The following is a 72,089-nucleotide window of genomic DNA, read 5'->3' as shown; positions in this document are numbered from 1 at the left end:
ATTAGATTCGTTTTATTTCACAGTGGAATTGTCGAATGGGATTTCATTAGATTTGTTTTATTTAACACATTGAGATTGTCGAATGGGTGATGTGAATGATCCGAGCTAAAATCGTCCCTATTACCTGCATTTTTAGAAAACAGAGAATTTGATTTGCATTGTTCTTAGACAAAAAAGACAAATGTATTCTTTATGTGCAGAAGTCTAGTGCATTTTGCATTTGCAAATAGATATGGTGTAATATGTCCAGAAGTAAGGTAGGAGAGAGGATTCTTTTATGTTAGTTATTCCAGGGCTATATTGGAAAATTTATCGCATGGTTGCCGTGGAGCTGAATGTGAGGTCAATTTTGTTTTGTCTTGAAAGTGCTTAATTGAAAGGAAGCATAACAATTGGCCCAAAGAGGTTGAACACCACAAGTGGTCTGCTTGTGTGGCTTTTGCTCGGCGTTCTTGGCTGCCCGCTGCCTCCAGTGGGAGTCACCAGCGATTCCCTGCACAAAGATTTCTTCTTGTTCTCACACTATTTCTATTGCACATTTGTAGCTTGGCAACAACCAAGTAGAAAGAATAGTTGGCAAATTAATACATAGGCCTAAGTGGAATATACCTCAAAGTGGGGTGGAAAACAAATTATAGTGCTTAAACTAGAAGTTAGAATGAGATCCTATTATATTTTGCTATAATTAGGTGTCCTTTGCGCATTCCAAAGAAAATAGGAAAAACCAGAATGCTTTTCTTATAAAGCAAATGGCATGATTTTCTTTTTATTTATGTAATCTCTCAGGAAATTTGAAACAAATATTCGATAATATAAAGGAATGTTGTATAAATTTTTATTTGTATGTAATGTCTTCCTTTTCACAAACTTCAGCAGTTGTTGCTATCTGCTCTTCTGGATCCACATTATTACTTAATATGTTTGATATTCTTAATCTTTAATAAGGATTTAAGTTGTGCGAACCATCTCCTATGAATCATGATGATCTTTTTAGCATTATAATAAAGGAATGTTGTATAAATTTTTATTTGTATGTAATGTCTTCCTTTTCACAAACTTCAGCAGTTGTTGCTATCTGCTCTTCTCGATCCACATTATTACTTAATATGTTTGATATTCTTAATTTTTAATAAGGATTTAAGTTGTGCGAACCATCTCCTATGAATCATGATGATCTTTTTAGCATTATAATAAATTGCAATCAGTTGCGGGGAAGGTAGTTACAAACATGTTTTACTATTCCTTTTTACCCAAAGAAGAAACATCTAGAAGAGGAAATATTTGCATGAATGGAGTTAAGGCTCCAATGGTAATTTTTGAGAGACTAATGAATTACAATAATGCTTTTGAGTATTTGGGCCATAATTGTATGCCCCTTATTATATCCCATAAGAACACATCCATTTTGAAAATGGTGATATTTAATGTGAAAGGTGTCGAGGGAATAATGAGTTGATCAAACTATGCCCTTGCATGTCACTCGACTTAGTTAATTTTTTTGTAAACAGTAACTAGTGGTGAAGATGGATATTTTTCCTGTAGATGAACTGGTATTAACAAGCAAAAGCCAACAGTGGGAAATGGTGCGCATTTACTCGCTCCTTTAAGGTGATGTGCTTTTAAACTGCAATACTTACTGAACATGTTAAAAATTAAAGGATTGATTCTCTAAATATAGAACACAATAATTTCGTCTTGTTCTCATACTATTTCTATTGCACATTTGTTGGTGCCCATTTACTCGCTCCTTGAAGGTGATGTGCTTTTAAACTGCAAAACTTACTAAACATGTTAAAAATTAAAGGACTGATTCTCTAAATATAAAACACAATAACAAAGATTTTGTCTTGTTCTCATACTATTTCTATTGCACATTTGCAGCTTGGCAATAACCAAGTAGAAAGAATAGTTGGCAAATTAATACATAAGCCTAAGTGGAATATACCTCAAAGGGGGTGGAAAACAAATTATAGTGCTTAAACTAGAAGTTAGAATGAGATCCTATTATATTCTGCTATAATTAGGTGTCCTTTGTGCATTCCAAAGAAAATAGGAAAAACCAGAATGCTTTTCTTATAAAGCAAATGGCATGATTTTCTTTCTATTTATGTAATCTCTGTTAGGGAAATATTCGATAATATAAAGGAATGTCGTATAATTTTTATTTTTATTTGTATGTAATGTCTTCCTTTTCACAAACTTCAGCAGTTGTTCCCTTTCTAAAGCCAATCAAAGAGAGGCGAGTGAGCATGAAAGGTCTTAAACTAGTCTTATAGGAGCAATGGGACTTTAGAATCTTAGTACAGGAACAAGTAGAAAGAATAGTTGGCAAATTAATACATAAGCCTAAGTGGAATATACCTCAAAGGGGGGTGGAAAACAAATTATAGTGCTTAAACTAGAAGTTAGAATGAGATCCTATTATATTTTGCTATAATTAGGTGTCCTTTGTGCATTCCAAAGAAAATAGGAAAAACCAGAATGCTTTTCTTATAAAGCAAATGGCATGATTTTCTTTCTATTTATGTAATCTCTGTCAAGGAATTTGAAACAAATATTCGATAATATAAAGGAATGTCGTATAATTTTTATTTTTATTTGTATGTAATGTCTTCCTTTTCACAAACTTCAGCAGTTCTTCCCTTTTTAAAGCCAATCAAATAGAGGCGAGTGAGCATGAAAGGTCTTAAACTAGTCTTATAGGAGCAATGGGACTTTAGAATCTTAGTACAGGAGCAAGGCCTTAAACTAGTCTTACATCGCCGCCATGGGTTGCGAAACCACTGAATGTGATAAAGACTTTGTATGTTATTGGGACAGTGAAAATGGTTGCCACTGAATGAGACCACGAACAAAGTGACGAAGATGAATTCTTCTTTTAAGGCCGGGGTGTTTTGTGTTGTGGTAGATGATGCCACACATGTGGTACATCTAGATGAAATTTATCTTTGGGATTCTCAGCCTTATTAATCTTGGATTTCCATTTTCAACACTTTCATGATATTTTCTTTATTTTATCAATTTTTTGTGGTCTTGGATCCGAGGTCAATTTCCAGCATATTTGCCAGTGCCCAGTGTGTGGGCAGGAAGAGAATCGGAGACGAAGATTGCTCCTCCACTCTGAGCCATGTAATTTTCTAGGGCATCGACCGCCATCACTGTGACTCCTCTCTCTTCTTTATCTTTAGGTTTCAAAGATCTAGTGAGTACCTTTGTCCAGTCATCAAAACGATGCATTGGAATGCAGATGCAAATTCGGTCCTACATGGATCTCCAAAGAATATGATTCAGAGTTTCACAAACTACAGCAACATGGAATTCCACATGTATCATGTCCTCAGGCAATCTCTCCTCTGGCTCCTCCACAAGCAACAGGTCCACTTCCTGGTTGTAGTCATAGTAGCATTTTGCCATGCCGTTCAAACATGGCAGTAGGCACTCAGAATTAGGCAGTCATTTTAGGGTTTTGGGCATCCTAAGAGCAAGAACGTTTGTGACCTCTATCGTTGTGAAGAATACAATGCACCTGCAGAGGTCCAGGCATCCACATTTCTTTGCAAGGACTAATCTGAAAGGGATGCATTTTAGCAGGACAGATTCCACATGATAGGCATTGAACATTTACTTCATAAATTGCTTAATAGAAGAATTGGGTGTATGGGTTGATAGCATCACAACATAAGTTTTTTTAATTTCTCCTTCCCTACATGTGGTGAGCCCAAACCCCTCTATATCGTTGAGCTTGGGACCTGTCATAGTGGCCAGAACATCTCTGGCACCTAACTCCAGATCAAGCCTTCCTCTTAAGAAGTTTGTGATAAAAATTGATGCATTGCCTATGTAGGTTATTCCTAAATCAGGAAAACTAGCAGAACCCGTTACCAATTCACTTATTTCACCCTATGAATAAACAATATTACGTAGCCATCCAAACCAGAAAACCAAATTCATAAAGAGCCACCGCATGATATAAATGAAAACACCCATTCCAAATACTTGATGCAAATTGGGGATTTTAAAGTACAATCAAACGGGAAGAAATTTAGAGAATATCTTTCCCCTTGTGATTTGGTATACCAAACTAGATTTATGAGGAATAGAGGCATGTAATTGATGGCTAGTCTTGGAACTCTTGAGTTGTTCAGAATGTTTGTTGACATAAAAAGGTATATATATTTCTTACCATATGCAAATAATTTTCCTGTAGCTAGCATATATAGGGTAGTCCATTACTTTATTTTAATTAAAATTTTAAAAACTATGTTGTTGGGATTTATTTAAACTTCCATTCATGACATACAAATTACCAATTTTTGTAATGCAGATTGTCGTAACCTCGCCCATAAGGTGTAGACTAGTTGATTTGTGGGGCTTAGTTTCCATAAGGTCTTAGGTTCAAATCTCACGAGAGGGGTTGAATGCCAGGGCCAATTGCATGGGTTACCCTGTTGCAAGGGGTCCACAGACTCCACCAAGTCTCTCACACAAAAATTTTATTTGGAACTATTACCATATGAGGCTGAAGGGTTCAGTGTACAGACTCCACCAAGTCTCGCACAAAAAAAATATTTGGAACCATTACCATATGAGGGTGGACTCCACCAAGTCTCTCACACAATTTTTAATTGGAATCATTACCATATGAGGCTGAAGGGTTCAGTGTACAGACTCCACCAAGTCTCGCACAAAAGAAATATTTGGAAACATTACCATATGAGGGTGAAGAGTTCAGTCTAGCTGAGGCAACAAAAGACAACGGTCCAATCTGGGATGCAATTTTTAATGAAAATAAGCTCTTGGATTGAGAAATTGGGAAGAAAGTTGCACATGCCTCTATTATCAGTAGATTGTTTGATTATATTGCATTTAACATTAAGATTTATTTCTTTCAAATTTGGCTATAGTTAGATCACATAACATATCACATTTTTTTTCATTGATGCTCATCTTCCATATGTACTACCGACTTACGGCATTTCCTTTGCAGCATCTGGTGCAAATGCTAGTTACTTCAACAGAGATATATCTAAGTCAAATACTAGGTCAAACTTGGTCTATCCTCCTAGTCAAGTCATAGATGAGCTTAATAAAATTTGGTATGGTCTGCTCTCTTAGGGCGGAACTTCGGTCTCTCTTCTCATCATAATATTTCAGTTTTGTAGCTTTGTTGCTGTTTGGAAACTTGACCCTTCAACAAAATGATAATCATGAGGATAGATCTTCAGGAGTTCGATTCTTCAACATAATGTCAACCTCATAGATTTGACCTTCAATATATAGATAGATCCATCCTTCAATATAAAGATACTCATCCTTCTTTCTTGTCTCCATCGCAAAAGATATCAAGTCTTGATGTTGTGATGTGAATTTCCATTGGAGGAGGTCAATCACTCATATATATCTTTGTTGGACAACCTCTTTACCTCCGCACGTGTGACTGTTTTCTCTATGGTGTAGACCTCTTCCTTCTTCGCTTGTGAGAGCTCCTTAAATGCTTGAGTGAGGGGCCTTATAGGCCTGCTTAGATTTCCCAACCAATGATATTATGTCACTGTAATGATAATGTTGCTGTGATTGTAGGAAGAGGTTTGTTCCTCGTTTTCTGTGCTAATTTTAGAGCTATGAATGCGTTATATTGGAGTGGAGTACGACCCTTATATATAGGTGTTTTCTCCTTCTTTTAGGCTGACTAGATAACTTGTTTGTAGGCTGACTTGAGGATTGTTCTTATGCTTTGGATTTCTTCTTCTTGGGATGTTGTAGCTTGGAGGATGCTTGTGACTTTGCTTGGAGATATTCTCTTGACCATAATACATATGCATTCAAGGTATACCATGCCCTTAAGGTCTTCAACTTATTCTTTTGACTATTTGACTCACCTATAACACTTTAAATAGTGCTAGACCTATTTCAATGAGCAAGAAACTCATTGACTTATATTATAAAAGTAATATTTATTTTCTTGAATAAATACAAATATCAAAAGTACATTTATGAAGACCGAACTTAGTTACATTTCCTTCAACACTCCCTCTTAACTAGGGAGGTATTCATATAATCTTCCAAGGTGTTTGGTTATTATCAATCTTGAAGAATTCACATAAGAGAAACCGGATTAGCAATCCATCTATTTTAGCATCATATCCATCAGCATTGTCATAGTGCAAGTCCTTGACTTAAAAACTCCATCTCTTTATGAGACCATGAGATACAATGCTGGCGAGACAATGATTTATAGACACCTTCATCATTGTCTCTCAAGGTACATATTGACCCGGGTGTTCTCTGAGTATGACCTTTTAGGACTATTCTTATCTTGGGTTCCTAATCCTCAAAAAATATCGGTCCTCTTGCCTACTCTTGTCTTGGATGCCCTACACATCCTCAAAGAGTATCATATGCCAGATGATTACCTAATGCTCCCATTCTCTCTTCCCAAGTGAAGACAAGGATTTTGTGTCTATCTTGTGTCTACATTTCCATTCATGGCCTTCATCCAGACTTACGGCTGTTAGTCCTGGTCTAGTGCATGACCCATGAAATGGAAAACACAATTTTCACTCCTTTGTAATCAGGGGTGATCCAAATCTCCCTCTTGATCAGGGACCTGTTAGAGCTCCCTCTTAACTAGGGGCTCTTTCATTCATCAATAACTTCTTCTTCGGGTGTCCTTTAGCTGCTTGATCTTCTTCCTTTCTTTGATGTCATGAAGTCTTTGTTTAGACTTCTTCTAGGTAGGGCACCATTCATCGATCACTTTCATCCCTGGTTTGTCATGTCATGCTTCCTTCGTGGAAAGTGGCTTTCTTGTCATTCATCAGGGTTTCTTGTCATCTTGGCTACTCCTTTGTCATCTTGCCCATGCTTCAGAATATTCTTCTCATGGGTGCTTCATTGTACTTGATTGTTTACATGCTTTGACCTAGTAGCCCATCATGACTTCATCCTGATATTGCTTCAACAGCTTTTTCTTTTGGTGGATGGCTTCTTCATCAGGACATCTCTGTAGAGTAGAATCAGTTATCTGCACCCTTTATATCTCCAAGGCCTTCATAGGTGTCAAGGGTCATTTCTTCCTTTATCAGAGTTGTCTTGCGTTCTTTTGGGAGATATCTTCAAAGTATTTTGTCAGATAGTGGTTCTCGGTGATCATGGTGTTCTTCCACATGCTTGATCTCCTTCTTCATTTGCTTCTTATCAGATAGATAGGTCAACTATCTAATGCTTCTTGCGAGAGCATTCCTTCATTGTTTGCTTCTTGGACTTGTCAACATTTCTTCTTGCTTCTTAATCAGCAATCTTATACTCCTTATGTGAGCATATTCTTTTTTTGACCTTCATTGCATTGTGGTACATGCCCTCGAGCATGTTCTTGGTGAAAGAGATTCTTTCATGCTTGATCATGTTATAGAACTATCCCATGACTCAATAATATACAAATGATAACATGACTAAGCTTTGATGCATACATACCTCATCTTGATTCTCCTTTGATCATCTTAGCTTCATTTGATTGTCCTTGGTGTGGCCCTTCTTGCTTCATCCTAGCTTGCCTGCATATCATCCTTTTCTTGAATCCCATGAATGAGATTCCCAATGAGACATCTGCTTGGGTTTATGAACCTTCTTTTGAAGATTCCATCACAGGATCTTAAAGATCCTTGCCTTGCAAATGTTTCTTTTCCTTTTGATGATGGAGGTCTTCTAAGATTCATGATCAATTTTCCTTTCATTGTGGATGAGGTCCTATACTAGGTATGCCTCTTCTATATGAATATCTTGAGCTATATCTGCCATTCTCCTATATTCTAGAAGATATTTCTACCTATTCATTTTTATTCTTATTATAAATGCTACATCTTCATGAGTATCTAGAACTCTATATACATCATGCTTCTTGATTCTAGAGGATGTTTCTAGCCATGCAATTTTATTCTATTCCTTCATGCTCCTATACTACTCAAAAATTTGAAAGTAGTCTAGAAGTAAAGAGTTTGACCTAGTCATAGTAGAGATCAGGAGGATCTTCCTTCTTTTGCTTCTCTCCTTCTTTTTCCACTTCTTGAGTTATGTGAGCTTCTTCCTGCTTTCTTTTGTTCTTGCTGTCCTTTATAAGCTTAGGAAAATTCCTTCTGTAGTGTCCATATTCTTGGCATCCAAAACATTGGATTTTGGACATATCTTTGTTGCTTGTTCTTCATGGACCAAACTTGCCAAAAACCCTTTCTTTTGGCCATGGTAGAAAATGCTTGCTCCTTTGATCCCACATATTCTTTTGCCTTAAGTTTGGTTTCTTCTATCCTGCATAGAGACCACATTTCACTAAGAGTGGTTGCTTCCTTTTTGGCATATATGCTTGATGTGAAGTTTCCCCACTCCTCAAGTAGAGCATTGAGTACTACAATTGTTATCTCCTTGTCAGACATGACTTCCCCAAGCTCTTGAAGTTGATCTCTCATTTTAGAGATTTTCATGAAGTAGGGAGTTATTCCTTCCTTTGTTAACTTCATCTTTTATAATTCATTCCTCAGAGATATTACTTCTCCGGTTGTGGATACCGAAAATAACTCTACTAGCTTATCATAAATTTCTTTTGATGTCTCAAACTTGGAGACATAAGGAAGGAGAGAGTCTTTGATTGATTCTATCAGAATCCTTTGAGCTCTTGTCTCATCCTTATTTTAGTTGGCTAAGGCTTGAGTTTGCTCCTTAGAAGGGGCAATGATATTCCCTTTGACATGTTCAAGGAGTTCATTCTCCTTGAGAAGTAGATCAATCCTCTTCTTCCATGCAAGAAAGTTATTGGTACCTACTAATTTATTGCTTTCCTTTCAAACCTACCAATTTATTCAAAAGGGGACATGTACTTGATAGATTTTGAGATGTGATGGAGTTGCTTCCTCCTTGAAGACTTGATGGCTTCATGTACTTCAAGTTGCCTTTTTCAAGTGGACTTGCTTGATGATGAGATTTGCTTGATGACTTAGAGCTTTATGTAGGTCCTGCGTCAATTTTCTCTTCTTGTAGGTGCCTTTATGTAAGGCTCTTCTTCTTGCTATGTAGACCTCCTTGATGAATGACGGATTGTAGACCCTTCTTGTCCTTGAAGCGATTGAGACTTCTAGGCTTGATGCTTCAACTTTGTAGGTGCTTCTCCTTGATGAGTGTTCTTGAGTTGCCCTTTCCTTGATGTGTTAACCTTCGCTCCGATACCATGTGTTAACCTTTCCCTTTACTTTTTTTGTTAGCTTATTCTTCTTCTTATTAGTGCATATGTGTGTACTTCATGAAACTGCTACCAAAACATAAAAACAAGAAAACAAGATGTTGGCTCTCTGCCAGGGCCAAAAACTCTCTTCTCTTGAGAGGAAAATCCTTTAGTGAATTTCTCTTATTGAAGCTTCTATTGATCAATGCCAAACCCGAGACCCCTGACAAAGAGATCCTCCAAGCACAAGTTAAGTCTTCACTCCTTTCTGCACCATATACCTCGTCACTTCTTTCGGCACTTTGTTTCCCGGCACTTCGTCCTCCTTCGCCCAACTATGTGATTCACCTTACCCTCATGCAATCACAACTGCAGACCAGCGACCACTTTTAAGAAAAATCACTACTACATAACATTGGAAATAATAGTGTTTATGAACCACCTCTCCGGACTCTATAATCTCAAAACAAAGTGAAGTGCGCATTCGCCCCTGCTATTTTTGTTAAACATCTTGAAAAATATTAACACTTGAACATCATATCAAAGAACACGACTTTTCACTACAGTCACTAAGATTAATATTTCTGACAATAACAAGTTAAGTTTGTAATCAATAAAGTGAGAAAAACAATATAGTATACCAATAAGGTTTTAATTATAAAAGCATTATATTATTAGAATCATAAAGTTTCATATTATATTAAAAGGGTGATATATATATTTTATAAAAAGGAGATTTTAATTAAAAAAAAAAGTATCTTATTATCCAAAGTTCAACAAAATAAAGTTCAACAAAATAAAAAGAAAGAAATGAAGAAGAGGAACAATAAAAGTGTATATTTAAAAGGTCATACAAAGTTAAAAAAAAGAAGGGAGGTGAAGAAAAGAGAGGATATATATATATATATATATATATATATGAAAAATTTAATAAAGGGTATTTAAAAAAAGAAGAAAAAGACGAATATTATATAAAGGGGATATATATTATATAAAGTTTCATAGAAGTCTATATACACGTACAATGTTTTGAAGGTCATAAAAGAAGAAAATAACAATATTTTATTATAGAGATTAAGAAGGGTTATCTTCAAAAACCCTAATTTCATCTCAAAAAAGGCAAAAGGAGTCTAATTCAAAGGGAAAGGATTTTTTTTTTTCCTATAAAAGTATTCCAATTGCAGATTGTAAATTAATTACATTAAAAGGGAATACCCAAGGGAAGGAGATTAATATCACTATCAACACACGTAACGAGGAAAATTACATCAATGTTAATCTGGCTAATCAATTATTAATTCCAGAGTTAAACATAGGAGAAAGAGCATATATTTTTGGCAAAAACCATGTTAAAAGAATTGACATCATTTTGGGTCAACCTTGGTTAAAAGAATTGGGTACGTTCATGTTAACTTAGAAAAAAAGATTTTGATGTTTCCTTACAAGAGGAAGATGACCACCTTCTAGGATGTGACAATGAAGTCAAAGTTGATAAAGCCTTCATCAGAATACTTTAAGGATATTTCAGAATTAATGTTTGAAGATAATAAAAAAACTATACCAAAGAAGTAGAAAGAGCTTGAAGAAGTCATTTCCGGTAAAGATAAAAATTTTGCGTCTTAGAGACCACAATGAAACACTACTCGAACAAGTCAAGAAAGCTAAGGCCATAAAGAAGGAACTCAAGATGCACTTGTTGGAACAAGAAGAAGAAAATTTTCGTTTAAAGAACCTTAATCAAACATCATTAGAAAAAATCAAAAGTTTAAAAGATGATGAGGCTACTAAGAATAAAATTGACAATACAAGCGAATAGGTTTTACGCCTAAGGAATCATAACCAAAACCTCTTTACACAAACAAAGAAGCTTAAACGTGACAAGAAGTCACTAAATGACAAGTTAGAACAACTTTAAGAAGTAACATCAAAGTCTCCAATTGTTTCTATCCAAGTTGAAGAAAATGGAATGAATATCAATCCAGTGAATATCACAACTCAAGAAGAAGACACATCAGTTAAACAAAAAACACACTTAGATGTTGAGATGAAGGAAATTCCAAGTGAAGATTTTGTAACCAACTCGAGGACATTGTTGGAGAGGTAAATCCCCTCTGCGGATAGAGGCGATCCCACTAGCCCAAAATGGGTCTAGCAACAATCAATTCACGCTACCATGCAAGTTCCTAGTTGCAAACTGAAAGTGGATTATGAGAACCAACCTGGAGTCCAACGCTAGTGTCGTAGAAGAGTTGATACTCCCATTCCCTTGCTCTGGCAGGTCACGATCCTCACGATCTCCGCGAATGGATACCTGCACATGCAAAGAACAAAGCGAATACAAGCATAAAATCCACTAAATACAACTATATATCAGTCAGACAAGATATAGATCAAACATTATCATAGTGAGCAATAAGATCGGAACCATAATGATAGTCGTTTATTAATGAATAATCAACAGAGAAAGATACAACCAAAGTTCTGACGTTGAACCTCTCCTCTGGCTGGGCGAGCAGCTATACATGTCTTGCAATAGACCTTCTCTCTCTCAGACTTCCGACAGCATAACCTCCCTATGCTCCAAGACTCTTACTATCACTCGAGACAAGCGTTATCACTACTACTCAAGAACTAGCTTGTCAAATGCATGAGGATAGACTTTTATAGATGGAGAAGGGGAGGAAGATACAATGCATCAAGACACCCATTATGGATTGGCATTATCTCCAAAAAGCCGCTGTGGATAGATGTAAGGGATAGATGATGACTCTCGACATCTAGAAGATGAGCTTTATCCTCAAAAGACTTCATGACTTGAAGGGAAAAAACATTTGGGCGCGTGTTTGTTAAAAATCTTTTCCAAACTCGGTTGGCGCGGGTGTTACTCTAAGACAGAGTGCCAATGGGCGCGCCTTCTTTTGAGGATCTCCCTCATTGGCGCGGGTAGTACACTGTGGACCCGCGCTAATGGAAAAAGGGCACTTTTCAGGGATATTTTGCAGGAGGTGTCTTCAGGGCACATGAAGTCCATACTTAGGGGAACATAATGCAAGTGCTTTTAAGTTATGTCACTGCTCACAGGTCTCGGAATGAGTCCTCCAAAGTACGGGAAAGGGGTAACAGGGACGGTGACCAATGGTGACAAATTACTATGTAACAGATGCCCCCTAAAGCATGAGGCCCGAGAGAGAGAGGGGGGTGAAATGCTTTACAAGAACACATGTAGCTGCCGCCAAGAATCTGCATTGAGAGATACAACTGATAGCTCAAGTACATGATATATGTGGTATGGTCGCAGCCATCCATAAGAGAGTACATAATAATCTAGATCCATAGTATGGGCGCAGCCATCTGGTTAGGATCAATGAATCGACTCAGGTATGGTTGCAGCCATCCAGTGAATGAGTCATGTAACAAGAATCACGCCTGGATTACAACAGACAAAATCCAGGGTCTTGCGCTCCATCTCGACCCGAACAAAAGTACAAGTTCAAGCATGCGAATATATGAGCTGAAGTCGAACATGCATGAACATCGTCTGATTACCAGTCAATATTGAAAACTGTTAACAGACGCGAGAGGTACCACCAATAATGACAATGGCCCTCAAGGTACTATAGGTACAATCTACGGCGTGCGAATTAGTGATCTGGCGTCGAACACCCGTAGAATCATTCGATCGGAGGCCAATGATGAAAACCTCACGTCGAACACGAAGAACCTGCCATTGAGGCATGCAGGCTCCAAGGCACCAAAAGGGAGTCTCTAGATCAACTTCCTGGATAATGAGTTGAAGTCGACAGGAAGTGACCTTGATCGAAGGTGGGCCATAATGTTTCCCACATCATCGCTACGAGACAGAGAGATAATGTTGTGAATCAGGATTATGTGAGCTATCAGAGGGAGGTTGTTTCTTTGCAGAGGTCAACTTCTCTTGAACATATCGGCGGCACGATAGTGGAATTGGCAGTATTTGACATCAATGGATCAGAGGTCATGGTGACGAGGTAATGAGCATATGAGAGATCAAACAGGATTACCCAAATCCACGGAGGCAAGTGAAAAATGAGATGAGATATCCCCACCCAGACACGAAAGCAGACAAGTGCCATGTTCAAGAGCGACATACTGCCGACACGACAATAATTATGGTTCCTTTTTTCCCCCGCCATTTCTGGCGAGTACCCCAATTATTTTTAACAAGCTTGATGGGGATAACATATGCTTGTGGTGCGTCATTTCGACAAAATCTGATGTCATCAGGTTTTAACGAGTCTGACAAAGGAAGAACTCGACGTCTTTTCATGTTTAGAGAGTTTGAAAAGACAGCAGAAAAGGAAACTCCAGGGGTGTCCTTTTTCGTAAAGTTGTGTCTCGCGAGCCCGAAAAAGTATAAAACAATGCTCGAAAGAACCGCCCGACCATTACGATTGAGGAGTTCTTTTCATAAGTAGTGATTTCGACCTGAAAAAGTAAAAAAGCAATCGGAATCACGTCGATTCGAAACCGTTAACGAACCTGAAACGACAAAGGTTCACCGATCTTTTCGTTTTTACACAGTCGGAAAAGAGTTTAAAGACGACCGCCTCTTATTTACGTTTAACGAGTCAAGAGGGATAACTCGGCGATCTTTTCATGTTTAGCGGTTGGAAAAGAGCTGAAAGTAGACCTCCATTTTTATTCTTTTTAACGAGTCAAAAAGGCAAAAATACTCGGCAATATTTTCATTTTTTACGAGTCAGAAAAGAGCTTAAAAGGAGATTCGTCCTGGAGGAACGAGTGGTATAAAGGGTAGCAACTGGTTCCGGTAATGGTGGAACTGCTCAAAACATGTAATGGTCAAGAGGCTGGCTAATAAAACCACTCATCACTGCGGTTCCTCAGGAAAGGATAAACAACCAAGTGAAAGCATATGATCGGCCAAAGAGATGGTGGCGATGGAATGAAACAACCAAGGCTCATCTAACAAAATTTAGCGAATAGGCGGCAATCACGAGATGTAAATCGGGTATGGGTTCATTTTTACACAAGCTTGAACCATGGAGAACTCTGCTTGGATTCGGTTTCATGTTTACACAAGCTTGAAACGAAAAACTATGCTTGTTATAAGTTCGCATGCCCCCAGCATAATAACGCAAATCGAGGTACATGCCCCCCAAGCTTCATTGCATTCAACAAAGTGGATGGAATGAAGGTTCACTCTCGAGATCTAGGAAAGACTCGACTTGTATTTTACGAGATCTTAATCAAAAGACTCGATTTGGAAAGGGAGTTGTTTAATCCTTGTTTCATTTTTTAACGAGGTGGCCACAAGATCAAAACTATCCTCACACAGACCTAGTTTCATTTTTTAAGGAGCTTGACACAAGAAAACGAACTATGCTCCAACCAAGTCTATTTTCATTTTTTAAGGAGCTTGACATAGGAAAACGAACTGTGCTCCGACCGAACTTCATCATAATGAACAGGAAGTCGGGGCTTCCAAGAGTGCCACTCCCGATGGAAGGACAACATCTCGGAAGTCAGGACCCAATGCCCCCAGGACACTATGCACGACGGCGGCATCGCTGGATACATGCACGAGATAGGTGGCCACGTAGTTGATCTGTGGTGGGGCAGATGCAACTGGTGGATGAAAACTAGAAGGGGATGACGACTGCGCAGGAGGGACCCGTGGACGAACGAATGATAATTGATCGATAGTCACAATTCTTCCATTGTGTGGAAAGCAAACCACACGGAAAAGTGAAGAGACAAGGGCCCCCATGGCATAAACATAGTCACGACCAAGGAGAAGACTGAAATCTAAAGCACCTTGGGTAACCGATACGTCTATATAGACGGTTTTGCCTCCCAAAGTAATAGGGAACTTTGGAAGGATCCCTAATGGTTGACTAGTTCCTTCGTCAAAAGCCGTCAGATTCGGCACGACTGGCACAAGCTGTGGGGAACCCAAAGCTTGCCAAGTAGTGGCAGGCATAAGACTGACAGATGCACCCTCATCCAAAACAGTTCCAGGTATCGCCTTATTATAGGCGTGTACCGTGATCCAGAAAGGCACATGGGATGGAAGGTGGGAGGTGGTCAAACGACTCCAGTCGAAGGAAACGACTGAACTACTTGTTGGGGGAATCATATGATTGCCCCCCTGCTCTAAAGGGACCGAAGCAGGACTCTCGGGAGCAGCTGGGATAGGAGAGTCATTTCTGAACTCAAGAGAATCTGAGGAGACGAGAAGAACATGGGAATTATGCTCTTTCGAAACAGAGTGGTCGAGTGGTGAACTCGAGTCGACACTCTTTCCGACCAATGGTTGGTCTGGAACAGGCTTGGCAGAGCCAGGTTCAGGAAGAGGAGGTTGAACAAGAGAGGAATCTTGGTCGATCTCTTTGTCAGCAGGGCAACGATCTGCGGCTGCAGAGAGACTTTGATAACCAACGGGCAGTTGGGGTGAGGGAGCTGTAAGACTTTCCAAGACAACAGAGGCTTTATCCATGAGCGGACAAAGGTGAAGGGGATGATTGCCTTCACAAAGTCTACAGGGGATTCGAATCTTCCCTTTTCCCTTACCATTTCTAGCTGATAGGGTAGCATCGCCGTGAGCTTCAGAGGACGATGAGGGGCGGGCCGGATCACGAGACCATACTTCTAAGACCCTGGGAATGCCAGGATAATCGCGAAGAAGATGGTCCTCCTTGCATAATCTACAAGGAAATTTGACCTTCCGCGGAGGAGCAGAAGGTGGCCCGACTTGAGTTGTACTTTTAACCTCTCACTTAGGAGTCTTCTTCTTCTTCGTTTTCTTCTTCTTCTTCTTAGCCACTTGGTTACTTGAATCCAGACTTTCGCTAGGCGAAGTAGAAGATGAGGACGCAAAAATAGGCGAAGAAGGGGAGAGGTCCACCTTGGAATCAACATGATGTTGTTCGGGTGGAGGAGACAGTGGAACAGGAGTCATCACACTCGGGACCACCGAGGTTGAAAACAACCATACGGGCAAACCGATGGTTAACCTAGGCAAAGACAAAGTTGCCATATACGGAGCACCGACATTTCCAAAAGAAGGAAATGAACTAGGGTTTCCATCCGAGGGAACACCTTGGCCGGTAGACTCGGGGGAGGTTGCCATTGAAAACGAGAAAGAACCCTACTCAAGCTAACGCAAACAAGATCTAACCGGGTAAATGTGAATCGTGGCCGAATAAATTTTAAGACAAAGGAACTGAACTTGACCTTTTCATGTTTTAAGAGTCGAGAAAAGGACGAAAAGATGACTCTAGTCTCCTTCGAATGTTTAATGAGCACGAAGTGACAAGACGCTCACTGGCACCTTTTCTTTTAAGGAGTCCGAAAAGGATCAAAAGTGACTACTCTGGAGACTCTAGGCAAAGGGTTTACCAAACAATCCGTAAAACTGCTTATACACCTTGGCAATCAGATGAAAACCAAGGACTTCCCGTACGACAGTCAATCTTCCCGAATGCTGTGTTCAGTGCATTACGGCTTGTAAGTAGGCAGACACAGCTTCCTGTGGATAAAGGATGATAACCTAGTGGGGTCTCCACGTATACTCGACGGTACGCGGGAGCACAAATCCGTGCTAGACCACTATCGAGTCACAAAAGGAGGAATCACCCAACCATAATGTGAAACAACAATGACTAGGTTTAACGACGCCGGAACACGTCTCTAGCCTAGACCTCTAGAATGTATGCGTTAAGTTCCAATGCATTGTTAGATTCATTCGGTTTATTTTACAGTTGATCTTTGATTAGGTTTCAGTTTCCAGGTCCTACCGTATGTGATCTCTCAGAATTCCTAAATGCAAGCTATATGCCAAAATATATCATTTCATTCAATGAATGCTAACTACAGAAGAGTTGAGATCTTTTAAACAAACAAAATGATCATCAAACAAACAATGATAACTCTAATGCAGCTAATGGCAATAAAAGAAACTTTTCTTTAAAGTCATTAATCACTAACAACAACGAAAAACTTTAATTTCCATTAACTAATATAACGCAAAAGAGATTGTTCGTTTTTCTTTTATTGGCAAAATGCACTAAGTAAATTTTGAGAGATACGATAACAGAGAGCAGAAAAGCAAATTTCACTCAATGGACACAATCAAGTCTTTGAAAAGAAAGGCAATCCTTCAAACCAAGAAAAACTCCAAAATCTCAATGAGCCATGTGATCTAGGCTCAAAACGAAGCCATATGGAAATCAAGCAAAAAGAACTAAATTGCTCGAATAACCGAAAAACAAGCTTCAACAACCACCAAACAGATGCAAAAGAGTATCCAAAAAGTTGACTGGATCAAGAGAAGATAGAAACTGGCAAACACCCAAAGTATGCAAATGTAATCTATGCACACTTTTCATTCATATCCTGAAAATGAGAATTCTAATTATGCAAGTGTGATCTATGCAAGAGAATTTTCAAACACACGATGATTCTAATGTAATCTAAGAACCAATCAAGTGCAAACCAAGAAAAATGGGTGAGAGTTCCAAAGATCATAAACTAAAAACACTCAAAGGCGATTAACACTCATACACAATTTAGCCCCCCCCGGCGAATGAGGGGGAATTTTTTTTGCAAAAACAAAAGCAAAAAGATGCAAAATTGAGACAAACCTCCAAGTAATGATCAAAGGAAACCAAATTAATAATTTTCCAGAAAAAGACTCAAAACCAGTCAAAAAAGACTCTGATACATTCAGATGATTGAACAAAATAGGAAACCCAAGCTTGGGAGGTTGTAAACAAGCAAAATGAACAAGTTCACAGGGTTGGCGCGACTGTCAGGAAAAAACTACGCTAATTAAGGATTGGCGCGGTCTGTCAATGTGCAACCTGCGCCAACTGGCGCGACTGTCAGGCCTAAAAACGCGCTAATCAAATCACGGCTTGACCAACAGTCCACGGCTTGACTAACAGAAACCAGACAGATCAAATATACAGACAGGCAGACCAAGCATAAAAATCCAGCTCAGAAAACTCATCTAAGCAAGCAAACAAGAGAGATCAAGGTGCATGAAAAACTCCAAGTTGTTTGGTTCGTAAACCAACCCGGAGATTGACTGAAGCGGCATTGATCTACTTCGCTAATGCAAAGCAATAACGTTTCGAAGGCTGCCTGGCCGTACTTCAGGCTCCGTCCAAGGTTTATGAATCAAACAACAAATAGCTCCTCCCCAGTGGAGTCGCCAAATTGTTGGAGAGGTAAATCCCCTCTGCGGATAGAGGCGATCCCACTAGCCCAAAATGGGTCTAGCAACAATCAATTCACGCTACCATGCAAGTTCCTAGTTGCAAACTGAAAGTGGATTATGAGAACCAACCTAGAGTCCAACGCTAGTGTCGTAGAAGAGTTGATACTCCCATTCCCTTGCTCCGGCAGGTCACGATCCTCACGATCTCCGCGAATGGATACCTGCACATGCAAAGAACGAAGCGAATACAAGCATAAAATCCACTAAATACAACTATATATCAGTCAGACAAGATATAGATCAAACATTATCATAGTGAGCAATAAGATCAGAACCATAATGATAGTCGTTTATTAATGAATAATCAACAGAGAAAGATACAACCAAAGTTCTGACGTTGAACCTCTCCTCTGGCTGGGCGAGCAGCTATACATGTCTTGCAATAGACCTTCTCTCTCTCAGACTTCCGGCAGCATAACCTCCCTATGCTCCAAGACTCTTACTATCACTCGAGACAAGCGTTATCACTACTACTCAAGAACTAGCTTGTCAAATGCATGAGGACAGACTTTTATAGATGGAGAAGGGGAGGAAGATACAATGCATCAAGACACCTAATATGGATTGGCATTATCTCCAAAAAGCCGCTGTGGATAGATGTAAGGGATAGATGATGACTCTCGACATCTAGAAGATGAGCTTTATCCTCAAAAGACTTCATGACTTGAAGGGAAAAAACATCTGGGCACACGTTTGTTAAAAATCTTTTCCAAACTCGGTTGGCGCGGGTGTTACTCTAAGACAGAGTGCCAATGGGCGCGCCTTCTTTTGAGGATCTCCCTCATTGGCGCAGGTAGTACACTGTGGACCCGCGCTAATGGAAAAAGGGCACTTTTCAGGGATATTTTGCAGGAGGTGTCTTCAGGGCACATGAAGTCCATACTTAGGGGAACATAATGCAAGTGTTTTTAAGTTATGTCACTGCTCACAGGTCCCGGAATGAGTCCTCCAAAGTATGGGAAAGGGGTAACAGGGACGGTGACCAATGGTGACAAATTACTGTGTAACAGACATTGGAACCTAAAGTAAATTAGAATCTTGCCACACAGATAATAAGGGAAACCAAAAAAGCTATTTATCTACATCCGAATCACAAGAACATACATTCAATCAATCTATGAATTTGTATCACTCAGAACATAAACAACAAACTTATGTCCTGAAGAATATTGAAGTGTGCACAACTCAATCCTGTGATAACATGTTAAATTATGGTATGTTCTATGCTTAGAGAAATTTACTTATTTTTCTTCTTATTACCCACAGATTAGCAATCACATATACATTAAGTAAAGTGCAGATTGAACATTAAATGATCAACAAAAAACAAGCCAAGACAAGAGACACAAGATGTGGCAGCTAGCCAAGGACAAACCCCAATGCGGGTAAACCCTTTGATAAAATCTTCTTTTATCTTCAATAGTTCAGCAGAGAGAAATAGTACAAAATCTGAATTTTGTAATTTTATATTAGCAGTAGCAAACCCTAGATCAACAAAATAAAACTTGGTCAAACTAGTTGAAATTGACTTCTAAAATGCTTGGTCAATTTCTGGTCAACTTGTCCTCGAACAGCCTGAAGAAACAACCCTTGCACAGCCCCAAAAGTACATTCAATTTGCAGATTTCTGAAGTCAACTTGCAGCCTTAAACTAGGGCAGTCAACACTGGTCAAACTAGAGGTCAGATCACCTTGGTTTTCGTGCCAAATATTGTGGCCTGCCTAGGAGAGGCAACCACTCCCATTCCGCACTTGTGGATGGTCAACACTTTGTCAACGCTGGTAAAAGAGATAACCTTCTGCCCTAGCATCCTTCTTTTTGCGTCTTCCTTGCCCTAGGACGTCTTCCTTTCAGCCACACACGTGAGAGAGAGAGAGGCTCCTTTTATGCATAGGAGAGAGAGAGAGAAGATGAGTGAATGAATTCTCCAAATAAGGAGAAGGCTCCTTGTATTTATATGCAAACGTTGAGGGTGAATAGACATGACTGTTGGGCTTCTGAGCCTACATAAGTTTGCTGGCTGACCTTGACAATTTGTCCATAATCAAAATAAATTCATATCTTCATAAATACTTAACAAAATCGGATGATCTTTAGATCAATCCTACACCTTTCGATGAGAGGAATCTAGGAAAAATATCAGAAGCCATAAATAAGGTGATCCACATGGAGTTTGGCCCTAGTTTCCAATTTTACACTCCCTCTCAACTAGGAGAACTTCATCTGCATTCTATAGGACCGTCGCTGCTATCCATCCATTAAATGCACTGTCCTGTACGGCTTGACCCCACTCTGCTCTGCTTTGCTTCTGCTTTGCTCTGCTCTACTCGAACTATGAAGAAGAAGAAATGATCGACGATGTATCATACCATCCTCCATTGACCCGAAGTCAGTCTCAGAGTGTGAAACACTCTCACTGATCCCAGATCAGTATCATTGATCCCAGATCAATGGAGGTCATCCTAGCATAGGGAGTACGGTAGATACAGCGATGGGTCCATCGATAGTACTACTATGGTCCCTATCCTCATTTCCTTACTCATTGATAAGATGAGAGGTACCTCCCATGAATCCCAGACTGCATGGGTAGGATGCCTCGATAGGAGAACTAATCATCCTGTCCACAGAAGAATGAATCATCATGTCCAGTGGATTCCAGAGAGAACTAATCATCCTGGCCTACGGGAGAGCTAATCATCCTGCTCCATAGTCGCAATGGAGAATGAATCATCTTGGCCCACAGGAGAACTAATCATCTTGTTCCACAGTCGCCACGGGGTGTCACATGGGAAGGTTGAACCTTTACCAGGGGATGGTGAGTCGCCTTGTGGTCACATGTCGCTCCGAGAAGTACCTCGCACCCCCCTGGAGCTCCCAGAGCTCAATACATCATACTCGACCCTCATAAGAGGGTCTTTGATTGACACCAAGTCATTCTCGGAAAGTCAGGATTTTGAACTTTCCTAGGGGCTTTGTCAAAATGTCAGCGACATGTTCATCTGTACCAATATGTTGGAGCCTTATTGCTCGTCGTTGCACCATATCTCGAATATAGTGGTACCTGATATCGATATGCTTGGAGCGATCATGAAATATGGGATTCTCTGATAAATGGATCCCGCTCTGGTTGTCACATAGGATCATGGTGGTATCCAATGTAAATCCAAACAGCTCACTGAAGAGCTTTCGTAACCAGACAGCCTCACAGGAGTCACAGGAGGCCATGCTAGCAACAATGTATTCTGCCTCGACTGTGCTCAAAGCCACCGACTTCTGCTTCGTGCTCATCCAGGATATTGAGGTAGATCCCAAAGAGAAACAACACCCGAAAGTGCTCTTTCGGTCTGATGAGCCCCAAAAATGGATAATTATTTGGGCTCATTCAACCTCCTAATTCGACTTAATCCACCATTCTCATTAGTTTATTGCATGTTTTTGATTATATTTATGCTAATAGAGTGCATTGGGTTAGTCATTATGCCAACAAGTCTAATGTGTGCTTTGTGTAGCCTTTTTGGTCAATTTGGAGACAAAATCAATGGTTGAAATGAGCACTTGGCAGCCAAATTCGTGGAGAGTATTTTTAGGAAGGTGTTCCCCTCATTTATGGGCCCTTACCTCGAATTCTCCACCATCAGCTCGGAGTTCAAGGGCCACCAAATCAATCAGCTCAAGGGCAGCCAAGCAAGTCAAGTAGGACTGCTGTTAACTACAAGTCTTGGGCAGCCGAGTCCCTAAAGTTTAGGAGGACTGTTGGGGTCCTCAATTTGTATAAATAAGAAGGCTTAGGGCCTCATTTTGGTTAGCTAGTGGTTAGTCATTTTGTAGCTAGTGGTTAGTCATTTTGTAGCCAATGGTTAGTCATTTTGTAGGCAGAAGTTAGCTAGTTTGTAGTTCGATTTTTATGCAGTAGATTAGCTTTGCTTTCAACACATTTTCAAGTTTCCACTGTGGACAGTTTTGATGTAAATCTTCTTTTCTTGCTCAATAAAGATGAATCCAGCTTTGCACTAGCTCTAAATCTCTCTTAGGAGGCTGTAGCTCTTGGGGTTGGGCCCATCTCAAGCGCCCAGTACCTCCTTTGTTTACTTTCATGTGTCTTTGCTGCATTCTTAGAATAAAATCTGCTATTTAGATTTAAAACTTGTTGTGTTATTTAGGTTGCTTTTGATGATTAAAGTAGATTTTCATGTTCAGATTGATTTGGATAGATTAATAACATAAAGGATCCTTGGAAAAAGGGGCTCAAGCACCTCTGATCTTACCTCTCCCTCAGTGGGATCGTGAGTTGGGACAAAGGTGACCTTGCTGCCCACAAAAATGTTGTTTTGCTTCACCATGCAAGTATTAGTGTTGGATTCTTAGTTGTCAAACTTGATATCAGTTTTGACTGCATGCTTAGGGTTATGATTGCTTAGTTGCATAGTTAGTTCATCTGATTTTGTGCAAATAAACTTATGTTCCATTTCTTTTGCTATTATCTAGGTCAGATTAGGTCAAGGTAATTAGGTTCTTGATTTTCCAAGTCTTCATTTGTTAAATTCGAAAAATAACTTGCAGAGCACCTGTTATCCTTCTCTATCTACCCATAATCCATCAGATAATCTGCTCCAACCCTTAGTCCATGATTCGTACCCTTCATTTTCCATACATTCCCCACCTTGCCCTAATTCCTACATTCTTGTGCATCATCGCTTCCTCCATCCTTGAACAAATCCAATCGCTCCTTAGCCTCATCCACCAAGTCCTAGAACTCTTCACACCCCTATTTCACCTCCATACTCATTCCTCCATCTTTTTCCCTCCATCCATGCTCCAAAATCCCATTTCGAAACATCCTGTAGAAGAATTACAGAACATCCTGTAGAAATCCTGAACATCCTGTAGAACCCCTGCAGACTTCCTGTAGAAGCTCATAAACACGGTTTCTTGGCAGCCAAACTTTGTGAGACTCTCTGGAAGGGTGTTAGGGACCCCTTAGACCCTCTCTGAACCTTCCCAACCTTTCCCAAGCATTTCTCCTCCTTGATCCACCTCTGCACAGTCAAAAATAGTTAGAAGCACATGCATGATAATTCCAACAACTTAAACAAAAATACAAAAAGATGTTTTATTCAGATAGAGGTAGTCTAGACACATGTATTTTACCTTCATAGAAGTAATGGCATCTCTTTTAGTAGTTTGAATTCCCATCTTTGCATCAGTAGGACTAGCTGGTAGAATTAGGGTTTGCTAGGGTTTGCGTTTCTTTTTGGCTTTCAGTTTCTTTCCGCAAGTAGATTAGCTTCCTTTGAGTTAGCTTTCGTCCATCAGTTAAAAAGCTTCTTCTAAGAGCTCATAGAAGTTGGCTTAAGCCCCTAGCGGACTTGTGCCAGCTGACCAAGTGACAGCTACGGCAAGAGCTAGTACTTGTGCATACAGCATCGTCGCTTCCAAGTTTGTTACGAACTACCGGGTTGATAAAATTAAAGAAGGAAGTTCCAGGAGTTGTAGCATTATTGCTACAATACTGGAGCCCACCATCTTTTTGGCGCCGTTGCCGGGGAAGCGTCAGAGTATTGGTGATTGCCGCTTTTCTTCTATTTTCCACTACAATCTTCTACTAAGTAGTTTATTTCATTTCCATTATGCAATTTCATTTCTGCAAAAGTAGATTAGCATTTCCCGCTTTCATAGATTAGCATTTCAATTCCGCAATTTCATTTATGCAAGCGTAGATTAGCATTTCAATTCCGCAAGCGTAGACTAGCATTTCATTCCTGCAATTTCATTTGAGAAAAATAGATTATTCATTTCCTGCTTTCATTTCAATTCCGCATTTTCATTTCAGCAAGATAGTTAGTTGCAGTTCAATCTATTTTAGTTTTTGCAAGTACAAGCAGAAAAAAGAAAAAAACAACCAAAAAATTTCCTTTCATGCCTTGTAGGAGTAGAGAGAAGTTAGAAAAATGATTGCACAACACCCCCACTGCTTCACACAGCCAACATTCTCTCTTCTTCGATGGATGTGGTTAAAGAACCCTTAGGTGGACAGCAAGACATATTTGAAGAACCTCAAGGGAAGAAGAAGAAGAAATCATTCCTCTGGAGCAAATGGCTACAAGCAGAAATGTTGGGAGCAGCACCTTGTCCAAAGACGAATTTGAAGATCAGGTGGAAGATTTCAAGAGTGATATGAGGCAGTTTCTTGCCATGCAACTGGATACCTTGCGGATCCAAAAGAAGCAAGAGGAAGCCAAGAAGGCTTTGGTCATATTTTGTAGGTGCACTAGAAAGCATCCTAGGAATGAATGTCCATTGCACTCTATAGAAGTGTGTTTTGTCTGTGAAGAATACCATCCTACAAATCAGTGCCCTTCCTTGCTCGGAATTAAAGCTGCATATCAGAGAGCCAAAGGAGCAACTGAACCACTCTATTATATGAACCAAAGGAGGCCACATGGACCTAGATCTTACCAGCAGGAACTGCAAGGGACACATGAGACCTATTATGACCCCTATCAAGCCACTTTCATGCCTTCTTGGGGTCCCCCTGCTCATCCTTCCTGGTTCACACCTCCTCCTTGTTCCTTCACAGATCCATATTATGCCCAACCAGTTGCTCATTCGTTTCACTCTTATGCTCAGCCACAACCTCAGTGGAATGCACCTTATCAGGGGTGGAGGCCCCAGTACAACTCTCATCCCGCTCATTTTCCTCCACCACCTACTCATCCACAACCATCGCCTCCTCCTCCACCAAGGCAGCCCCAAATGCCTGCCCAACCACAACCCCATCCACATCCATCTCAAATATACACCCCCACTCAGCTACCCATACCACCATTTCCAAACCCGCACATTGAAATAGCTCCACCTATTTGCAAAGCTGAGGCGCAACATGTCTGAACAAATCCTCTTGAGCTCAATGATCTTCACCATAGCTCAGGAAGAGTATTGCAAAAAAGAGACTATATTGCAAGCATTGAGGGACCACATCCAACAGAAGAAGATTCAAAAGAAATGATCAGAGAACCATGGGCTGTACTTGATGAGGAGAAGGCATCAAAATCAGAGATCGAGAGAGTTCCCTCATGGTTACCGTCAAATCTTCCATGTATTCAAGCGAAAGATCAACAAAAAGAGGAAGATGAGGAAGTCATAGTAGAAAGTGACATGAAACATGACCCATATCAGCAAAAGGACCAAGGATATAAAAGCTATATTGAGATATAGTTTCAGAAGGTCACTAAGTTGCAGCAGTACTCTCTTCCTCAACTGTATTTGATCCCTTCAAAGTCAGATCATTTGGTCTCTAAAATCCGGATAGTTGTCCAAGCATGCATTTCGAGCCTCCACATCATTTTGTCTCTAATCTCGATGTGCACATGGCTCCATTGGAAGTATTCTTATACTTGAAAATGATTTTGTTTTTTCAAGTAGGGTAGGGTAGAAAAAAAACAAAAAAAACAAAAAAAAAAGAAAAAAGAAAAAAAAATAAGAAGAAAAATAAAAATCTAAGGTGAAAACCTCCGCAGAGGCGCCTTAGATTGGCTCATTGATTGAAAACCTCCATGAGGCGATCAATGGGTTGGGAAAAAAGAGAAAAGAGAATAAGATCTCTGGGTGAAAACCTCCCTTGGAGGCGCCCAGGGCAGGCAATTAGGGTGAAAACCTCCATGAGGCGCCCTAGTTGTTTTTCAAAAAAAAAAAGAGAGAAAAAGAAAAAGAAAAAGAAAAAGAAATCTAATTTCCATTGAATAATTTCAGGTTGCAGAAATGACATTGCAGGTCAGGAGGATCACTCAAAACAAAGACAAAGGAGTTTTTGTGCCTTCTAGAGGAAGTTCTATATTTCTACAGGAAACATCCTGTAGAACCTTCAAGCGAGCCATATTCGATTTTGGAAGGGGATCTAAAGCTTGGAATCCATTGGTTATGCTTGCAAGCATCCATGTTCCCATTCCTCACCCTTTTCCATCATCTTTTCCACCTCATTGTGCTTCTATATGAAGTTCCTGTAGAAATTGTAGGAAGCTAGAAATGGATTTCAAAAAGGTGGTTTGGCGAACATGGTAGCTTCCTCAAGGGTTTAGAAGTCCTCCTGCACTTTTCAAACTCCTCCTCCATCATCTCCATGCCTGCATCACAACCCAAGCTCAGTTTTTCTTATCATGCAACAAAACTGCAAAATGCCTTGAAGCAAAAAACCTAGAACAAAATTTGTTTCTTCCATAACTTGAAAACCATGCATCCATTTGAAAAACCATTTTATGGGGAATTGTACAGGGGTGATGGCAACATGCCTGAGCAGTTTCAGCCAATTCTGATGCACGGTTTCTGAGAAATTGATCTCTGAAATCTTCATCCATTTTCCATTTTTCTCGAAATCTGTGCATCCATTGATCGCAATTTTGCTATGGGAGATGCATAATGATGATAGGAACGTGCTCAGCAAGTTTCAGATCGATCCGGTCTACCGTTTGGGAGCAATGGCGAAAACAAGTTTCTGTCCGGTGAAAATTCAGCAGCAGCAGCTTGAGGGTGCAGATCTGAGCGTGGAAATGAACTCCTGCAGCATGCATCCGGCTAGAGGACACCTGCACAAGGAAAACAACCAAAAATTAGCAGCCAAGCCACATGCAACCACAAAAACCAGTGCATGCAGCAAATGACAGGTCACAGCAGCCATTTGACTTCAGGTACGTGACTAAAACTTGTTCCTCTATTGCATGAATCTAATTAAAGAAATGCATGAACGAATGGAATGGTGGGGTAAGCCACGAATATAGCAAGGTTAACTTGAGATCCAGTTCTCTAGTGCTCAAGGAAAAATCACGCAGCATACGTGTATGGTCATTCATGAGAAATTTGAAAAACACAGTTAGTGGTAGATCTGTTGAACTCCAGTGCACAGGATGTCAAATAATTAACAGATAGAGGAGAACATACAGTTTATAACATCACTATAGTTCAAATGAAGACAACACACGTTTTTGCCACCTCACCACAAATCACGCAGTAATTAAAGGAATGCTCGGCTGAAGACTCACGTTAACTGTTGTTCATTTACACTTGCAAACCTCTTTGGCTGAATCCTCTGCCTCTGAATTCTGTTAAACTGACGTCCTTCGCCAAGTTTTTCGGCTTGTTCAAAATTCTCCCGCATACCAAGATCGTTCAGAGGCGCAGGGGCACTCTACAGGAAGCTGCGCTACAGGAGACCCAACATACAATGAAGCTTGGACTGTTCACATCGAGGGTGGCAATTCTCAGTGAGGTAGGCCTGAACAGAACTTTCCCATGCAAATAATTCAAAAGGTGGTGAATTCGATGTGTTGAGGGGGTAGGAAAAATGTGAATGCAAGTCTGTCTATGAATTCAAAAGCCGTTTTCTTATTGCTGCCTGGAATTGTCTTCGGTGCAACATAGCCCATGCTTTGGAGAAGACCAAATATTTAGATTCAGACATATACTGAAAAATATGAAGAAAAATACCATTTCTCTTGTCAGTTTACTGCAGATCTAATTGCAATGAATCATACAGATTTGTTATCACTAGCACATATCAAGAGATTGTTGGGAGCAAGGATACTGTTGGCGAGTATGACAGGAACTGCTTTCATCCTTGCTGGTCTTTATCGTGTGGTTCATGGAATTGATGTTTTTTTATCCCAAGTCCAACATTGTTTCTCCTGGAGCAGACATGCAGAGTTATTTCCCTTACACAGAGAAGCAGCATCGTCTTACTGCTTTACATGGTTCAATTGAAAAACTCTTGTTTAATCCCGAACAGACAGCTGAACACATGTGTATTTTGAATGACCATAAAAAGCCCATTATATTTTCTATGGCAAGACTCAATAGAGTGAAAAACATGACAGGACTGGTTGAATGGTTTGCAAAGAAAAAACACTTGAGGGATACTGTCCTCCACATTCTGGGGAGGAAACCATATACACGATTCCCATTCTGATCAGTGCAAGCCAAAACAGAGCGTGAGGAAGTAAGATATTGAGGCAGAGAAGAAAACTAAGGGTAAGGAAGCTAGGGGAAAGAAAACCTAGGGTAAATCATCACAGTGAAACCATCACAAGGAAAGCAAGAGGAAGAGCAAGAAAGAAAAAGAAGGAAGAAACAAAGTGGAAAAGGAGAAATGGGCCAAATTGCTAAGCCTAAAACTGTGGGAGGAACAATGGCACAAACACCTCGGAAAAAAGATTGCAGACCCAGGCAGAAAAGATTGAAAAAGGCCAAACAAGTAAAGGCACACCCAAGGCAACCACGACAAAATCAAAAGAGAAGGCACCCTCAGCCAAGCAGGCCAAAACAGTGAAGACTGTTTCTACAGGAAGATAGAAAACAACCACTACAGGGCTTTCTACAGGAAGTTTGGGGAAAGGGCAGCAGAAGGAGAAATTGGCCGAGATTTTAGCTAGGGAGGCAGCACCTGTGCTGGCCACCCTAAGCACATCCATCCCCTCCATGAACACTCATTTTTTTCAGGGTTCGAACACAATTTAGTCATGGTTCAATCTTCTACAGGAAGCTACAGGACTTTCTACAGGAAGTTCTGTATTTTTACCAGAAACATCCTGTAGAAGCCTTTGGGCAGGCCAGAATCAATTATGGAGAGGGATTTGAAGCTTGAAGTCTGTTGAGGAGGCATGCAACCACTCTTTTCAACCATCCTCCACTGGTTTCATCTCCTTTCACCACCATTGCCACCATCAGATTGAATATACTTGCACAATCATACCAAAGTTGAGAATTCTCTAGGAAAAGAAGCACATGCAGTGGAAAGAAGCAAAGAGAAAAGCATGGTTTCATGACAGAGAAGAGGACATCACTTCAGAAGCTTGGCATGACAAGGAGGCCACCAGGGCCATCAAAGATGAGGAGATAGGTTGGTTGCTCAGAGGATGAGCAACACTTTCAGTAGGGGGGTGATGATGAGCCCCAAAAATGGATAATTATTTGGGCTCATTCAACCTCCTAATTCGACTTAATCCACCATTCTCATTAGTTTATTGCATGTTTTTGATTATATTTATGCCAATAGAGTGAATTGGGTTAGTCATTATGCCAACAAGTCTAATGTGTGCTTTGTGTAGCCTTTTTGGTCAATTTGGAGACAAAATCAATGGTTGAAATGAGCACTTGGCAACCAAATTCGTGGAGAGTATTTTTAGGAAGGTGTTCCCCTCATTTATGGGCCCTTACCTCGAATTCTCCACCATCAGCTCAGAGTTCAAGGGCCACCAAATCAATCAGCTCAAGGGCAGCCAAGCAAGTCAAGTAGGACTGTTGTTAACTACAAGTCTTGGGCAGCCGAGTCCCTAAAGTTTAGGAGGACTGTTGGGGTCCTCAATTTGTATAAATAAGAAGGCTTAGGGCCTCATTTTGGTTAGCTAGTGGTTAGTCATTTTGTAGCTAGTGGTTAGTCATTTTGTAGCCAATGGTTAGTCATTTTGTAGGCAGAAGTTAGCTAGTTTGTAGTTCGATTTTTATGCAGTAGATTAGCTTTGCTTTCAGCACATTTTCAAGTTTCCATTGTGGACAGTTTTGATGTAACTCTTCTTTTCTTGCTCAATAAAGATGAATCCAGCTTTGCACCAGCTCTAAATCTCTCTTAGGAGGCTGTAGCTCTTGGGGTTGGGCCCATCTCAAGCGCCCAGTACCTCCTTTGTTTACTTTCATGTGTCTTTGCTGCATTCTTAGAATAAAATCTGCTATTTAGATTTAAAACTTGTTGTGTTATTTAGGTTGCTTTTGATGATTAAAGTAGATTTTCATGTTCAGATTGATTTGGATAGATTAATAACATAAAGGATCCTTGGAAAAAGGGGCTCAAGCACCTCTGATCTTACCTCTCCCTCAGTGGGATCGTGAGTTGGGACAAAGGTGACCTTGTTGCCCACAAAAATGCTGTTTTGCTTCACCATGCAAGTATTAGTGTTGGATTCTTAGTTGTCAAACTTGATATCAGTTTTGACTGCATGCTTAGGGTTATGATTGCTTAGTTGCATAGTTAGTTCATCTGATTTTGTGCAAATAAACTTATGTTCCATTTCTTTTGCTATTATCTAGGTCAGATTAGGTCAAGGTAATTAGGTTCTTGATTTTCCAAGTCTTCATTTGTTAAATTCGAAAAATAACTTGCAGAGCACCTGTTATCCTTCTCTATCTACCCATAATCCATCAGATAATCTGCTCCAACCCTTAGTCCATGATTCGTACCCTTCATTTGCCATACTTTCCCCACCTTGCCCTAATTCCTACATTCTTGTGCATCATCGCTTCCTCCATCCTTGAACAAATCCAATCGCTCCTTAGCCTCATCCACCAAGTCCTAGAACTCTTCACACCCCTATTTCACCTCCATACTCATTCCTCCATCTTTTTCCCTCCATCCATGCTCCAAAATCCCATTTCGAAACATCCTGTAGAAGAATTACAGAACATCCTGTAGAAATCCTGAACATCCTGTAGAACCCCTGCAGACTTCCTGTAGAAGCTCATAAACACGGTTTCTTGGCAGCCAAACTTTGTGAGACTCTCTGGAAGGGTGTTAGGGACCCCTTAGACCCTCTCTGAACCTTCCCAACCTTTCCCAAGCATTTCTCCTCCTTGATCCACCTCTGCACAGTCAAAAATAGTTAGAAGCACATGCATGATAATTCCAACAACTTAAACGAAAATACAAAAAGATGTTTTATTCAGATAGAGGTAGTCTAGACACATGTATTTTACCTTCATAGAAGTAATGGCATCTCTTTTAGTAGTTTGCATTCCCATCTTTGCATCAGTAGGACTAGCTGGTAGAATTAGGGTTTGCTAGGGTTTGCGTTTCTTTTTGGCTTTCAGTTTCTTTCCGCAAGTAGATTAGCTTCCTTTGAGTTAGCTTTCGTCCATCAGTTAAAAAGCTTCTTCTAAGAGCTCATAGAAGTTGGCTTAAGCCCCTAGCGGACTTGTGCCAGCTGACCAAGTGACAGCTGCGGCAAGAGCTAGTACTTGTGCATATAGCACCGTCGCTTCCAAGTTTGTTACGAACTACCGGGTTGATAAAATTAAAGAAGGAAGTTCGAGGAGTTGTAGCATTATTGCTACAATACTGGAGCCCAGCACGGTCCACCACATTGCCTGCCCAATCAGCATCAATATACCCAAGTAGTTTCACATTTCTGATAGTGTATCTCAACCCATGAGTGATTGTGCCACGAAGATATCTCAATAGATTCTTGGCACCAATCTAATGTGAGTGGTGAGGCTCAACCATATGTTGACTGCAAAGCATATATCCGGACGGGAGTTCACCAAGAACATTAATGCTCCGACGAGTTGACGATACTTAGTAGCATTTTGTAAAACAGGTCCGACAGCACTACCGCTTAACTTCTTGAAGTCAAGCTCCATTGGAGGAGTTACAGGCTTGCAGTCCAGCATGCCAAATCTCTCCAATATCTTCATCACATATTTTCCTTGAGATAAGAAAATCTCCCCTGGTTTCTGCTAGACTTCCAGTCCTATGAAATAGTGCATAAGTCCTAGGTCTTTCATCTCGAACTCAGAAGTCAACTCCCTCTTACATTCGTGAATGAGAGGGTCTGCACCTATTAGAAATAGGTCGTCAACATATAGCACCAGTATGAGAGGCTTGTCATCTATAACCTTAAAGTAAAGGTTAGGGTCGGGTTCACTCCTAGTGAATCCCAACTTCATCAAGTAGCTATCGATCCTCTCATACCATGCTTGGGGTGCTTGCTTTAGCCCATAGAGAGTGTTCTTCAACTTGCATACATGAGATTCTCGATCATATATCTCAAATCCTTCGGGTTGCTCCACATAGACCTCCTATTTGATCGAACCATGTAAGAACGCAGTCTTGACATCCCTATGATGTAGGTTCCATCCTTGCAAAGTAGCAAGGGTTATGATCGAGTGGATGGTGGTATATCAGGAAACAAGTGCAAATGTCTTGTCATAGTCTATACCTTCCTTTTGGGAGAAGCCACGAGCGACAAAACGAGCCTTATACTTTTCTGCACTTCCATCAACTGCATGCTTTATCTTGCAAAGCCATTTTGAAGTGACAGCTGCTTTGTCCTGGGGTCTGGGGACCACATCTCAAACATCATTTTTCATAATGGACTCATATTCCTCAGTCATAGCATCCTTCCATACTTGATGCGTGACAACATCTGTGAATGATGAAGGCTCATTTTGGATGATCGTGCTCATGATGGTCAGGTATCCCTGATACCTGTTCGGCTTTTTACTTTCACGGAAGGTTCCTTTGGGTGCAATGTGTCCTTTAGCTTCATCAAGTGTCCCCCTAAGCCATGAAAGCCTCTTCCTAGAAGAGGAAGGCTCTTGCGGAGGAGTATCCATAGGATCCATAGGTTCTTCCACATTGAGCATCGTCTCATCTTCCTTTTCCTTCGGTTCCCCGGTGGCAGCTTCTTTATATCCCCTTAAAGTAGGAAGATTGTGTACTTTGCAAAGAGCTATATATTTGTCAAAGGTGACATCATGACTGATCTCGACTTCCCTTTGACCAACTACATAGATTCTATAGCACTTAGTATTTTCGTTATAGCCCATGAAGATTCCTTTCTTTCCAAATGCACCCAATTTATTCCTTTTCTCTTTAGGCACATGAAAATATACAGGGCTTTCAAAAATTCTAAAATGAGATACGTCAGGTTTCTTACCGGTGAACATTTCTTCGGGAGTCTTGTAACCCAATGCTTGATGAGGGCATTGATTTTGTACATATACGACGGTATTTGTAGCTTCGGCCCATAGAAACTTCGAATGTCTTTGATCATGGAGCATAGCACGGAAAACTTCCACAATTTTACGATTCTTCCTTTCCGCCACACCATTCTGCTCAGGAGTATATGGTTTAGTAGTCTCCCTCTTAATGCCAGCCTCTTTGCAAAAGTAATGAAACTCATTGGATTTATATTCAGTTCCATTATCAGTCCTTAAGGTCTTGATCTTCTTTTGGTTTGATTCTCAATCAAGGCTTTGAAGTGCTGAAACTAGGAGAACACTTCATCCTTCTTTTTCAAGAATTATATCCAAGTCTTGCGAGAATAATCATCTGTAAAGGTGAAGTAATATAAATATCCTCCCAAGGAGTTCACAGGCATCATACCGGATATGTCTGAGTGAACCAACTGCAATAAATCAAAGGTCTTGCTTTGGCTTGAGGGGAATGGTCCCCTTTTGAGCTTTCCTTCGGCACATCCTGGACATACACCTTCTTGATCTAATCTGAACTCGGGCATCCCGGTCACCATTTTTCTTACATCAGGTTGAACTTTATAATGAAGGTGAGCAAACCTCCGATGCCATAGTTCGGACTGAAGAGATGTCTCACAAGACATGACACCCAACAGACTTCCTCTGACATGATATAATGAATCAACTCGAAACCCAAGAGTAAAAGCATCTTTAAAGTTCTTTTTCCATACACGTACCTTGCCATCGCTATAGGCCACCTTGTAGCCTTTGTCTTCCATTGCCGAAAGGGACACCTGGTTCTTTTTGAGATCAGGTACATATAATACATCTTGTAAGTGGATGGTATTACCCTGATTCAATTGAAGAGTGACATTTCCTACGCCTTTCATGGGATATTTTGAATTATCTCCAAGAACAATTTCCAAGTTGGTTTCCTTCTCTATCAGGTTATAGAGAGCTTCTTTGTAACCAGTGAAGTGCCTTGAGGCACCATGATTAATAATCCAATTTCCCAGCGAGTCCGGGGGAGCAGTAGTAGATAGAGCTGCTGGTAGATGATATTCATCTTGCTTATTGTTAACAGTGTTAGATTCATACCTGGAATTTCTTGCCTTCTTGAATGGTTGTCCTCTTCCTTGATTTCCGACATTTCTTTTACCTCTGCCATTTGACTTGCCATTCCTTTGATTGCCTTGAGAGGGATTTTGATCATCGTCCTGATGTGAGTCCTTTTATCAAGGCACTCCCTTGCATAGTGACCCGTTTTATTGCAATTGTAACATCGTCCTTTTCTTCCACCCTTTGGTCCAGCTTATCTAGGTGAAACAACAAAGCATTCCCAGAATCAGAATGTCATCAACAAAAAGGTTGTGAGATATGCTGTTATGTTTGCTAATACTCAGGGGCTGGAAGTGTCCCTTCGTAACAACTCTTTTCATATGCAGGCTTAGACAGTCCATTGCTAGGATAAACAATAACAGGGATATGGAGTGTCCCTGCCTCAATCCTCTAGCAGCACAGATGTAATTTGTAGGGTTCCATTAATAAGAATGGCAAAATTTACCTTTTCAACACAAGCCATAATCCAGTTTGTATTGTTGGGTCTGAGGCCAATTTTGGTAAGAACACATCTTAAAAAACCCCAATCTAGGCAATCATATGCCTTCTTTAAATCTATTTGAAAAATGGCTGCTTCAAGTTTTTTTTGTGTGGATGGAATGCAAACTTTCCTGTGTGTTTGCAACAACATCATGAATAAGTCTATCTTTTAGGAATCCATGTTGTTCCTGAGAGATATAATGCGAGAGAGTGTCTCGAATTTTTCCAGCAATGATCTTAGATAATTTTATAGATTGAGTTGCACAAGGATATTGGTCTAAAATCCGAGAAGGTATTGGCTTTTTTTTTTGGATGAGGGCAACGTAGGTTGATGATATATATTGATGGATATTACCCGACATTCTGGATTCCTCAACCATATTCAGAAGATCCTTCTTTACTATATCAAAAAAGTGTAGGAAGAATTCAATCATCCATCCATCCGAACCTGGACATTTATCTTTCTTGAAATATTTCATTACTTTCAAAAGTTATTCTTCGGAAACAAGTTTTTATAGTTCTTCATTCTATTCATGTCTGAACATTGTAGGGTATGGATCAATTCCCCAGATGATATCTCCAGCCATTATGTTCACATTCCTGTTGTAGGATTCCTGGAAGTGCTTTATAGCCGCATTGCAAATGTCTCCCTGAGTTTGAAAAGTTTTCCCCTCCTCATCCCTGATCTCCCAGATTGTGTTAATGTTCCTCCGATGGTTTGCATATCGGTGGAAGAATTTGGTATCATGATATCCTTCATTTAGCCATATAGCCCTGCTTTTTAGTCTCCATGTGGCTTCTTCAATAGACAATAATTTTTGTTTCTCAAATTCTAGTTCTTTTATATGGAGCCGAAACTTTAAGGGAAGAAATTGAGCTGTCATCCTTGAGAAAATTCTATCCAGTTCCATCTGAATGTCTTCTAGTGCTTTTCTATTTGATTTTGCTTCCGAATTTGCCAGGGCTTTACTACTTTCCGAAGGGAAGCTAAATTGTCAAGGAGATGCTGCGGAGGGGAGGTGCTAGTGGGAGAAGTGTGGCAATCCCAGGTTTCCTGAACAAGTTCATTGAACTCTGGGTCATCCAGCCAAGTCCTATTGAATTTGAAAGGAAATCCCTTTCGGATTTCAGTGTTCCTCCATTGCAGTGAGATCGGTGTGTGATCTGAAGTGAAATTATTAATGATTTTCGTACCCAAATGACCTAGACGTTCTAACAACCTTTCATGAAGTAAAAAAAGATTCATTCGTTTGGCCAGATAAGCAGAACCAGATCTTCCATTGTCCCACAGGAGGGCAATTTTTGTAGGGTAGACATCTACAAAATTATAAATGAGTAGGGCATCTTGTAGATGGCCGGCTAGAGGATCCACCTTCCTACCGCGACCCCAAACTTCATCACGGCTTAAAGTACAATTTAAATCTCCCACAATCAGTAAGGAGTCTAGTTCCATTATCTCACACGAGAGAAACCGATTCCAGTAAACGAGATGGTCCTTGTAAGGGGCATATACATTAAGAATGTGGATGAGACCAGGAGTGCCACGAAAACGGGTTTCAAGCAAAATGTCAGCAAAACATCTGAAAGCCTTGATCGAGACCCAAGATGGATCCCATAAAGCAACCAGACCCCCAGAGAGGCCAGTGGAGTCAATTGCTGTGATATGCCAGCTCGGAAACATTTTCCTAAAATATGAGACAACTTATGTTTACTTATGCATTGTTCCCTGTATGAGGATGAGATTAGGATATAAGGAAAGGAACAAATCTTTGAGAGCTGTAAATTTTGGGTCCGTTCCCAGCCCCTTGATATTGATTGACAAGATGCGAGTCATGGAGTAGGATCAACGGGCTGCCTTGCTCTAAGAGTCCCATGAGAAGAAAGATCTGTAATAGGAATGTCAATGAGGAACCGGTCCATTGATGTGGAGTGAGAGATATTGGAATTTCTTCCGCGAAATGCCTGCTGCCCCTATTCTGCTTCCGCCTGATAGTTATATTACCAGCTACATTTGGGTTGATGTGTGGGGAGCTAGGTGAACAAGGTTTATGATAGTGAGGGTTTGCAGGTCCAGAGTCTTTTTTTTAAGAGAAAATCCAGGTCGCTTCCCATCGAGTTAGGAGAAGTAGAAATGGGCGAGTTTGGAGGGGTAACAGAAAGGCAAGGTTCTTTTCCTTTTATTTTGCGAGATGCCATAGTGGGGGAAGGTGTAGGTGAGGGTACGTAAGTGATGTGCGATGATGACGGGATATTGTTGAAAGGGTGAGAGAAAGGTAAAGGGGCGGGAATTTCCTGACATGGGATAGGTTCAGGTGGGGGAGGGGAGCTAGGGTGAGCTGGAAAACCCAAGAATGGAGACACAGACTTTCGAGAGTTGTAAGGCGAAGATGGAAAAGGTATAGGAGATATACCCCTAGAGCCTACAAAAGGAGAATTCTGTGGAAAAGTACAGTGAGAGTTACCTGGATGTGTCGCTTTATGACATGACGCCATCCTTTGACCCATATTTCCGGTCTATTCCTTCTCGAAAAATGCCTGCTTTGATTTGTTTAGGAATCCCTGTAGGCGGCCGCCCGGACGGAACAGGCACTAGTCTTGTAGATGTCCTATTCTATGGCAGGTTGAACAACGACTTGGAAGCATCACTCTTCTCTAGCAACTCAGTTCTTTGTAGTTGTGACTCCAGTTGAAGGAACTCAATCATTTCATGTGTATGTTGAAGATGCACTTGAATATTAGAAAGAGTTGTTTTGCTGATGTTCACCATGTCGCCAGCTGATGATAAAATCAAATTGTTAAGAAGTTGGGATAGTTGAATGTGTGTCGCCATGTTAACTTACTCACTTTGAATTCTGGCTCACTTGTATTATTGCTTATTGTTGATGCTTTCCTTGCTAGAGTTTTATAACTTGGTTGCTTGAACTCTTGATTTCACGCTCGCTTGATGATTATCGCTTTTCTTGAATGCTTCACTCACACTTTGTGAATGCGTCAATCAACTTCACACTAGCTCGCTTGTTGTAGATGTCGTGCTTTGAACTTTCGCACTTGATTTTGACATGCTCTCTTGCTTGGTTGTTTGAATGACACGCTTGCTTGATTTGTTGTTTGAATGACACGCTCACTTGCTTTGTTGTTTGAATGACACGCTCGCTTGCTTTGTTGTTTGAATGACACTTGTGTTAAACACTGGCTTGATTTGATTCTCACAAGAATTCACACTCGTTTGATGATGATTGCTTTCTAGATGGCTTGCTTGAACTTGCTTGATTGATTATTGACACTTTGTGCTTTCTTGAATGTAATCATTGAATGTACTGAAAAAAAGGAAGGGTGTCGAACACTGTTGAAAATGCACCCAAGATACAAATGACAAGTTCAATCTTGATGACTCAGTTGAAGACTTACTTTGACTTAATGTATTCACCTTAACAATTCAAAGCATGGGTGTCGGTTTCAACCGAGAATGCACCCTTACAATTCAACTGAATTTGACTTTGATTACAATCCAACTTACTAATTATGATTTTCAAGTTACAGTTTTTGTATTGAGCTTATTAAAAAATAATGGTGCAAGTGCAATTTCCAAAAAATTGTTGTTGAATTGATGCAAAGATTGTTGATGTAGATGACAGCTTGATTAGATGTTGATGCAGAAATGTCTTGACTTGAAATGCTTGATTTTGTAGTGTCCTTAACTTGATTGCTTTGATTACATGATGTGAAATGTGCTTGCTTGGAAGATCATCTTATTAAGTTGATGATGTGACGCTTTGTGCTTGTGTACTTAAGCTTGATTACAGGAGATTTGGAATTGATTATGTGCATGCAATTTGCTAATTTGTTGTGTGCTACATGTGTACCATATTAGAAAGATACCACATGAAGGTTAGTGTCAAAACTAGACACAAACAAAAACAATATCAAGAATCATGCGCCATCTCAAACATACACATGGTGTACCTAAGATCCCCTTATTCAATTTCGGGTAGATCTAGGACACAATCACCACCAAAGGATATGTTTTTTTTTATTTAAATAGGGGATTAGATCAACCTTCACCTTCTCAACCAATGAGAATGTCACACTTGCAAACTTTTGTCTTCAAAAAACTACCTACACTGGCCCAATCGCTCTCAAAGTAAAAGATTACTTTGGAGTACATCAATGAATTTTCTCTTAAAAAAATTCCACTTATCACTCCAAATACAAAAAATATTTATAACTCCAAAATTACAAAATATACTCCTTATCTCTCCAAAATGTACAAAAAAATCACTTTTTACTTCTCACTCCAAAAAAAAACTTCTCTCCAAAATAAACATTTTAATTCACCTCTCCGTCGTGCGAACAAAGGACAAGCAGTTTCTCTCTGTTTCTGTTTTCCACTGAAAATGGTGGATTTTGATGCTCTGGTTTGGATTCCGCGGTGCTAATATTCATTGCAGATGATGGAATCGTTCTTGATTCCATGAAAATAGTGGAGCAGAGCGATTGAACGGATAGCTTCTTGAGGTTTGCTAGCCATCAATAGATGGTATTTTCTGAGGACTATCAATCTTACCTCTGGAGACAGCTGAAAAGTTATTCTTGAACCCGAGACAGGTCATTCTAGGTCTACTTTACAAGTATGGGTCAGTGGAAAGAGGAATCTCCATATGAAGGAAATTAACACAAAGAATGATGTTGTTGCCATGAAGAGACTGCCGTGAAGAAATGTTGCGTGAGTTCTCTTGCATGGAGACAAAAAGGGAAAGCTGCAGAAGAATAAAGTAAAGGATCGCTTTGCTGTTGTAAAGAGAGACCATATAACGCATCTCAATGTATATGAGGGATTTTTACAGTCAAATAAGTCTTCTCAATGGATCAATGGCTGAGGTTTTTATACCATCTTATAAAATGACAGATTTTTAATTTATACCGGGAGAGAATCCTATTTTTAAGATACTTACTATCAAATGGCTTGAACAACGCCGAGTATTCCAAGCACTGGGAAGTTGGAAGGAGATACTCTTCTATCAAGATGCTCCTCCTATCACATTGATTAAAAGGTCACGAGTCACTGCTTTTTCTTCTCTTAATTAGGGAAGAAAGGAATATTCAGTTACAAAATGCTCGGCTTCGCCATAATAAGGGACCCCTGCTTACCTTCCATCAGAGTATCACCTACTTTCAATTTGTAGTCTCTTCAAGATGTATCATTCAAAAAGCATTTCCACATCTCATAGTCATGACCAAGAAATCAGTAGTGGTGCTCATGTGGGAGCAAATGATGCTTTAAATAGTTTGTCTACTTTGGTGATGGCTTCAAAACAAAGGTTGCGATGGACTCCTGATCTCCATGAGCGTTTCGTGAATGTTGTCACCCAACTTGGTGGAGCAGATAGAGCAACACCCAAGGGTGTTATGAGAATGATGGGAATACAATGGCTCACTATCTATCAGGTTAAGAGCCATTTACATAAATTTCGCTTGGCCTGATATATTCCCAGTTCCATGGATGATGGTCAAAATACGGGAAGGAAAGAGGCTCCGGGCATCCTCTCAAACCTAGATGCCAGATTGGGCTTACAGATCACAGATGCATTGAAGATGCAAATGGAGGTGCAGACACACAAGCCTAATAGATGAAGGTTGCCAATACTTTAATTCCATGTGAGAAGATCATGGCATTGTGCCTAGATTGGAACACTATACATGCATGGTGGACCTTTATGGTTGTGTTGGGAACCTTGAGGACGCAGATAATATCATCAAAAGAATGCCATTCAAACCAAATGCTGTGATATGGCAAACATTACTTGGTGCTTGCCAAGTCCATGGCAAAATGGAAATAGGAAAACACACCGCACAACATATTCTAGCTCCAACTCGTACAGTTCATTGCCATTAACATATAGTCTTCACGCTCGTTGGATTTTACAGTTGCAACAATCTTCAACGTACTAAATCAATTAACCATTTGGTAGAGAGTTTTCCAAAAGCCTGCAGAACTGAAAACTCTTTCTGCATATCATCTATATTGTTAGCTTTGATACCACATGAAGGAAACTAACACACATAAAATAAATATCAATAAAATAAACACTCAGAAATATAGAAACCAAACATGGCGGAAAAGGCCTCAACCTTACAACATTCCTCACATTCTCATTATTAATCAATCCAATGTACAAAGAATGATAATAGTACAAATAAATACATGAGGAAGTTGGTCTCAAGATAGTACGTCTATCTTGGACACTATGGTTGAGAAATTTTCTCAACAAAACACTAATCTAGGAGAACTAGTTGGAGAGAATCTCTCATCCTAACTAAACTCCCTAGTTTGAGGAACTAACTCCTAATTCTCAAGATTTGATTTATTTAATTATGATTTTTGGATTTATAATTGCTTTATTATGAGAGTTAGGCTAAAAATTCGAAGTTTGAAGTTCAGGGTTGTAGGTGTAAATCGAATTCATATCATACTTCAAGGTTGGCCAATGGAGTTCTATGGCTTGAGACTCGAGTATGCCTTGGAAGGTAGCTCGAATTACATAGCATGGAAAGATAGAATGGAGGCTGTATTAGAAGACAACGGCTTGAAGGAATTCATTGATCAAGAAATCCAAAAGCTAGCTTCAACTAATGCACAAGAGTTGGCTGAGTGGAAGAAGTGTGTGGCGAAGGCGAGACAGATCATCCTTGAGGGAGTTTGAGACCATATTGTCTCGAGTCTCCATGGGAAGGATACTCCATTTTCAATGTGGAAGACATTGAAGGACCTCTACCAGAACAATAGCGACCAAAGGAAATTAGCGCTCAAGGATAAGCTTCGAAGAATCAAGATGGAGAAGGGAGATACTATTTCCACATATCTGAACAAGCTCACCACTTGCAGAGATGAGCTTAGCAGTGTGGGAATAACTACTGCCGATGATGATATGGTGAGCCTCACTCTCCTTGGCCTTCCAAAGAGCTGGAATAGCTACCAGGACTCTGTGAATGGAAGCGAGAAACTACCGGATTGGGAACGACTGTGGTCAAATCTCATGCAGGAGGAGATCAATGTTGGGTTGTGTTATATTCTTTCCACGTAGTTAATAGGGGGTTTGAAGGGCACCCGTAACCCCACTTTATGGGGTCTGGGGCAGCGCCCCGGAAAATTTTGGTTTTGGACCATATGTTAGGTTGGGCGAACCCACCTATGGTTTTGTGCATGATTTTCGCACATGTTTTTTGGACGCGATGGTTTTCGGTCCATGGTATTGGATGCGATGGTTTTTGGTCCATGGTATTGGATGCTTCAGCATGTATAAATATGTATTGTAACATTGAAAGGAACATAATGAAAAATCAAGCTGGTAGTCCCGGTTTTGGGATCCAGGGAAAAATCTCTGTGCATATGTGTTTTATGGGTTATTCTCTCGCATTGTTTATTTTCTTTGTTTAAGAATTCGTATGCAGGTAATTTTTGTACAGGGTTAAAACCTACATTTGGTATCAGAGCTGTTTTGGCTTCAAGGGGACGCCTTTGTTGCTGAGGGGTTTCGCTTGGGCCTGTGGTAGACCCTGTTCAGTGGGAGATCTGCGAGATTGATTCTGGTGGTGAAAGAAGATGGTGAGCAGTGGAAAGATAGAGATTGAGAAGTTCAATGGTCAGAATTTTGAGTTGTGGAAACTCAAGATGGAGGATCTGTTGGTGGATAAAGATCAGTGGATCGCGGTAGATTCGGGTACTAAACCATCGGGAGTGACCGATGAAGAATGGAAGAAGTTGGATCGGAAGGCAAAGAGCATAATACGATTGTGTGTCTCGGATTCAGTATTGCTGAATGTATCAGGGGAAGCTATGGCAAAGGCTTTGTGGGTCAAGTTAGGGACTTTGTACCAATCTAAGTCTCTGGTGAATAAATTGTTCCTGCGGAAAAAGCTGTATAACCTGAGGATGAAAGATGGAGACTCGGTGACAGAGCATCTGAATGCGTTTAATACTGTGGTAAGTCAGTTATTATTTGTTGATATTAAAATTTCAGATGAAGATAAGTGCATCAGTCTGTTGTGTTCTCTACCAGATTCATGGGATAGTCTGGTTATTGCAATAGGTAGCAATGCAACTGCTTTGCAGTTTGATGAAATAGTCTCAGCCTTGCTGACGGAGGAGATGAGATGGAAAAATATGGACAACCAGAATGGTGATGCCTTGTCTGTACGAGGACGGTCCCAGAACAGAAACAAAAATAAGTCATCGAGTGGGAGATCTAAATCTAGAGGGAGATCTAAATCTCCAGGAAAACCTACAAAGGTGGTGTGCTGGAAATGCGGAAAGGAAGGGCACTTGAGAAGGGATTGTAAATCTAAAGCTCCTGATAAAGGAAAGGGATCTGATGATGCTCCTTCTACAGAGGCGAAAACCACCTCAGATGAAGGTGGGGATGTGTACTTGGCTTCTTCAAGTACACATGTAGATCATGAGGCATGGTTGATTGACTCAGGTGCATCCTTTCACTTCACTCCCCATAGAGAGTGGTTCTGCGAGTATGAGAAATACGATGGTGGTGATGTCTTCTTAGGAGATGATAGGAAGGCTAGAATCATTGGTCGGGGAAAAGTAAAGTTGAAGTTGCAAGGTGGAAGGGTTATAACACTTCCGGGTGTTCTACATATTCCTGCATTGGCCAAAAATCTGATTTCTGTAAGCAAGTTGGATGATGCAGGTGTAAAGACGGTGTTCGAGAAAGATACTTGCAAGATGGTTCGAGGAGCATTGATATTAATGCGGGGAGTTCGGATTGGAACTTTTACAAGCTGCAAGGTAGCACTGTTGTTGATGGGTGCAATAGTTCTATGGTTCCTGAAAATGGAGTAGAGAATCTAGTGGTCTCTGGAGAGAAGACCATGTTGTGGCATCAAAGGCTTGGACATATTGGAGAGAAGGGCCTTCGAATACTTCATGGTAAAGGTATGGTAGAAGGTATGAATAATAGCTCTCTGGATTTTGATTTCTGTGAAAATTGTGTATATGGGAAGCAGAATCGGGTGAGTTTCCCCTCTGGTGGTAAGAGGACGAAACAGATATTAGAGCTTGTGCACAGTGATGTGTTTGGACCTGTGAAGGTTCCATCACTAGGTAAGTCTGTGTACTATGTATCATTCATAGATGACTTCTCAAGGAATACATGGATATATTTTCTTAAGAAGAAATCTGAAGTCTTTGACAGGTTTAAAGAATTTAAGGCTCTGGTGGAAAATCAGACAGAGAAGAAGATAAAGGTGCTGAGGACAGATAATGGTGGAGAATTTTGCAGCAAGGAATTTGAAGAATTTTGTAAGAAGTGTGGTATAGCACGGCAGAAGACTACTCCATATACACCTCAGCAAAATGGAGTCGCAGAAAGAATGAACAAGACGTTGATGGAAAGGGCAAGAACCATGCTCAGTGGTGCCGGGTTAGGACAGGAATTCTGGGCAGAGGCGGTGGATACTACATGTTACCTAATCAACAGATCACCTTCATCAGCGTTGGAGGATAAGACTCCACAAGAAGTATGGGCTGGTAAGAAACCCTCTCTTTCACATCTAAGGGTATTTGGATGTGATGCATATGTACATGTTCCAAAGGAGAAACGAACCAAGTTGGATAGTAAATCTGAAAAGTGCATCTTTATTGGGTATAAGGATGGTTTAAAGGGTTATAAGCTTTGGAACCCAGTCACACGGAAGGTTTTGTACAACCGAGATGTGTTGTTCAGAGAGGTAAAAGATGTTATTCAACATGAAGTCCAACCAAAGGAACCTGAGAAGATAGAGTTTGAGCCAAAGGAGGAAGAATCAGACTCTGCAGCAGAGGAGGAATCAGAAGATGAAGAGCCACAAACTCCGGCTGTGAGAAGATCAGTTCGAGAAAGAAGGCAGCCAGAAAGTTATAGTCCATCTGCTTTCAGTTCAAATTTTGCTTTGTCTGTTACTGATAATGATCCCAGAACTATGAAGGAAGCAGTGGATTCAGAGGATGGAAAACTCTGGAAAGAGGCCATGGTCGATGAAATGGCATTGTTACACAGTAATTTGTCACCGTTGGTCACCGTCCCTATCGCCCCGTTTCCATACATTGGAAGACGCATTCCGGGACCTGTGAGCAGTGACATAACCCAAAAACACTTGCATTATGTTCCCCTGAGTATGTACTTCATGTTCCCTGAAGACACCTTCTGCAAATTATCCCTGAAAAGTGCTCTTTTTCCATTGGCGCAGGTCCATAGTAGCTTACCCGCGCCAATCACTGAGATCCTCAAAAGAGGGCGCGACCATTGGCACTCTGTCACAGAACAACACCCGCGCCAGCCCAGTTTAGTAATGATTTTTGCCAAAAGCACGCCCATATGATTTTTTCCTTTCAGATCACGAATCCTTTTGAGGGAAAAATCCAGTGGATAGAGGTCGAGAGTCATCATCTATCCTTGACAACTATCCACAGTAGCTTTTCCGAGATAATGCCAATCCACAATGGGTGTCCTGGTTCATCGAATCTTTCTACCCTCTCCATCTATAAATATTTGTCCTCATGCATTAGACAAGCTAGTGCTAGTTGTTGAGTTCTTGAGTTCTTGGAGGAATTCTAGTTGTGATTATCATGAGTGATAATGAAGCATAGAGAGGTTATGCTGCCGGAGAGGAGATACATTGCAAGACACATATAGTTGCTTGCCCAGCCAGAGGAGAGGTTCAATGTCAGAACCTTGGTTGTAACTTTTCCTGTCTATTATTAATTAATGAGCGACTGCTATTATAGTTCCAATCTCATTGTCTATTATAGTGATGTGTTGATTTATTTCCTTTCTGACTGAAATATAGTTGTGCCTTGGTAGATTTTATGTTGGTATCTGTTTCTTCCTTTGCATGTGCAGGTGTCCGTTTATGATCTGCTGGAGCGAGGGAGCGGGAATATCAACTCTGTTTCGACCATAGCGTTGGATTCCAGGTTGGTCTTCTTAATTCACCTTTGATGCATAACTAGGAACTTGCGTGGCAGCGTGGTTTGATTGTGGCTAGTTCTGTTTTAGGCTAGTGGGATCGCCTCTGTCCGCAGAGGGGATTTACCTACCCAACAATTTGGCGACTCCGCTGGGGAGAAGCTATTCGGAGTTTGTCTTGCATGTTGATTTTCTCTTGCTTGCTTGAGTAAATGAGCTTCCTGCGTCAGTTTTGAGTTTATTCTTTACTGTCTGATCCATCTGAGCACTGTCAGCCCGCCCTGAGGTCGTGTTATTTATTTTTCTAGCCGGCAAGCTTAATTGGCGCGGTTATTACTCTGACAGTCGCGCCAGTTGGCGCATGTTGCTCAAAAGCAACTCGCGCCAATCCTTTGGTAGCGCAAGTTGCAGGCTGACAGTCGCGCCAGCCCTGTAAATTTTGCCTGTGTGTGGGTGGAAAGCTCTTTCAGCCTCTTTTTATATCTCTTACAGCCTCTGGAAGTGTGTTGAACCTCTGTTTGACTGGTTTTAGCCTTTATCCTTCAGTTGTTTGCTTATTTCTATTGTTTTCGTCTCAGCCCTAGAACATCTAGTGACTTTGCATGTCTAGCCTTCTGTGGGAAGTTTCGGTCTCTTGATTATCCAGTCAACTTGTTGGTTGTGTTCCACACCTATCCAGTGATTTGTTAAAGCTTGATCTTCTATGCTCTGAGTGATTCACTTCTAGCCTCTTTGGATTTTACTTGACTTCATTCGAACTTAGATTACATGGTTCATTGAAAGTCTTTGTGTTTTTCCTTGCTTGCATAGTTCATTTTGGTGTTTCAGAATTGGTTCTATTTCATTGAGTGAACTTGGATTGTGCATATCTCTTAAGATTTGTTTACATGCATTATGCCATTTTAAAAAATCAAAAAACAAAAGAGCTTTTTGCATTATATTAGTTAGCATTTATTGCTATTTGTCGCTTTTAAAAAGAAAAAGAAAAAAAACTTTTATTTCTTGTTATTAGCTGCATTAGGATCTTTGTTGTTTGCTGAGTGATCATTTCGTTTGTGTAAAGATCTCAACCCTCCTGTAGATAGAATTCATCGAATCAAATGATATAGTTTTGGCATATAGTTTGCATTTAAGAAGTTTTTGAGATATCACATACGGTAGGACCAAAAAACTGAAACATAATCGAAGATAAACTTTAAAATAAACTCAATGAACATAACAACGCATTGGAACATAACGCAAATACTCTAGAGGTCTAGGTTAGAGACGTGTTCCGGCGTCTTTAAACCTGGTAGTTTATCGTCGAGTGGTTGGGTGATTCCTCCACGGTGAAACGATAGGTGCCAATACGGACTGAGCTCCCACGTACCGTCGCGTATATACGGGAGACCCCACTAGGCTATTATCCTTTATCCATAGGAAGCCGAGTCTGCCGCCTTACAAGCCGTAATGCACTGAACACAGCATTCGGGAAGATTGACTGCAGTACGGGAAGTCCTTGGTTTTCATCTGATTGCCAAGGTGTATAAGCAGTTTTACGGATTGTTTGGTAAACCTTTTACCTAGAGTCTCCAAAGTAGTCACTTTTGATCCTTTTTGGACTCCCTAAAAGAAAAGGTGCCTGTGAGCGTCTTGTCACTTCGTGCTCATTAAATATTCGAAGGAGACTAGAGTCATCTTTTATCCTTTTCTCGACTCTTAAAATATGAAAAGGTCAAGTTCAGTGTCTTAAAATTTATTGGCCACGATAACATCTACCCAATTAGATTTTGTTTGCGTTAGCTTGAGTAGGTTTATTTCTCGTTCAATCGCAGCCTTCCCGGCGCCCACCGGCCAAGGTATTCCAACTGATGGGAACCCTCGTCCATTTCCTTCTGTTGGAAATGTCGGTGTTCAGTATATCGCAACATTGTCTTTGCCTGGGTTGACCATTGGTTTACCCGTATGGTTGTTTTCAAACTCGGTGGTCTCGAGTGTGATAACTCCTGTTCTGCCACCACCTCCTCCACCCGAACAACACCATGTTGATTCTAAGGTGGACCCCTCCCCTTCTTCGCCCATTGCTGCGTCCTCATCTTCTACTTCACCTGGTGAAACTTTGGATTTCAGTAACCAGGTGGCTAAGAAGAAGAAGAAGAAGACCAAAAAGAAGAAGCCTCCTAAGGGAAAGGTCGCATCTACCACGAAAATATCTGAAGTAGAACCACCTTCTGCTCCTCCGCGGAAGGCTAAGTCTCCTTGTCGATTATGCAAGGAGGACCATTTTCTTTCTGATTGTCCTGGTATTCCCAGGATCCTAGATATATGGTCCTGTGACCCGACTCGCCCCTTGTCGTCGCAGATCGACGATACCTTATCAGTTGGTAAGAGAAAAGGGAAGGTTCGTTTCCCTTGTCGACTTTGTGAAGGTAATCATCTCCTTCGCCTTTGTCCACTTATAGATGAAGCCTCCCGTCTTTTGGAAAGTCTGTTAGCTCCCTTACCCCAACTACCCGCTGGATATCAGCGTCTTTTTGCAACTGCAGATCATCTCTCCGTTAACCAAGTGATCAAACATGATTCCTCTTTGGTCCAGCCTTCTCTTCCCGAACCTAGCTGTGCTCCGCCTGTTCCAGACCAGTCCCTGGTCGGAACGAGTGTTGATTTACATTCATCATCTATGCACCACTTTATCATCAAGGACGAACCACCCGAGTCCAAACCAAACGAAAGTCCAAAGTTCCAGATTACAGTTGACCCGGTCTTTCAAAAGGTCCAGCTTACAAGCGACCCGGTTTTGCCTACAGAAGTTCCATCCTTAGATGATCTTACATCTGAATCCAAACCAGACAAAAGTCAAAGGGTCCAGCTTACAAGTGACCCGTTTTGCCTTCAGAAGTTCCATCCTCAGATGATATTATCACTGCAAAGAATGAAGACCCTACCGTCCAAATTCTATTCATCAACATAGACTCTAATGATCAAGTGAGCATCCCTCTCATTCCTTCGCAACAGGAAGAAAGTCCATCAGAATCATATCCGGCCGTTTATCCAGTCCCACCTCCAAGAAACCTAGTTGTTTCCTTCAATTGGGATCAACTAGGCAATCCTTGGTTACCAGCCTCCATACCATTTCGAATTATAGTCCAAGTCTACCGAATGGTTATGGCCGGTACAATTATTGATGAGGGATCTCCTGTGAGTATCCTTTCTTCAACAGCTTGGGAAGCACTTGGTTCGCCACTGCTTCTGCCTGAGATGAGAAACCTTACAGGTTTCCATCGAGAAACCACTCGACCTTTAGGAATTCTTCCCAATGTACCTATCACATTAGAAGGGAAGACTGTTCAAATGGGCGTCATGGTAGTCCAAGGTCCGTTAGATTACAATTTACTCCTTGGACGAGACTATATTTATCGCATACGTGCAATTGTGTCCTCACTCTTCAGAGTGATGTGTTTTCCGCACGAAGGAAGGACGATCAGGATCGTAGACCAACTTTCGTTCCCCGGTTCACACTTCACATATAGTCATCTACCATTCCTAAATGGTCTTATTTCCACAGGAAATGCCTCAACATCCACTCCGTCATTCTGATGACGGCAGCTGACCCGGGCGCATGACTGAAGCCCGGGGGGCATGCATCCTCCTTCAAAATCGAGTCTTTCCAAGTGAACCTTCATTCCATCCACTCCGTGAATGCCATGAAGCTTGGGGGGCATGTACCTCGATTTGCATTATCATGCTGGGGGCATGCAAATTTATAACAAGCATGGTTTTTTCATTTCAAGCTTGTGTAAACATGAAACCGAATCCAAGCAAAGTTCTCCATGGTTCAAGCTTGTGTAAAAATGAACCCATACCTGATTTACATCCCGTGATTGCCATTTATCTGCTAAATTCTGCTAGATGAGCCTTGGTTGTTCCATTCCATCGCCACCATCTCTTTGGCCGATCATATGCTTTCACTTGGTTGTTTTCCTTTCCCGAGGAACCGCAGCGATGAGTGGTTGTATTAGACAGCCTCTTGACCATTACATGTTTTGAGCAGTTCCACCATTACCGGAACCAGTTGCTACCCTTCATACCACTCATTCCTCTAGGACGAGTCGCCTTTAAGCTCTTTTCTGACTCGTAAAATATGAAAAGATTGCCGAGCATAGTTCCTTGTCTTGTGTCAAGCTCGTTAAAAAATGAAACAAGGGTTATGAGGATAGTTCTTTTACTGCGTCAACCTCATTAAAAAATGAAACAACTCCCTTTCCAAATCGAGTTTTTTGATTAAGATCTCGTAAAATACAAGTCGAGTCTTTCATCGATCTCGAGAGTGAACCTTCATTCCATCCACTTTGTTGAATGCAATGAAGCTTGGGGGGCATGTACCTCGATTTGCATTATCATGCTGGGGGCATGCAAATTTATAACAAGCATAGTTTTTTCGTTTCAAGCTTGTGTAAACATGAAACCGAATCCAAGCAGAGTTCTCCATGGTTCAAGCTTGTGTAAAAATGAACCCATACCTGATTTACATCCCGTGATTGCCTTTTATCTGCTAAATTCTGCTAGATGAGCCTTGGTTGTTTTATTCCATCGCCACCATCTCTTCGGCCGACCATATGCTTTCACCTGGTTGTTTATCCTTTCCTGAGGAACCGCAGCGATGAGTGGTCTTATTAGCCAGCCTCTTGACCATTACATGTTTCGAGCAAGTTCCACCATTACCGGAACCAGTTGCTACCCTTTATACCACTCGTTCCTTCAGGACGAGTCGCCTTTACGCTCTTTTCTGACTCGTAAAATATGAAAAGATTGCCGAGTATTTTTCCTTTTTGACTCGTTAAAGAGAATAAAATGGAGGTCTGCTTTCAGCTCTTTTTCTGACCATTTAAAAACGAAAAGATTGCCGAGTTTTCCCTCTTGACTCGTTAAACGTTAATAAGGGGCGGTCGTTTTAAGTTCTTTTTGTCGACCGTTAAAACATAAAAAGATTACCGGGTTTTTGTCGTTTCAAACTCGTTAATGGTTACGAAACGACGTGGTTTTGACCGCTTTTTTACTTTTTCAGGTCGAAATCACTATTTATGAAAAGTACTCCTCGATCGTAATGGTCGGGCGGTTCTTTCGGGCATTATTTTATACTTTTTCGGGCCCGAGAGACACAACTTTACGAAAAAGGACACCCCTGGAGTTTCCTTTTCTGCTGTCTTTTCAAACTCTCTAAACATGAAAAGACGCCGAGTTCTTCCTTTTTCAGACTCGTTAAAACCTGATGACATCGGATTTTGTCGAAATGACACACCACAAGCATATGCTATCCCCATCAAGCTTGTTAAAAATAACTGGGGTACTCGCCAGAAATGGTGGGGGAAACGAAAATTTTGGAACCATAATTATTATCATGTCGGCAGTATGTCGCTCTTGAACACGGCACTTTTCTGCTTTCGTGTCCAGGGTGGGGATATCTCATCTCGTATTTTTTCACTTGCTTCCATGGACTTGGGTACCCTATTTGACCTCTCATCCGCTCATAGCCTCGTCATCATGACCTTTGATACATTGACGTCAAATACTGCCAATTCCATTAATGTGCCGCCGATATGTTCAAGAGAAGTTGACCTCTGCAAAGAAACAACCTCCCTCTGATAGTTCGTACAATCTTGATTCACAATATTATCTCTCTATCTCGTGTCGATGATGTGGGAAACATTATGGCCCACCTTCGATCAAGGTCACTTCCTGTCGACTTCAGCTCATTATCCAAGAAGTTGATCTAGAGACTCCCTTCCGGTACCTTGGAGCCTGCATGCCTCAATGGCAGGTTCTTCGTGTTCGACGTGAGGTTTTCATCATTGGCCTCCGATCGAATGATTCTATGGGTGTTCGACTTCAGATCATTAATTCGCACGCCGTAGATTGTACCTATAGTACCTTGAGGGCCATTGTCATTATTGGTGGTACCTCTCGCGTCTGTTAACAGTTTCCACTATTGACTGGTAATCAGACGATGTTCATGCATGTTCGACTTCAGCTCATATATTCACATGCTTGAACTTGTACTCTTGTTCGCGTCGAGATGGAGCGCAAGACCCTGGATTGTGTCTGTTGTAATCCAGGCGTGATTTTTGATACATGACTCATTCACTGGATGGCTGCGACCATACCTGAGTCAATTCATTGATCCTAACCAGATGGCTGCGTCCATACTATGGATCTAGATTATTTATGTACTCTCTTATGGATGGCTGCGACCATACCACGTACATCATGTAATTGAACTATCAGTCGTGTCTCTTAATGCAGATCCTCGGCGGCAGCTATATATGTGTTCTTGTGTGTTCTTGTAAAGCATTTCACCCCTCTCTCTACCTCTCGGACTTCATGCTTTAGGGGGCATCTGTTACACAGTAATTTGTCACCGTTGGTCACCGTCCCTATCGCCCCGTTTCCATACATTGGAAGACGCATTCCGGGACCTGTGAGCAGTGACATAACCCAAAAACACTTGCATTATGTTCCCCTGAGTATGTACTTCATGTTCCCTGAAGACACCTTCTGCAAATTATCCCTGAAAAGTGCTCTTTTTCCATTGGCGCAGGTCCATAGTAGCTTACCCGCGCCAATCACTGAGGTCCTCAAAAGAGGGCGCGACCATTGGCGCTCTGTCACAGAACAACACCCGCGCCAGCCTAGTTTAGTAATGATTTTTGCCAAAAGCACGCCCATATGATTTTTTCCTTTCAGATCACGAATCCTTTTGAGGGAAAAATCCAGTGGATAGAGGTCGAGAGTCATCATCTATCCTTGACAACTATCCACAGTAGCTTTTCCGAGATAATGCCAATCCACAATGGGTGTCCTGGTTCATCGAATCTTTCTACCCTCTCCATCTATAAATATTTGTCCTCATGCATTAGACAAGCTAGTGCTAGTTGTTGAGTTCTTGAGTTCTTGGAGGAATGCTAGTTGTGATTATCATGAGTGATAATGAAGCATAGAGAGGTTATGCTGCCGGAGAGGAGATACATTGCAAGACACATATAGTTGCTCGCCCAGCCAGAGGAGAGGTTCAACGTCAGAACCTTGGTTGTAAGTTTTCCTGTCTATTATTAATTAATGAGCGACTGCTATTATAGTTCCAATCTCATTGTCTATTATAGTGATGTGTTGATTTATTTCCTTTTTGACTGAAATATAGTTGTGCCTTGGTAGATTTTATGTTGGTATCTGTTTCTTCCTTTGCATGTGCAGGTGTCCGTTTATGATCTACTGGAGCGAGGGAGCGGGAATATCAACTCTGTTTCGACCATAGCGTTGGATTCCAGGTTGGTCTTCTTAATTCACCTTTGATGCATAACTAGGAACTTGCGTGGCAGCGTGGTTTGATTGTGGCTAGTTCTGTTTTAGGCTAGTGGGATCGCCTCTGTCTGCAGAGGGGATTTACCTACCCAACAGGCATCTTTGCACAAAAATGAGGCTTGGGATCTGGTGGAGCTGCCGGCTGGAAGGAAACCCATTGGCAGCAAATGGGTGTTCAAGAAGAAGACAAATACAGAAGGAAAGGTGGAGAAATACAAAGCTCGGTTGGTAGCAAAAGGTTATTCCCAGGTGCCGGGAATTGATTTTGGTGATATTTTTTCTCCTGTTGCCAAGGTAAATTCTATTAGATTACTTTTATCTATTGCTGCTGCTTTTGATTTTGAGGTAGAACAGATGGATGTGAAGACAACATTTCTTCACGGGGATTTGGAAGAGGAAATCTACATGAAGCAACCTGAAGGCTTTGCGGTGAAGGGTAAGAAAGAACTGGTATGCAAGTTAAAGAAGTCTCTGTATGGGTTAAAACAGTCACCAAGGATGTGGTATCAGAAATTTGATACATTTATACGGGGACTTGGCTTCACCAGAAGCAAAGCAGATCATTGTGTGTATTTTAAATTAATTGGTGACCGTGTTATTTATCTGGTCTTGTATGTGGATGATATGTTGCTGGTTGGAAATGACAAAGAAATTATCTAGGATTTGAAGACCCAATTGTCCTCCAAATTCGACATGAAAGATCTTGGTGCTGCAAACTATATTTTGGGCATGGAAATTAAAAGAGATCGGTCAAAGAGGAAGCTCTGGTTAAACCAGAGGAAGTATGTCGAGATAATACTGCAGAGGTTTAATATGCAGGATAGTAAACCGGTGAAGGTTCCTATTCCTGTAGGTGTGAGGTTATCTGCTGAACAGTGTCCCGAGACACAAGAAGAGGAAGAGGACATGTCTCGTGTTCCATATGCAAGTGCAGTGGGTAGCCTAATGTATGCAATGGTATGTACTAGACCAGACATTGCACATGCAGTGGGAGTATTGAGCAGGTTTACGTCAAAATCTAGGAAGGAGCACTGGACAGCAGTGAAGCGGGTTTTCAGGTATTTGCGTGGCACTAGTGATTATGGTTTGTGCTACCAAGGAAGACCAGGATTGGACAGAGTGTTGGATATTCATGGCTTTGTTGATGCAGACTGGGCTGGAGATCTGGATCAGAGAAGATCTACAAGTGGGTATGTGTTTAACCTATTTGGAGGTGTAGTTAGTTGGATGAGTAAGAAACAATCTGTAGTGGCACTATCAACTACAGAGGCAGAATACATGGCAGCCACTCATGCAAGCAAGGAAGCAGTTTGGTTGCAGAGATTGTGTTCAAATATGGGGTTAGTACAAGAAGCTATAAGAATAGACTGTGACAGCCAAAGTGCAATTTTCTTGGCAAAGAACCCTGCTTATCATTCAAAGACAAAGCACATTGATGTTCAATATCACTTTGTGAGGGATATGATAGAAGACAGAAAGGTGTTGCTGGTAAAGGTGGACACTTTGAAGAATACTGCAGATGCATTGACAAAATATGTGAGCTCTGAGAAGTTCTCTTGGTGTAGAGAAGCAATGGGAATCTCAGGGCTGAAAAATGACTAAGCTCTCTTATGGCTCCCTGTGGAAAGAAAACAACAAGTGGGAGATTGTTGGGTTGTGTTATATTCTTTCCACGTAGTTAATAGGGGGTTTTAAGGGCACCCGTAACCCCACTTTATGGGGTCCGGGGCAGCGCCCCGGAAAATTTTGGTTTTGGACCATATGTTAGGTTGGGCAGACCCACCTATGGTTTTGTGCATGATTTTCGCACATGTTTTTTGGACGCGATGATTTTCGGTCCATGGTATTGGACGCGATGGTTTTCGGTCCATGGTATTGGATGCTTCGACATGTATAATATGTATTGTAACATTGAAAGGAACATAATGAAAAATCAAGCTGGTAGTCCCGGTTTTGGGATCCAGGGAAAAATCTTTGTGCATATGTGTTTTATGGGTTATGCTCTCGCATTGTTTATTTTCTTTGTTTAAGAATTCGTATGCAGGTAATTTTTGTACAGGGTTAAAACCTACAATCAGGAGGAGCACACGAGATGGTTCTTCATCCAAGGATGATGATGAAGAAAATATGGCCTTAGCAAGTAAGGCAAGGAAAGGGAAGGGGAAGGCATCCCATTCCAAATCAAATTCTTCTCATGGTGGGAAGAACGCTGACAAGTCTAAAGTGAGATGTTTTAATTGTCACGAGATAGGACATTATGCAACTAATTGCCCGTTGAAGAAGTCCAAGAAGGGATCCTTGGAAGGATCGGAAGGTGAGGCATTAGCCTCTCAATTTGCAATGGGCTTTAACCTCATCACATGCATGGTGTCATCGATGATGGGTTGTGTTTGGTATCTTGACAGTGGAGCCTCATTCCACATGACCGGTGATAAAAGTTTATTCAGTGCCTTGGAGGAGAAAGACCTCAAGATGCGCATAGAGATGGGTGACGACGAAAATTATAGTGTTTCAGGAGTGGGCACAGTTGCTTTTCAGAGGGAGCATGGAGCTCCTATCACCTTGACAGATGCGAAGTATGTGCCTAGACTGAAGAAGAACTTGGTATTGGTCATGATGTTGGAGGACAAAGGGTATGATGTTGTCTTTAGTAAGGGAAAGGTTTTCCTTAGACACATCACCATGAGATAGGTGAAACAGATCGGTTCATGAGTTAAGAAACTATATGCTCTTGAAGTTCAAGATGCATGCAAAGCCTTGAGGAGCAAGGCAAATGTTAGAGACTTGGTGGTTGAGAGGGAGAGTAAATTACCTCTCAACATGCCGTCCCAGAAGAAGTCTCAGACAATTGTGGAGGAGCCACAATTGGAGAAGCAGAGAGGAGACCAAGTGAAGAGATCCACTCATGTAGATACCTCCATTAGGGGGGAATTTCAGTCCAAGTGGGCAAAGGGATCACATGCAGCCATACCTCCAGGTGTGAGGTGGGGCGATGTGAAGTGATAGTTCCATGAAGGCTAAAATTGGGTAGGGTCCATTGAGAGGTTTTATCTCATGGATCGTACCTTGCTACGGGATCCCAAAGTACATAGTGGCAGGAGGAATCAGTGGGATTGATGTAGTCAGAGATAAAAGTGACAGAGGCTAGAGCAGTTAGATACTGAAGAGTGCAGAGAAGGATTGACAATAGTGTAGAAAGGCAGATTCAGCAGAAGCGCAAAGTTTTCAGTTGACAGAGGCAATAGCAGTCAGAGACTTTGATGACAGATGCATCATACTGATTCAAGTTGGACGTTTTTTTTGGGGGTTGTTGGAGCAACAACACTAGAGAGAAGTGTTGCATGCATTACATTCCAAAGGTTCATGATTGGGATCGAGTTGAATTCCTTTCTTGTTGAGAGGGAGCATTGAAAATAGCAACAAGAAATGATAAAAATAGAATCGAGAAATTCCAATTTAATTTGTCCTTGAATTAAATTGTGAATTAAAATCGAATTTAGTCTTACCAGCTACTTGGAAATAATTAATTAACTTATTTTGACTTAATTAGTTGGATAAATTCAAGTTATAAGTCTTTCTGAAGTCATGGAAGAGTTATCCCTTAAATTAAGGAGATAAGATTGAGTTATATTTGAGTTGTAATTAGTTAACTCAGTTTACTGAGTTAAGTCTAGTTAAATTAGTTCCAAACTGTTTGAGGAACTAATAGAGAGTTAACAGTTCATTGATGCATGCATGCACTCAACTAGTGTACTCCAGTTAACTAAAGATTCTCTCATCAGAAACTCATGCATGCCTACTCTAAGAAAGACCTAGTTGAGATTAAAGACAAGGACATTGTATTATCAGTTGCATGTCTTTTCCTATAAAGAAAACTCATGCATGCATAAGGTTCCTTGGAGGATTGCGTAGTTCTGACAGGGTGTGAGATCAGTTTTCACTTGGTGAGGTGAAGATCATCCCAGAGGAACAGCACAAGGAAATAGGAGCTTGGAGGGAAGAGGAAAAGGCTTGAGATAAGCTTTGATTTCTTGTGAGCATCTGTGAGGATTGTACTGAGAGCTAGCTAGCTTTGAGAGCTAAGGCTTTGTATAATTTCTATGTATTTCCACCTTGTATGATAATACAGATAGTGGGGTTTTTAGCTGAGGCTTTCCCCAAAGTATTTTCATGTGTCTTGGATGATTGATTCTTCTTCTTATGGTTATACTGTTCATCTCTGTTCAACTCGATCCTTAAGCTTCCACAAATTGATAGTAGAAGTAGGTTATAGTATTTTTCTTTGGTTATATTGCATTATCAGGTTAATCTATAGTAAGATTTTCTACATGGTCTTAAAGAGATATTTGTAGAGAATTTGAAGAATTTATACATGGTATCAGAGCAAGATTTGTAGAATTTCTACAGAATTGGATCATTCGTAAGGCGAGACACATCTGGAAACTCTAGTGTGGCCAAGAACAACAATTGAGTATTGAAAGGCATTGGAGGTCAATAAGCGGGTGCAATTGGAGGAGCCCATCCCTACTGGTAAGGATTTTGGCCATATGGCATTTGATTCTACCCCCATTGTAGGTTACCTTGGCCATAGGGAGGATTTTGACCTTGAACACCTTGAAACTGTCTGGTCATAGGTTGCTGATAAGCAACATACGGGTTAAGAGGTTGTTGAGCCTATTGACCTTGGACATATGGGTATTGCACCTGTTATCCCTGAACATACGGGTTTTGAACCTGTTGCCCTTGAAAAAGAGGATTTTGGACCTGCTATCCTTGGTCATAAGGATTATACACTTGCTGCCCTTGGACATAGGATTCTCGACCTGTTGCCCTTAGACAAAAGGATTATGTACCTGTTGACCTAGGACATTAGGATTTTGGGCCTACTGACGCAGGACTTGACCCTGGCCTTGTCCTTGTAAGGGTTGACCCTGTTGATATGTATATAAGGGTTACTACTGCCTGGGTTGGCCCTGCTGCTGCAAGGATTGGCCTTGCAGCTGAAAAGGTTGTCCCTGCGGCTACATAGGTTGGCCATGTGAAGACAATGGCTGGGAGGTTTGCGGAGCATACTGAATCTACTGCTGCATGGTTTGTTGCAATGGTTGCGAGGGTTGCCCCTGCGATTGTTGCAGTTGACCTTATTGCAGTACCATCTACCCTTGCTATTGCATGGATGGCCCTTGCTGCAACAAAGGTTTCCCTTGTTGCTGCAAAGGTTATCCCTGTTGTTGCATGGGTACTTGAATAGTTCCTGGAAAATTTCTGAATTGAATATGGTCATAGCCACCCTAAAAGGTGGATGTACGAGGTTGAACATATTGCCCAGACTAAAGGATGTAACGTGGATTAACCATTCCTTAAGAACCATATGGAACATAAGGAGTTTGGTACTGAACCTAAGCTTCATAAGGTTGCTGATACTTGAAATTTCTTAACCCAGACGGACCAACGGGATTTTGACCCTGTTGGTGCTGGGCATTGCTTGATCTAGCAGGCTTGATCCAGCAGGGTTTTGGATAATGCCAGAAGAAGGCTGGTTCATGCCAACCATGTAAGTTGATGAGTTACTCACATTGGTGGTTCCTGACACCATAAAAACACTTAGATTCTTCCCCCTAGGCGGTGGCACAACTTGGCCACTTACTGGAGGGATCAAAGAACTGGCAGCAACATTCTTCGAGATTGTCGGTTGAACCGGATGGGTGACTGGGATAGACGATACAAGACGGTTCGGGACAATGGGTTGCATCGGGACTGAGGTAACGGCCTGTTGGGAGGTCGAGTTCACAATGAATGGACCTGTAGTAGGCATAGCGCCAGACACCCAAACAGGCTTATGGTAAAGTGATGAGGCACTAGGTGTACCTGAGACCAATTGTGCCAAAGTCATATAATTAGGTGTAAATCCCGATACACACTGATGGGAATGCTCCCTTTATAGGGGAAACCTTCAGGAGGAAATTTATGTTCTTCCTCCTTGACAGTGTGTGGAGTAGAAACTTTCGATTCATCCGAAGAGGTAACTGGAGCATCGCCTTCGGGTTCCATAGCTGGGAACAAATGACAACGAATGACCAAAGATGTACGAGGGGATAATTCCAAAGGAACACTCGGCTGATCGTACAGACTATATGGATGCTGTGGTGATATCACAACAAGGTCAAACAAAGGATTCATAGGATATATAACCAGTCTAAGATGACCGTTAGTAGTCAGTGAACTCTCTGGAGTTTGGACGGGATTGTTTAGATATTTTGGGCCAATACCAACAAGTGACCCAGTATCTGAAGTAGGAGGAGGACAAGATGACAAAGGTTGAATGCTCAAAATGATTTTGAATTCAACACCTTGGTCCTCGAGTGACTCTGGTAATTTAGGAAGAGGCTCCTCAGACAATCTTTCAGATGGAGGAGAGGAAGAGGAACTAGGTGAACTAGATGGTTTAGCCACGATGACCTTATCTTAGTTAATAGGAAAAGAGAGATAAACTTCAACGCTTTAAAATGTTCTTTAGGGAAAACTCATGATTTGGTCTAGAAAATACTAACATGATGTTATAAGATCGTGGGCAATCAATTTTTTAAAACACATAAATAAATGGGTGCTCTTTCATGTTTTAAGAGTCGAGAAAGAAGCAAAGATGACTCTATCACTTTCGATTGAAAATGAGCTTGAAAGGACAAGTGCTCGAATGATCTTTTAGGTTTAATGAGTCCAAAAGATCAAATGACTACTCTGGATGATCTAGGTAAAAAGGATTACCAGGCAATCAGGAACTGCAAAATACCTCCGGCGAACCGAGAAGTACAGGCAGGCAATCTCCCCGAATGCTGTGTTCGGTGTATCACATTTGCAAGGCGACCGACTTGGCTTCCTATGGATAAAGGATTGCAACCTAGAGGGGTCTCCTGTTATATACTCAACAGTACAAGGAGCACAAATCTGTGCTAGCGCTGTCTAGTGCCGAAGCGAACAACAACTGCTAGGTTTAAAGACGTCGAAACAAGTCTCTAGCCTAGACCTTCTAGATGTGATCGTTAGGTTTCAAATGCGCCTTAGGTTAATTGAGTTCATTTTAAAGTTTATTTTGAGTTATGTCTCAGTTTTCAGGCCTTAACGATGTGACTCGAAAAACCATAAATGTAGCTAAATGAGACAAGACCCATTCAATTCGATGAATTGTCTACACTAGAGAGGGTAGAAGACACAATCAAGTGCAAACAACCAAGCAACAGAAATAAAAATGATTTTTCACTACACTTTTCAAGAAAATAAACTAATGAAAAATACATTCCAATTCCTAAATTCCTAACAAGTACACCCTAACAGTCCTTTCAAAAGAAAAGAGAATTCTTTTTCTTTTCAAATGCCAATGCAATCCTAGCCTTCAATGATGCTAACTACCGTAACACATTGATGCAGAAAGCTAGAATTTTGTACTTTTCATGAAATGACAAAATGAATTTCTCATAAAACACTTCAATGAAAAGGTTTTCAGGACAATCGATTCTCAAGCAAATGAAAACACGAAGAGAGAATCTCTTTCAAGCTAATGACATAACGACTTTGCCAAAAAAAAGACAAGCAATGTAATCTATGCCAGAAAAGAGATGTTTAGACAAGCAAACAAAAACTTTTCAAACTTGTGTAATGGGGGTCAAAGCCTTAGAAGGACCATAAACGAAATGCGAGGAGTAAACGCACCAACAACTTGACTCACTGAGTTCACAATTAGCTGAATGGATGACAATCTAGACTCCCTAGTGCCACTAACCATCCAATGACCCAAGAAATCAAGTGAAAATATGACAAGAAGCAAACAAAACCAAATGAAAAACAAATTTCTAGTCAGGGAGAATACGACCTAAAAAGCTTACAGGTTCAAAATCATGAGAGCAAAACACACTGGCCAAGATTTGGGGTAAACCCTAATCTTCACTTACAAGCATTGGCGCGATTGCCTAACTGATAACAAGCGCCACAAGGGGGTCGACATGACTGTTTCTCAGCATATTGCGCTGATCAGCGCGACTGTCAGTGAATTAAGTGTGCTAAACGAGGATGCTAAGAAAAAAATAAAAATTTTCAAAAGTTGGGACCAACCTTGCTACTATGAATTTCAAACCTAGAGCAGTAAAGAAAGGAAAACAAATAGAACTAAATGGAAATGGCAAAACTAGAAAAGTTCACACAAAACCATGCAATTCCAAGCAAACAAACAGAAGGATTGGGTCCCTAGCGGAGTCGCCAATTTGTGGTGAAGTAAAATTATAAGTGCGGACACAAATAATAACTCTAGCCCGATAGCGAGTCTAGCCACTAACAAGACATTCTATGATATATTTCCTTAGGTTAGAACCAATTAAGAGGGCCTACCTCTTAGTACGCTTATCCCGTTTGGTGATGACCTTGCTTGCTCGCTCCAGCTATTTCCCATTTCCTTCTTCGAACACCTGAAACAAGTAAACAACAACAAACAACAATCGTGATAATAGACAAATTGTAATTCAACCTACTTAACAAGTCAAGAAACATTAATCCATAAACATGTGAGATGACACATTATGTAGGAAATCAATCGATAGTTGCATAGATATTGAATCAAGAAGAGATTACAACCATTATCTTGACGTTGTTGTTCTCCTTCGACAAAACCAGGTTCCCACACACTTCTGTTAACATTCCATGATGGCCTCAACAATGATAGTTTTAAGGCTCTTCCCTTTAGGCTTCACACTAAACCAAATTCACACTTCTCCCTCACACACAACTAGAGAGCTACAACTATGAATAGCTTGATGTTTACTCCAAACTTAATTAGCACTAGCACACCAACATTAACACTCAACACTAACACTAGCTTGTGCTTGGGAAAAATGGAGGTTTATATAGCATTAATGGATGGGAGACGGTTCCTCTTCTCATGGGAGAAGGTCGTATCTCTTGAGGTACTTCCATATTTATAGGGGAAAGGAGCCCAAACTGACATCCTCGACTCCGTCTGGCTCAACCATTTACCAGAATTCTATTATGAAGCTTCTAGAGTTGGAAGCTTTGGCTCCTTACTTAAATTTTTTTCCAAAGGAGGATCGGTGCAACTAAAACAAAGCTCAATCACTCCAGTCAGCACTAGGGACAATGTTAATCCCTGCATATCAGCACGAGGAGGCCAAGGGTCATTAACACTGGTCTTGTAAACTGGGAAGAACAGAAGATTTTGGGGAAATGGTGCAAAAGGAAATTATTCTGCTCATGAAGAGGAACACAATGAGAGTTCCTTCATGAAGGGAAAGCATGTAGGGTTCACTGTAGAGGTCCTCCAAGATCAAGGAATGGGGAGTACAGGAACAGTGAAAAAATGTTGTGTGAAAATGCAGTAGAAATTTATATGGATGATTTTACACCCTGTGGGTGTGATTTCCAGGAGGCTCTGTCCAACTTAGGTAAGGTGTTGAACAAATTCTTTGAAATGAACCTGTCCCTTAGTCCCGAAAAATGTGAATTCTTGATGACTGCAGGGATTGTTCTAGGTCATTCAATATGTCAAAAAGGATTGAAGGTAGACCCAAATAAGATAGCCATCATCCAAAGGGTCCCACCTCCGCAAAAACAGAGAGATGTCAGAAGTTTTCTAGGTTTAGCTAGATACTATTGAAGGTTTATAAAAGACTTTAGCAAGTTAGCTTCTCCTTTATTTGGGTTTTTGGCCAAAGACTTTGAATCTGTATGGTTAAAAAGCTGTCAAGAGGCCTTGGACACCTTGAAGGACAAGTTGACCACTGTAAATATTCTTCGAGGCCCAAATTGGGCCCTTCCCACAAAGCCATAGGAGCAGCTCTAGGTCAGATAGATGACAAGTTACCTTATGCCATTTACTTCATCAATAAGAATCTGTCAAAGGCTGAACTAAACTACACAATGACTGAAAAGGAGCTCCTAGTTGTTGTGCACTCATTAAACAAATTTAGGCATTACATTAAAGGTTACCGAACATTTGTACATACTGACCATGACGCAATCAGATACTTGACGAATAAACCTAATGTGAATGCCTGGATTATTAGATGGTTACTTTGATTATAGCAGTTTGATATAACTATTATTGATAAGCCTGGCAAGGAGAATGCTGTTGCAGATTTTTTGTCCAGATTAAATTTTCCTGCATGGGAGGAAGGAATGGTTGATGATCAATTACTGAATGAACACTTATTCGCCATTTTAGTTCTCTCTCCATGGTTTGATGACATAGCAAACTACTTGGTGTCTGCATAGTTCCCATCAAATTTGCCCTCCAAAGAGAAAAGTAAGATTGTGAGGAAGAGCGCCCCATTCACTTTGTTTGGGGGCAACCTCTTCAAGCTAGGCCCGAATCAAATTCTGAGAAGATGTCTTAGGGAGGAAGTATTTGACATCCTTTTGACTTGTCATGATGGGCCTTGTGGAGGTCACTTTGTAGCAAAGAGGACATCATTCAAGGTGTTACAATCTGGTTATTATTGGCCCGTTCTTCATCAGGATTTGAGAAGGTATACTAGTCAGTGTGATCGATGCCAGAGGATGGGAAAGCCTACTCCAAGGGACGAAATGCCTCTACAACCTCAAGTGAATTTCGAGCCATTTGAAAAGTGGGTCATGTATTTCATTTGACATATTGACCCTCCATCTAGGCAAAAGCAGTACATCATTGTGTGCACTGACTATTTGACCAAGTGGGCTGAAACCAACACAATCAAGGTAGCAAGAGAGGAGAAAGTGGCTGAGTTCTTAAGGGAAAATGTATTTTACAAGTTTGGGTACCCTAGAGAACTGGTCACTAATCAAGGCAGCCAGTTTACATCTAACATGATTGAAGACTTGTTAAGCCAGCACAAGATCAAGCATAGAACATCCACTCCTTACCACCCACAAGCTAATGGGCAAGTGGAGGTGACCAACAGAGTGCTGGAGGGCATTCTGACCAAAGTGGTTAGCAGCAGCAGAAAAGATTGGGTAGATAGATTAGTTGAGGCCACTTGGGCCTACAATACCACCTGGAAGACCACCACTGGATTCACTCCCTATGAGTTGGTCTATGGGAAGAAGGCCCTGTTTTCCATTGAATTTGAGTACAATACATTAAGAATGGCAGCACAACTAGATCTAGATCTCACCAGTGCACAAAAAGAGAGATTGCTCCAACTGAATGGGTTAGATGAGTTTAGAATGCAGGCCCTCCTGCACACAGAGGTGACTCAAGTTCAGAGGAAGATATGGCATGACAAGAACATAAAGGACAAACAATTTCAAGAAGGCGATTGGGCTTTGTTGTACAATTCCAGATACAAAGATTTTAAAGGCAAGTTAAGGACTAGATGGTTAGGGCCTTATGTCATAGAGAAATGTCATGATAATGGTTTAGTGTAGATAAGAACCATTGATGCAGAGACTATTCCTTTACTTGTTAATGGGCACAAAATGAAGGTTTACAAGAAGACCTTGTCAAAGCAAGAATTTATTGATGGAATCAACAAGACAATGATGGTGGTTGAGCAAGTCTCAGTTGCCACTTCATCAATTCACTGAAGAAAAAAGAAAAAGAAAAAGAAAAGAGAAAAATAAGGAGACTCGGGCGAAAGCCTCCATGAGGCACCTAAGTCCCACTGTTCGGTTGAAAACCTCTTGTGGTGGTCCAATGGTGTAGAAAAAGAGAGAAATAAAAATATATCTGTGTGAAAACCTCTTTCGAGGCACCCAGGGCAAGCAGCTAGGATGAAAACCTCTTGGAGGAAGACTAGTTGCTTTCAAAAAAAAAAAGAGAGAAAAGAAAACTTTGAAAATATTATTTGCAGGTTAGCAGGAGGAGGATAAGAGAAATAAGAAAGGATCGAAAGGGACCTATACAATCCATGTTCTCATTTCTCCATTCCATATCCTTCATCATTCCATCATTCCCCCCATTTTTTTACTCATTTAGCTCAGTTTGCAAGGGTTCTGTGTTTTCTACAAGATTTCCTGTAAACCTACAGGATTCCCTAAAAACATACAGGATGATCCTGTAGGAATTACAGTGGCTTGGGAATCCCAAGGAAAGTAACCCTATAGAAAGGGGATTGTTGGAAGAATCACCGCACCTCTATAGAATCCGTAATTTCCACCCTGGGGATCCTAGTTACTGGCTTGTAATGTTTACCAACACCTGCGGGTTTTGGTGTAACGGCAAACCTCCACATGGTATCAGAGCTTGGACCCAGGTTCGATTCCCCCAAGTTGCGTTTGAGGGGGGGTGTTGGAAGAATCACCGCACCTCTATAGAATCCGTAATTTCCACCTTGGGGATCCTAGTTACTGGCTTGTAATGTTTACCAACACCTGCGGGTTTTGGTGTAACGGCAAACCTCCACAGGGATGACTTGCTTATGTCCAAAAAAATAATTGTCTACTTCACCATCTCATCACCATGCCTCTCTCGACCATGATCACCCATGCATTCATCCAATAAAGTCAATTTAAAAAAAATTACAGTTTTCAGAGAAAAAGAAACATATAAAAGAGGATGAAGACAGAGAGAAAGAGGACAATGCCTAAAGGCTATACCTCTCATTGACCAATCCCTAGACCCCTTCTCTACCCATGAAAACCATCCTCATGCTCCAAAAGTGAAGGAATGAAATTTTTTGAAGGAGAGGCAGCTACAAGACATCCTGTAGGAAATCCTCTAGCAGCCTGTCCCACAAAACAAAAAAAGCACAATTTGCAGTCAGCTTCAACATGGAGATCAAGAGGTCAAAGAAGCTCCTCCAGAGCTTAGCAACAACATCAAGATCATCAACATCACCATCCAATCCATGCACATCAAAGAAAAACAAAAGAGGACAATTAAAAAAAAGAGAAAAACACAGACAACTAATACACAACAAGGACTTCACTCTTCAACAAACAACATCAAGGCATCATTACCACAGGTATGTATCTCGCTTCAACTCTCTCGTTAGCATAATATGATCAAACATGTAAATTTGTGAAAGAGTTGGTTTTATAAGCAAAAGGTGGCCACTTAACTTGGCCACCTTCGCTCAGTCAACGAGGAGAATACCGTTAGTTCTTTCACACGTGGCAGTAGTCAAGTCAAGAGAAAGGAGAGATGAGGTCGAAAGTGGTTAAGCTACGATGCCCGAAGTGGGAGTTGATTACGAGGTAAGGAGAATGATGATGTGGTAGTGGGACCAACGGTCCAAAAATGGATACTTGTACTTTGGCTGCTAGCACACCACCCCACTCAAATCACCCATATGATGAAATAAAACGTTGATTCCCATGCATAGAGGCATTCACATTCATGAGGCTACACTAAAGAAAAGTTTCTCTCAACCCTGAAACAATCTACAGGAAAGGCAGTGAGCATTTTTTCCAGCGCAGGAGCACCTATTAGATCCTACATGATACAAAACAACACCTATAGGATTGGCAGTGAGAAATTTTAAAAGGAGAAACCAGAGGTTGGCTTCATCAAGCAGTGATAAGGAGGTAGGTTGTAAACTTTCCCATAATTTCTAAGTAAAAATCACATAGAAAAGCCTTCTATTTTTTTGAAAAGATTGCAGTCTAGGGGAATTGTACACATAATTTTCATTTAAAAATTCCTCATCCATTAAATTTGGTATCAGACATATACAACACCCCATCCATCAGAGAAAAAATGACAGGGGTATTTAAGAAGAGGGAACCCACCAAGACAGTGGATTCATCAGCACCCTCCTATACTATAGATATTCACAAGGCACAATTGGATGGGTTTCTTTGAAAAATTGAGGGGATATGATGATGAAGTGGCCAGAGACTTTGCTCTCTCTCTCATTCCATTGACTAGGATCCATGCCACTGTTGCGGTGAAAGGCCTCTCTATAGAACTCACCCCTGAAATCATAGGCATAATCACCACACTTGCTTTAGGGCTGCCTTGGAGAAAGGAGGATAAGGGTAATAGCCAAATTTCAAAGAAAAAAATTCTTTTTAGAAGGAGAGGAGGTAATGGAAGACAAAAATGGGGTCAGAAGAGTAAGCCTACCATATCCTTGGAATGAAATTAGCTACCACCTTATTAAGTATATATCATGTGAAGGTAGGTATAGTGTGGTATATGGATACCATTTTAGGATTCTCTAAGAGCTGAGGTTTGGAGCAGACACACCTCCCCAAAACAGACTAAACATACCCTACTTTCTTCTTCAATCAGTAATAGATAGAAGCATTAAGGTGCAGGAAGGAAAACATCAACAACTAGCCCATCATGGGTTAATTAGACTTATCATAGAATATGCCCTCCAAAACCGAAGACTCCCTATCACATGGGAAACTTTCAAAAACATGCAGACATGGGAAGACATAAAAGCCCTTGAATATGGCAAAAGCCCCACTTCCAGTGAAAGGGATGAAGGAGAAATAGAGAAAGATGAAGAAGAAACAGAGAGGGATGAAGAGGAGACAGAGAAGGAAGCCAAGGAAGAAAAGGAGAAGGAAAGTGGTGAAGAGACATACGAAGATGCAAAGGAAGAAACTGATGAAAAAAGTGAGGAACTAGAGGGAGAAAAAGAGGAGAAAGATACGAGTGTTATAGCTCCAAATCTCACTCTTGATGTTTGTGATGCTGCACTCATGGCCTAGGGCAACCCCTCCTCCCAGACCTGGTCCAAAATTTAAAAAATAGTGTTTTATTCCCTATACATGGCATTTCCCTGAGCTAAACGCATGTGTACGCGGGTCTGTGTATTCCCAACCCGTGTATATGTCTTAAAACACTTAAAAAAATAAATCTCCTTAATTTCGGGCGGAGATCACGGGTTTCACCTGTTGATTACCTATTAGAGCTCGTGGCCCAACTGTTCCCAACAAATTCCCAACTAAAAAAACTACTTTGGGAGAAGTATAAAAAGGCTTCAATGGGAAGGCCTAAGGGAGGAGAGAAGAGAGAGAAAGGTTACTATGCTGAGATTTCCCTGACCAAGTCTGAAGATCCTAGTGCCTCCTGCACTTCCCCCATTTACAGGAAACCCTTGTTTCCTTATGTGATGATGTCTATCTACTACTTGAGATATCATGGAGTACGTCATGGAAGGAGTTTGTTAAAGGCTTGAGATTGGACGAATCCGGAGGACGGTTCCACTTGGAGCCTGCGAAAGGATGAATTAGGTGAAATTATTCCTTTCTGTACTTTATTTGTCTATAATAAAAGAAACACTTGTCTTTGTCCCTGATATAAATCTTCTTCATGTTTATGATATCCATGTTATGATTCATATATGAATGGTTGTTTAATTTCATAACTAACTACCTTTCAATATATTATGAAGATGATTTCTTTATGATGTTTAGTCCATATACTGCTATACTTTCTTGAATTGATTGTTTTGCAGGTTGAAGGAGCAAAAGGAACTCCAAGAGGGTTTGGACCCTCGCCAGGATCTTCTTAAACGAAGGACCCCCAGGTATGCCCCTTATCGTATAGTTTGCTTATATTAGCATTATGGCTGTATGGAATGTGTGTTTCTCTATATAGACAACCTCTGATCTGCTAGGGTATCAACCTAAGACCCTAGGGGAATTTATCCCTTAACAAAGAGTGAAAAGGGGAATGAAAAAGGGGAGATTGAAGACAAGGAAGAATAGAGGTCTACAATGCAAGGCAAAGAAGGGGAGGAATCACCCAGGGTATCTCCAGAACCCACTGAGAGAAAGGCAACAACTGCCCTCACTGCCCTTAGTACCCCTATCAAAAAAAAGGGGAAGAGATAGAGACAATCTCCATTGTACTTTAGGACAAGAAAAGTACAAGAATAAGGCAAGGAAAACCTCAAACTCCCACCAAGGTTCCTATTGTCATCGAAGACTCACCAAAACAACTAGAAAATGTAGCTCCTCTTATGAAAAATCAAGGAAAAGGATCATCATGACAAGCCTCTCCCAATTCTCCTATCACTTATGTTAGGAGGCCTATCACTAGATTTGCCTCATCCAAAGGAAAATGCCTCCTACAAGAGACACAAAAGGACCTATATGAAGCAGAGGCCATCCTATAGAAAACTCTACTAAACCTATAGGAAACTTAGAAATTGGACAAAGAAGGGAGCATGCAGCAAGAAACAAAGAAGGAGGATCCATAGCTGAGGGAACCTAGTCCTCAACCTAACCTTGACTCCTACTATAGGTTCATTGAAGGTAGGGTCATTCTAAATTTTTTTTCCATCCCCTTATTATTTGAGCTTGAGAAAGAAAGGGCAAGAACACATAGGTGGATGAAAAATACCAAATCTTAAGGAGTGGAGGACATAGGTCACATGGAGGAGAAAGTAAAGGATATGGGCAGAGAACTGAGCAGCCTGAGGGACAAAGAGGCAATTATGAAAGCTCATTTGGAGGCAGAGAATGCCTGGTTAAGGGGACAACTACAAGAGAGAGAGAATCAATTGGAATCCATGGCCAATCTATCCTTAGAGGCAATCCAGTGCAGGATGCCAGCAAAGTCCTATGCATTGTATCTTAAGGAACAATGGTTGCAATTCCAAATCAAGACTTTAGCACAGAGAGGCACTATGCCATTCTAGGATTATAGACAATTCATTGATCTCTGTGATCAAAGCACATTGGAGGATAGGGCTAAAATGTCTGAGTTCTACCTACATAACTTGGCCTTGACAGATCTGAATGTGTGGGACCCTAATTCAAAACTAGGGGACTTACAATTGATGGATTTGGCATCATGGATGAATCATGAGGAAGAAAGGGCTACAAAAATGAAGAAAGTAATGGAAAGGGAAGAAACAAAACCCCTCATGATAAGAGTTGAGCAATCAAATCCAATGGCTATCATTAGCACCCATAACTTGATTGCAAATGACCCTCAACTTGCACCTAGGTACCTTGCTGCCCAACACACTTTGAGGATATGTTTAGGCTGTTAGGGGATGGAAACATGCAATCTTGCCAAAGGAGATGGAACAATTTGCCCTACAGCTTGAAAATCAGAGAGTGCCATTCTCCTCAGAGAATGAGAGAAGCATTGAACAGAACAACCATGTACAAGCAAGCTCTCCAAAGCCTCAAATTCAATTGGATTGGCTTGAGACTCAACCCAACACTGCTCTTAGGAATGTTGGAAGGGAGGAAGAAAGAGGAAGAAAGAAAGAAATGAGAGGAGATAGAAAGGAAGGCAGGATTATATGCATAGGAAGAGGAAACTACAACAGAAGCACGGGATGTCAGGGAGGCCATTAGAGCAATGAAAGACATGGATATAGATTGAGTTGTTGAGAGGATGAGAAACATTTTCAGTAGGGGGGTGATGATGAGCCTCATCATTGGGTAACTATATAGACCTTAATACACCTCCTAGATTATTCAAATAAACTCTTCTCATAATTTCTTACATATTTTGATCATATTTTGCTTAATGAGATGAGTCAAAGTGAGATATTATGCCTAGTGGACTAATGTGCATTTATTGCAGGTTTTTGAGAGAAAATCATGAATTTTTTTTCTAATTAAGGGCTGAAAGTCTAATGAGACAAGGAGGAGAGATTGTATGAGATAGATCCTCCTCATTTACTCCTCACTCATTCGAATATTCCTCCATCAATCACACTAGCTCAGAGTTACAAGAAGCCAAGTCATGGAGATCAAAAGGCAGCCGAGCCAGTGACAGTTAAAGAGCTAGTTTATCTCGAGTTTGGGAGCCGAGCCTCCCTAGATTTAAGGAAGTCATTGGAGACTTCAATTGTATAAATAAGGAGGCCTAAAGCCTCATTAGGATTCAAATTTTTGTTGTAAAAACACTAGTCATTTTCGAGTTCAAGACTTGTGGAAGACATTGTTATGTAATTTTCTGTTTTGATAATGAGAATAGGCATTTCATTGATCCAGCACTGAGTTTACTCAGAGGGCTGAAGCTCTTGGGTTAGGGCCCAACCCTAGCAGAAAAGGCTCCTCTTCTTGTATTTGTATGCTTAGTTGATTTTAGAGATTAATGGTTGAATTGTCTTTAGCATTATTTCATTGCAAGTAGTTGTGGATTTGATTAGTTTGCTTTCATTTGTGCCTTACTTCAGAAGTAGCTTAGAATATATAAATGAATATCAAAAATATGTCAGTAGGTGTATTTTGCCTCACTCCTCCCTTCAGGGATCATGGTTTGAGGAAAGAACTCCTATGCAACCCCAAAAATATAGAATTCTGATTTCTCATGGAATTTAGGGTTTTTTGTTACTTAGGCCAGCATTTGATTAGTTTGCAGGAATAGGATTTAGTTATCATTTATTCTATCTTCAGTATTACATTAGATCTCATCAATGTTTCATATTATTTTTCAAGTTCTTCCCATGCATGAAATAGGCATCTAGCTCATGAAATATTGTATTCCTTAGTTGATTGAAACCCTTCTTGTTTACATGATTTATGGATAAATGTAAATGGTTGATGAAGTGCATGAGTTTTAGCAGTACATAGAGATTTCATGATCAACAAACCCATCCTAACCTCATCCATCCATGGTCATCACTTTCTTTCACTAAAACCCTCACCAATTTCATCATTTCACAAGAATACTTCTCCAATCTTGTTGAGCAAATCCATCCATATCACAACTCTAGGTTGAGCTCTGAAGGAGTCCTAGGCACTCCCTTGCCTCATTCCACCCACCATCCACCTTCCCTAGGCCTTACATCAACTTCAACATCCCTCCTTTTTCTCTCGGCTGTATCCTATAGGAATACAGGGGATCCTGTAGGAATTCAGGACGTCCTGTAGAACGCATTAGGACATCCTGTAGTGGCTTGTTTTGAGGCTGAATTGTGGATAAAGCCCCTAGTGGTATAGACATATTTGGGCACTTCAACCCCAATCATATATGTCAATAAACCAAGGGCTCTTTAACCCCTAAAAGTGTTGTTTCATACCCTAAAGGATCATGGTCAACTGATTACATCATTTCCCAAAAGTTCCACCTAAAAA

The sequence above is a fragment of the Pinus tabuliformis genome, chromosome 1_2 (genome assembly GCF_031772625.1).
Source record: "Pinus tabuliformis cultivar Carrire ecotype Pingquan chromosome 1_2, CPIR1, whole genome shotgun sequence".
NCBI lineage: Eukaryota > Viridiplantae > Streptophyta > Pinopsida > Pinales > Pinaceae > Pinus > Pinus tabuliformis.
This window is presented reverse-complemented; position numbering follows the sequence as displayed.